We start from the raw sequence: 72,089 nt of genomic DNA, 5'->3' as shown, positions 1-72,089 counted from the left end.
TAAAATCAAAGCACAGAAATCAGTTGCATTTCTATACAGTAACAATAAGGGAGAAGGAAGAGAAATAAAGGAATCAATCCCTTTTACAACTGCACCAAAAACCATAAGATACCTAGGAACAAACCTAACCAAAGAGGTAAATGGTCTGTACTCCAAAAACTATAGAACACTTAGGGGAGAAATTGGGGAATACACAAAGAAGTGAAAGAACATTCCATGCTAACAGATTGGAATAACAAATACTATTAAGTTGTCTATGCTACCTGAAACAATCCAGAAATTCAATGCAACCCATATCAAAACACCATCAACATTTTCACACAGCTGGAACAAACAATCCTAAAATCTGTGTGGAACCAGAAAAGACCCTGAATCCTAGGGGAATGTTGAAAAACAAACAAACAAAGCAGGAGGCATCACAATGTCTGACTTCAAGCTTTATTACAAAGCTGTGATCATCAAGACAGCATGGTCCTAGCACAAAAACAGACACATTGATCAATGAAACAGAATAGGAAACCCAGAAATGGACCCTCAACTTGATGGTCAACTAATCTTTGGCCAAGCAGGAAAGAATATCCAGTGGAAAAAGGACAGTCTCCCCCAATAAATGGTGCTGGGAAAATTGGACAGCCACATACAGAAGAATGAAACTGGACCGTTCTCTTATACCATACACAAAGATAAACTCAAAATGGATGAAGGGTCTCAATATGAGATGGGAACCCATCAAAATCCTAGAGGAGAACACAGACAGCATCCTCTTCAACCCTGGCCACAACAAGTTTTTGCTATACAAAGGCAAAAATGAACTATTGGGACTTCATCAGGATAAAAATCTTTTGTACAGCAAAGGAAGTAATCAACAAAACTGAAAATTACCTACAGAATGGTATAAGAATTTTGCAAATGATATATCAGATAAAGGGCTAGTATCCAAAATCTACAAAGAATTTATCAAACTCAACATCCAAAAAAAAAGAAAGAAAGAAAGAAATCCAATCAAGAAATGGGATAAGACAGGAACGGACAATTCTCTAAAGACATACAATTGGCCAACAGCTACATGAGAAATTGTTCAACATAAGTCAGCATCAGGGAAATACACATGAAAACCACAATTAGATACCACCTCCAGCCAGTCAGGATGGCTAAAATTAACAAGTCAGGAAGTTACACAAGCTGATGCAGATGCAAAGAAAGGGAAACAGTCTTACACTATTGGTGGGAATGCAAGCTGGTGCATCCACTCTGAAAAACAGTATAGAGGTTCCTCAAAAAAATAAAAATAGAGCTGCCCTATGACCCAGCAATTGCACTACTAGGTATTTATCTAAAGGATACAAGCATAGTGACTCAAAGGGGCACATGCACCCCAGTGTTTACAGCAGCAATGTCAAAAATGGCCAAGCTATGGAAAAAGCCCAAATGTCTACTTCCCAAATGGAATGGATAAAGAAGTTGTGATATATACACATATACAATGGAATTTTACTCAGCCTTCAAAGAGAATGAAACAGTGCCATTTGCAATGATGTGGATGGAATTAGAGGGTATTATGCTAAGTAAAATAAGTCAGAGAGACAAATATATGATTTCACTCATGTGAAACAAAACAGATGCACAAGTGGGAAGGAAGGGAAAATAATAAGATAAAAACAGAGAGAAAGACAAACCATAAGAGACTCTTAACTATAGGAAACAAACTGAGGGTTTCTGGAGGGAAGCTGAGTAGGGGGATTGGTTAACTGGGTGATGGGCATAAAGCAGGGCACTTGATGTACTGAGCACTGGGTGTTATACGCAATTGATAATGAATCACTAAACTCTATGTCTGAATTAAAAGTACACAATATGTTAATTAAATTGATTTTAAATTTTAAAAAAAGGAAATACAACATTAATCATTGCTTATTGGTATGATTTATGGGTCTAAACAATAGCATTTTCTGGAAATCATACCACCAAGGTGACCACTTCTTGCTAAGCTCTGAAAACATGAGAGACTAGAGGACATGAAAAGGAAACAAGTAAATTAGTGCCCTATCCTCTGCTATTATCAAAGTGACTCAGAGGGTGCCTGAGTGGCTCAGTGAGTTAAAGCCTCTGCCTTCAGCTCAGGTCATGATTCCAGGGTCCTGGGACTGAGCCCTGCATCGGGTTCTCTGCTCAGCGGGGAGCCTGATTTCCCCCTCTCTCTCTGCCCGCCTCTCTGTCTACTTGTGATCTCTGTCTGTAAAATAAATAAATAAAATCTAAAAAAAAATCTGACTCAGATTACGGTAAAAAGATTGTGATTTATAATTTAACAAAGACTTTATCTATATATGAAAATGGTCCCTAGCTCTTTATTGGGTCATAATGCCATTAGTTTTTATTGCTCTTCTCTCCCAAAGATTTATTTCCACTCTTCTAAGACTTCTTCCAACCTATCATGTGAGAAAGGGCTGGACAAGACTTATCAGTATGTGAGAAAGCACTCATCATGTACCCAACATATTTCCACTCTTTATCAAACAGAAAGCAGAGAATAAAAATTAAACAGAATCCAGACAATATAGTTGTTGTCTGGTTCTGGATAACATTACTTCATTCTTTCACTAAAAGATCCAAAAACAATATTAATCATCTAATTGCCAGACTCTAAACTAGATCCTAGAGTTATAAGAATGGTAAAAACAGACAGCTCTAAGTGTCCTTAGAGAGCTCACACACTACAGAGGAAAGATATAATAGTGGGACAAGTAGTATAGAAAAGAAATTATTCATGTGCAATGGTGGTAGAATATATAAGGTGCTAGATAACTGTGTGTAGTGGTAAGGAAGAGTCGGTTCAGATAAACCCACTGAATCTAGAAGTGTATGCTGAATTTATACAAATGGCTAGAAATATGCCAACTTGACTTGAGTAGGACAGTATTCCAGGAGGATTAGCCATCTTGTGCAAAGTCTCAAATATTTAAAAAAAAGATAGAGAGAGAGAGAGAGAGAACTCAAGGAACTGACAATGGTTCAGAAAATCTAAGATATGAGATGAATATGAGGAACATGGCATAAGATGATTCTGGAAGCATAGGAACACTTAAAAGGGATACTTATAAACCAAACTAAGAAGTTTTTTTGTCTCTAACTTCTTTTTTGTTTGTTTCAAGTTTTTATTTAAATTCTTTTTAGTTGACATATAGTGTTGAGAAGAATTTAGTGATTCACACTTACATATAATATCCAGTGCTCAAGGGAGGCAAGATGGGGGAAGAATAGTGGATCTCATCTCATCTGTTCCCATGAACTTAGCTAAATAACTATTAAATCATTTTGAACACCTATGAACTCAACCTGAGATGTAGGAAAATAATTGGTGGAATTCTACAAATAGAAAAGTGACCACATTTTGCAGGGTAGGAGGTGTGGAGAAGTGAATCTGAGAGGATATATCAAAATATAAATGGCAGAGGGAGGAGTCTCCATAAGCCAGCTACAGGAAAGTGATATAACCTTGGAGTGCAAAACTGGAACCTTTTGAAATCTGTACCTGTAAGAAATATCCCTGCCTGAAAGTTGCTCAGGTGGTGAAGTGGGACAGAATCCTAGGTTGGACGTGTGGTCTCAGGATCTTCAGGGTCACAGAAAGAATGGGGATGTCTGAGCCAGCAGAGTTCCCAAGCATTGGAGAAGGGACACTGGTTAGAATCATTGAAATTAGGAGGGGGTTCTCAGCTTGGTTTACCACAAACTGCAAACCACAATGGGGTGTTGCTCTCCCTGAGGGGGGCCTGCAAATGACAGAAAAAGTGTTGACCTCCAACTTCCCCCAAGAAGGGAAGGCTGGGAGCACCCAAGATCAGGTCACAGCTATCTATGTGGGGGCCCTGCAAAGAACAGAAATGGGGTGACCCTCTGCCATCCCCCAAGAGGACTGGTGTGGGCAGGAGACCGCAGAACTTGTCATATACAAATGTGAAGATCGCTTATGCCTGAGGGTTTACTGAAGAAAGGGGACCATGATCATTCAGCTCTGGGGCTGGAGATCATGACACAGCCATATTTATTTTCATCCTCTAAAAAGGCCTGGAAAGCATTCAGAGAATAAAAGGCACATAGAGCAACCAGAAGCAGTTTACACTAAACTCAGGCCCCTGGCAAGGGACAGGGCAACTCCGTCCAGGCAAAGACACCTGAGAATCAACACAGAAGCCCCCTCCACCAGAAGACCAGCTGGAAGAACAGGTAAACACCAAGTTTACAGAGCACACAGGACTGCAAAACTCCAGCACTAGGGGAAAATAGTATTTTTCTATTAGAAAATAGAATTTGAAAGTTTTTTTGGTCATAATTCATTTATCTTTCAGTTTAAATTTTTCCTTTTCGGTGGGGGGGGACAAGATGGCGGGGAAGTAGGAGGAGGCGCCTTTTAAACCTGTACCCTAATGTGAGCTGATTACCAACCAAAGAACTCCAATCACCCATGAAATCAGCCTGAAATCAGAATTATACACGTCTGGATCTCTACAGGGGCAGAAGGGCAGTGGGCAGGTAAAGCGGAGTGGGAACGGTGAACTGATATCGGAAGATAAACAAAAGGGGGAGGAAGCCACCAGAGGCAACCAGTTATAAAGTAATACCCCTAATACGAGCGAGAGTGCCCCGTGTCTGGGGACCAGCATTAACTTGGAGACTGGTTGAAAGCGCTTCAAAAGAGCAAAAGATCGCGGCATGGGAGGAAAATTGTGGGAATCGGGGAGGCTAGGGACAGGAGCTTAAGTCCCTGATCCCAGGACAGCCTCCCCTGGCACTGAGCCAGAGAGAGTGTGGCAGAGAAACCAGGTCTTGGTCCCTAAGCCGCCAGCGCGCCGGAGAATGCGTGGGGTCCGGCTCCTATGAGGGGCTGGGAGACTTGCCAGATGACAGAACTCGCAAGCCCTGCTATACAGCCAGAGATGCGCGCGCCCCTCGTTCTCCCCTGAAAGAGGTACACAAAGGCCCCGTCCACACTCTTTGACCCGCGCCATTGTTTCCGAGCCTAAGACGTGCACCCCAAATTCTCCCCTGAAAGAGGTGCGTGAAGGCCCAGCCTGGTGCTTTTGGACCTGTGCCCCTTTCTCAGAGCCTGAAAAGTGTGCGTGACCCACAGCCTCCCCTGAAAGAGGTGCGTGCAATCCAGGGGCTCTCAGACCTAGAAAGACCAGGCATTCCCAGCCCAGGCCAGCGGGAAAATCTCAGTGTGCAATCGCTGCTTGGAACTTCTCTGGCGGTCTGGAGCTGCCCACACAGCTGCCCCTGTTGTGGTTTGGGGTACAAGCAAAAGATCCCGCATCCACAGGGACCGTGACTTGGAACCTACTCTGCCAGGGGAAATTATTTGGGCTCTGCAGCCAGAATGAGGCTTCTCTCTTAGAGGGAGGCCAGGATACAGTATGTTTTCCTCTAAAACTACAAAAACCATCAAAAGCGGTCAAGGTGAGAGACAAAAAAAAAAGTGAACAAACATAAAAACCACCAGAGAACAAAAGCCTGAAAAAAACCAGTTTCTTCAGAATCCACCTCCATGAGAGGGGCAGGGGGACTTAACTAAGGGAACATCATTGACTGAAAAACCACATGGCAGGCCCCTCCCCCAGAAAACCAACCAAGAAAGGAAAAAAAAAAAAAAAAACAGACTACAAGAGAACAACCACTACTACTTCACAGGAAAACTTTTGTTTTTTTACTCATACCCACTATTCTGGTTCTTTTTATTTTATATATATAGATAATTTTTTAACCTATTTACCATCACAGTGAGATGTCCAGTACATCAAATTCCATAATAACCTTCCAACCCGAACTTTTTGATAAGTACACCTGTGTTTTTCTTTTGCATTGCTATTTTTTGAATTTTTTTAATTTTAGTTTAGTTTAATCTATTTCATTCCTTTTTATTTTTATTTTCTAATATTCATATAGAGTTAAACTTCAAATTAATGCCCTTTCCCCAATCAATACTACCCCTATAGGTAAACCAATTTTTAATCCCCCTTTATCTTAGAAAAGTAGAGTCATTTAACAAAGATATCAAGATACATCCAGGAAGGGACATCTGTACCCCAATGTTTATAGCAGCAATGGCCACGGTGGCCAAACTATGGAAAGAACCAAGATGCCCTTCAACGGACAAATGGGTAAGGAAGATGTGGTCCATATACTCTATGGAGTATTATGCCTCCATCAGAAAGGATGAATATCCAACTTTTGTAGCAACATGGACAGAACTTGAAGAGATTATGCTAAGTGAAATAAGACAAGCAGAGAGAGTCAATTAACATATGGTTTCCTTATTTGTGGAGCATAACAAATAGCATGGAGGACAAGGGGTGTTAGAGAGAAGGGAGTTGAGGGAAATTGGAAGGGGAGGTGAACCATGAAAGACTATGGACTCTGAAAAACAATCTGAGGGGTTTGAAGTGGCAGGGGGGTGGGAGGTTGGGGTACCAGATGGTGGGTATTATAGAGGGCATGGCTTGCATGGAGCACTGGGTGTGGTGAAAAAATAATAAATACTGTTTTTCTGAAAATAAATAAATTGGAAAAAAATAAAGATTAAAAAAAACAATGAATACTGTTTTTCTGAAAATAAATAAATTAAAAAAAAAGACACATCCAGGAAGAATCAAAACAAACTTCCTTAACCACACCGAGAACTTATACCACTATCCAATCTTTTTCTTCCACCATTGTTTCTGTGTTTTTGTGTTCGTCCTGATAGAATATAAACCTTACACTTGGGGTTTTTTTGATGAGGTTCTACCTTTATTTGCATATATATTTTTTCCTCTTGTCATATACTTTTATCACTCTTGGTGTTTATCTGCCTTTGTTTATATACTTCATAAATCTTAACTTGGGGCCCATTTGGGCTGAACCTTCTCTTTCATCTTCCCTTTCTTTCCTGTCTCTCTCTCTCTCTCTTTTTCTTTTTTTCTTTTTCTTTTCTTTTGTCTCTCGTATGGGTGGGGAATCCTGATTGCTCAGAAGTGTTCCAGGGTGCACCTTGACTGCACCACGGTTGATACATCCAGTTACATCTGTTTAGCCATCTCTCACCAAAATGACTAGGAAGAGAAATGACCAACAGAAGAAAAACTTCTGCACAGAGTTAATGGCTATCAACATAGACAATATGTCAGAAAGAGAATTCAGGCTAACAATTATCCAGGCAATAGCTAGGTTGGAGAAAGCCATGGATGACCAAACAGAATTGATTAGGGCCAAATTGAAAGCGACCAGACAGGATGTTCACAATGTTAGGGCTGAGCTGAAAGCTACCAGGGATGAGCTTCACAATGCTCTCAATGAGTTCCAATCTAATCTAAATTCTCTCAAGCTAGGGTAACTGAGACAGAAGATAGAATTAGTGATTTGGAGGACAAACAGATAGAGAGAAAGAATCAGGAGGAAGCCTGGAACAAACATCTTAGAAACCACGAAAACAGAATCAGGGAAATAAATGATGCCATAAAACATTCCAACGTCATAATTATTGGAATCCCTGAAGGGGAGGAGAAAGAAAGAAGTCTAGAAGATATAGTGGAACAAGTCCATGAAAATTTTCCCAATCTCGCGAATGGAACCAGCATTCAAGTATTAGAGGCTGAACGGTCTCCACCCAAGATTATACATTCCAAAAAAATCACGACAACTGATAGTCAAATTGAGAAATTATAATTGTAGGTATAATCTCTTGAAAGGTGCTAGGACAAAGAGGCTCCTTACTTACAGAGGAAAGCCATCATAATAACGTCAGACCTGTCCACAGAGACCTGGCAAGCCAGAAGAGGCTGGCAAGATATATTCAGGGCACTAAATGAGAAGAACATGCAGCCAAGAATACTTTATCCAGCAAGACTGACATTCAAAATGGATGGAGAGATAAAGAGTTTCCAAGACCGGCAAGGCTTAAGACTATGCAACTACCAGCCGACACTGCAGGAAATATTAAGGGGGGTACTATAAAGGAGGAAAAATCCTAAGAATAGCATTGAACAGAAACATAGAGACAATCTATAGAAAGAAAGACTTCAAAGGTAACACAATGTCAATAAATACGTATCTATCAATAATCACTCTCAATGTGAATGGCCTAAATACGCCCATAAAACAGCACAGGTTTGCAGATTGGATAAAATGACAGGGCCCATCCATATGTTGAGTACAAGAGACCCATTTTCAACCTAAAGATACACCCAGACTGAAAGTGAAGGGATGGAGAAGTATATTTCATGCCAATAGGACTCAAAAGAAGGACGGGGTAGCGATACTCATATCAGACAAATTAGATTTTAAACTAAAGACCATAGTCAGAGATACAGAAGGACACTACATCATTCTTAAAGGGACTATCCACCAAGATGATCTAACAATTGATCTAAAATATCTATGCCCCCAATATGGGAGCAGCCAATTACATAAGAAAACTGTTAATCAAGATAAAGAATCATATTGATATAAATACATTAATAGTAGGAGATATTAACTCACCTCTCTCAGAAATAGAACATCGAAGCAGAAAATCAATAAAGAAACAAGAGCATTGAATAACACATTGGACCAGATGGACCTCATTGATATATACAGAACATTCCACCCTAAAACAACAGAATACTCATTCTTCTCAAGTGCACATGGAACCTTCTCAAGAATAGACCACATACTGGGTCACAAATCAGGACTCAACCGATACCAAAAGACTGAGATTATTCCCTGCATATTCTCAGATCACAATGCTTTGAAACTGGAGCTCAATCACAAGGAAAAGTTCAAAAGGAACTCAAACACCTGGAAGCTAAAGAACACCTTGCTTAAGAATGCTCGGATCAACCAGGAGATCAAAGAAGACTGAAACAATTCATGGAAACCAATGAGAATGAAGACACTTCGGTCCAAAACCTATGGGATACAACAAAGGCGATCCTAAGGGGGAAATATATAGCCATCCAAGCCTCTCTCACAAATATTGAAAAATCCAGAACACAGCAGCTGTCTCTACACCTTAAAGAACTGGAGAATCAACAACAAATCAAACCAACTCCACACATAAGAAGGGAAATAATCAAGATTACAGCTGAGAACAATGAGGTAGAAACCAGAGATACAGTAGAGCATATCAATGAAACTAGAAGCTGGTTTTTTGAAAGAATCAATAAGATAGATAAACCATTGGCCACACTAATCCGAAAGAAAAGAGAGAAATCCCAAATTCATAAAATTATGAATTAAAAGGGGGAGATCACAACAAACACCAAGGAATTAGAAACAATCATCAGAGTTATTATCAACAGTAATATGCCAATAAGCTAAGCAACCTAGATGAAATGGATGCATTCCTGGAAAACTGTAAACTCCCAAATTGAACCAGGAAGAAATTGACTATCTGAATAGACCAATATCTAGTAACGAGATTGAAGCAGTGATCAAAAACCTCCCAAAAAACAAGACCCCAGGACCTGAGAGAGCCCCTGGGGAATTCTACCAAATTTTCAAAGAAGAAATAACACCTATTCTCCTGAAGCTGTTTCAAAAAATTGAAGCAGAAGGAAAACTTCCAGACTCTTTCTATGAAGCCAGCATTACCCTGATCCCCAAACAAGGCAAAGACCCTACCAAAAAGGAGAATTTCAGACCAATATCACTGATGAATATGGATGCTAAGATTCTCAACAAGATCCTAGCTGACAGGATCCAACAGCACATTTAAAAGATTATCCACCATGACCAGGTGGGATTCATCCCTGGGCTACAAAGATGGTTCAACATTTGCAAAACAATCAATGTGATAGAACAAATTAATAAGAGAAGAGAGAAGAACCACATGGTCCTCTCAATTGATGCAGAAAAAGTATTTGACAAAATTCAGCATCCCTTCCTGATTAAAACGCTTCAAAGTACAGGGATAGAGGGAACATTCCTGAACTTCATCAAGTCTATCTATGAAAGACCCACAGCAAATATCACCCTCAATGGAAATAAGATTGCAGCCTTCCCGTTGAGATCAGGACCAATACAAGGATGCCCACTTTCACCACTCATGTTCAACATAGTATTAAAAGTCCTAGCAATAGCAATCAGACAACAGAGAGAAATAAAAGGTATCCAAATTGGCCATGAAGAAGTCAAATTCTCTCTCTTCGCAGATGACATGATACTTTATATGGAAAACTCGAAAGACTCCACCCCCAAACCACTAGAAATCATACAGCAATTCAGCAATGTGGCAGGATACGAAGTGAATGTACAGAAATCAGTGGATTTCTTATACACTAACAATGAAAATACAGAAAGGGAAAATAGAGAATCGATTCCATTTACTATAGCACCAAGAACCATAAGATACCTGGGAATCAACCTAAGCAAAGAGGAAAAGGATCTGTACTCGAGGAACTACAGAACACTCATGAAAGAAATTGAAGAAGACACAAAAAGATGGAAAACCATTTCATGCCCTTGGGTTGGAAGAATAAACATTGTTAAAATGTCTATGCTGCCTAAGCAATCTACACTTTTAATGCCATTCCGATCAAAATTCCACTGGTATTTTTCAAAGAGCTAGAGCAAATAATCCAAAAATTTGTATGGAATCAGAATAGACCCCGAATCGCTAAGGAAATGTTGAAAAGCAAAAATAAAACAGGGGGCATCACGCTACCTGATTTCAAGCTTCACTACAAAGCTGTGATCACCAAGACAGCATGGTACTGGCATAAAAACAGACACATAGACCAGTGGAACAGAGTAGAGAGCCCAGATGTGGACCCTCAACTCTATGGGCAAATAATCTTTGACAAAGCCAGAAAAAATATACAGTGGAGAAAAGACAGTCTCTTCAATGAATGGTGCTGGGAAAACTGGACAGCTATATGTAGAAGAATGAAACTCGACCATTCTCTTACACCGTACACAAAGATCAACTCAAAATGGATAAAAGACCTCAACGTGAGACAGGAATCCATCAGAATCCTAGAGGAGAACATAGGCAGTAATCTCTTTGATATCAGCCACAGCAACTTCTTTCAAGATACGTCTCCAAAGGCAAAGGAAACAAAAGCGAAAATAAAGTTTTGGGACTTCATCAAAATCAAAAGCTTCTGCACAGCACAGGAAACAGTCAAAAAAACAAAGAGGCAACCCACGGAATGGGAGAAGATATTTGCAAATGACAGTACAGACAAAAGGTTGATATCCAGGATCTATAATGAACTCCTCAAACTCAACACACACAAAACAGACAAGCATATCAAAAAATGGGCAGCAGATATGAACAGACACTTCTCCAATCAAGACATACAAATGGCTATCAGACACATGAAAAAATGTTCATCATCACTAGCCCTCAGGGAGATTCAAATTAAAACCACATTGAGTATCACATTAACCAGTTAAAATGGCCAAATTAGCAAGACAGGAAACAACATGTGTTGGAGGGGATGTGGAGAAAGGGGAACCCTCTTCCACTGTTGGTGGGAATGCAAGTTGGTGCAGCCTCTTTGGAGAACAGTGTGGAGATTCCTCAAGAAATTAAAAATAGAGCTTCCCTGAGACCCTGCAATTGCACTCCTGGGTATTTACCCCAAAGATACAGATGTCGTGAAAAGAAGGGCCATCATTACCCCAATGTTTATAGCAGCAATGGCCATGGTCTCCAAACTGTGGAAAGAACTAAGATGCCCTTCAACGGACGAATGGATAAGGAAGATGTGGTCCATGTACACTATGGAGTATTTTGCCTCCATCAGAAATGACGAATACCCTACATTTGTGGCAACATGGTCGGGAATGGAAGAGATTATGCTGAGTGAAATAAGTCAAGCAGAGAGAGTCAATTATCATATGGTTTCACTTATTTGTGGAGCATAACAAATAGCATGGAGGACAAGGGGCGTTAGAGAGGAGAAGGGAATTTGGGTATATTGGAAGGGGAGGTGAACCATGAGAGACTATGGACTCTGAAAAACAATCTTAGGGTTTTGAAGGGGCAGGGGTTTGGAGGTTGGGGTACCAGGTGGTGGGTATTATAGAGGGCATGGCTTGCATGGAGCACTGGGAGTGGTGCAAAAATAATGAATACTGTTATGCTGAAAATAAATAAAAAATAAATTTTAAAAAAATTTTCCTTTTCTTTTTTCTTTTTTCCTCTTTAAATAGTTTCTTATTTTATCAACTCTTTTTTATGTCTTTTTTTAAAAAGAATTTATTTATTTAATTAAGAAAGAGGGTGAGTGAGAAAGAGAGAAAGCACAAGCAGGGGCATAGGGAGAAGAATATTCCCATGTTGAGCAGGGAGCCTGGTGCAGGACCTGATCCCAGGACCCTGATATCATGACCTGAGCTGAAGGCAGATACTTAACCAACTGTGCCACACTCTAAGTATTTTTTTAACTTTCATTTTATACACTTACATTTTATAGATATATTCTTCATTTTTTGTTTCTTTTCACTGTATTCAAATATATACATGTAAATATATATATAATATATAAATAAATAAAAATACACTATGGAGTATATATATATAATTATATATATATAATTTTATATATATATATATATAATTTTTGCTCTCCTTACAATTTTGTGACTTAGTATCATCTCACAAACAAACCAAAATGCAACAAGGACCAAATGGATCACCCTGTTCTGACAATCTGGGAGATTATAGTCTCTCTCAATGCTCTCTCCTTTTTTTTGTTTCTTTTTTTCTTTTCCCTATTTACTTCTCACCTCTTCAAACTTATTCTTGTGTATTTCGGTTGGACTGTGGTTGATTTTTTTTATTTTGTTTTTTATTTTATTTTATTTTATTTTTCAGTGTTCCAAGATTCATCATTTATGCACCAAACCCAGTGCTCCATAACTCTCTTGCCCATCTTGTCCATCTTTTGTTTTCTAGGCAAAATATCTAGAAGGAGGAATTCACAACAAAAGAAAGAACCATGGGTAATACTCTCTGCTACACATATAATTGATATGGGTATGAGAAAATGCAGGGATAGAATTCAGGATAATGATTATAAAGTTATTAGCTGGGTTTGGAGAAGGCATAAAAGACACTAGAAAGTACAAATCCTTTACCTCTTTAGTTAGGTTTATTCCCAGGTATCTTATGGTTCTTGGTGCTATAGTAAATGGAATCGATTCTCTAATTTCCCTTTCTGTATTTTCATTGTTAGTGTATAAGAAAGCCACTGATTTCTGCACATTGACTTTGTATCCTGCCACGTTGCTGAATTGCTGTATGAGTTCTACTAGTTCAGGGGTGGAGTTTTTTGGGTTTTCCATATATAGAATCATGTCATCTGCGAAGAGAGAGAGTTTGACTTCTTCATTACCAATTTGGATACCTTTTATTTCTCTCTGTTGTCTGATAGCTGTTGCTAGGACTTCTAATACTATGTTGAACAAGAGGGGTGAAAGTGGGCATCCTTGTCTTGTTCCTGATCTCAATGGGAAGGCTGCAAGCTTTTTCCCATTGAGGATGATATTTGCTGTGGGTCTTGCATAGATATATTTGATGAGGTTCAGGAATGTTCCCTCTATCCCTATACTTTGAAGCGTTTTAATCAGGAACGGATGCTGGATTTTGTCAAATGCTTTTTCTGCATCAATTGAGAGGACCATGTGGTTCTTCTCTCTTCTCATATTAATTTGTTGTATCACATTGATTTGCGAATGTTGAACCATCCTTGTAGCTCAGGGATGAATCCCACCTGATCATGGTGGATAATCTTTTTAATGTGCTGTTGGATCCTGTCAGCTAGGATCTTGTTGAGAATCTTAGCATCCATATTCATCAGTTATATTGGTCTGAAATTCTCCTTTTTGGTAGGGTCTTTGCCTGGTTTGGGGATCAGGATAATGCTGCCTTCATAGAAAGAGTCTGGAAGTTTTCCTTCTGCTTCAATTTTTTGAAACAGCTTCAGGAGAATAGGTGTTATTTCTTCTTTGAAGGTTTGGTAGAATTCCCCAGGGAATCCGTCAGGTCCTGGGCTCTTGTTTTTTGGGAAGTTTTTGATCACTGATTCAATCTAACTAAAGAGGTAAAGGATCTGTACTTGAGGAACTACAGAACACTCATGAAAGAAATTGAAGAAGACACAAATAGATGGAAGACCATTCCATGCTCTTGGATCGGAAGAATAAACATTGTTAAAATGTCTATACTGCCTAGAGCAATCTATACTTTTAATGCCATTCCGATCAAAATTCCACCGGCATTCTTCAAAGAGCTGGAGCAAATAATCCTAAAATTTGTATGGAATCAGAAGAGACCCCGAATCGCTAAGGAAATAGTGAAAAACAAAAATAAAGCTGGCGGCATCACCTTACCTGATTTCAAGCTTTATTACAAAGCTGTGATCACCAAGACAGCATGGTACTGGCATAAAAACAGACACATAGACCAGTGGAACAGAGTAGAGAGCCCAGATATGGACCCTCAACTCTATGGTCAATTAATCTTTGACAAAACAGGAAAAAATATACAGTGGAAAAAAGACAGTCTCTTCAATAAATGGTGCTGGGAAAACTGGACAGCTATATGTAGAAGAATGAAACTCGACCATTCTCTTACACCGTACACAAAGATCAACTCAAAATGGATAAAAGACCTCAACGTGAGACAGGAATCCATCAGAATCTTAGAGGAGAACATAGGCAGTAATCTCTTTGATATCAGCCACAGCAACTTCTTTCAAGATACGTCTCCAAAGGCAAAGGAAACAAAAGCGAAAATAAACTTCTGGGACTTCATCAAAATCAAAAGCTTCTGCACAGCAAAGGAAACAGTCAAAAAAACAAAGAGGCAACCCACGGAATGGGAGAAGATATTTGCAAATGACAGTACAGACAAAAGGTTGATATCTAGGATCTATAATGAACTCCTCAAACTCAACCCACACGAAACAGACAAACACATCCAAAAATGGGCAGAAGATATGAACAGACACTTCTCCAATCAAGACATACAAATGGCTATCAGACACATGAAAAAATGCTCATCATCATTAGCCCTCAGGGAGATTCAAATTAAAACCACATTGAGATATCACCTTACACCAGTTAGAATGGCCAAAATTAACAAAACAGGAAACAACATGTGTTGGAGAGGATGAGGAGAAAGGGGAACCCTCTTACACTGTTGGTGGGAATGCAAGTTGGTGCAGCCTCTTTGGAGAACAGTGTGGAGATTCCTCAGGAAATTAAAAATAGAACTTCCCTATGACCCTGCAGTTACACTCCTGGGTATTTACCCCAAAGATACAGATGTCGTGAAAAGAAGGTCCATCTGTACCCCAATGTTTATAGCAGCAATGGCCACGGTCGCCAAACTATGGAAAGAACCAAGATGCCCTTCAACGGATGAATGGATAAGGAAGATGTGGTCCATATACACTATGGAGTATTATGCCTCCATCAGAAAGGATGAATACCCAATTTTTGTAGCAATATGGACGGGACTGGAAGAGATTATGCTGAGTGAAATAAGTCAAGCAGAGAGAGTCAATTATCATATGGTTTCACTTATTTGTGGAGCATAACAAATAGCATGGAGGACAAGGGGCGTTAGAGAGGAGTAGGGAATTTGGGTAAATTGGAAGGGGAGGTGAACCATGAGAGACTATGGACTCTGAAAAACAATCTGAGGGGTTTGAAGTGGTGGGGGGGTGGGAGGTTGGCGTACCAGGTGGTGGGTATTATAGAGGGCACGGCTTGCATGGAGCATTGGGTGTGGTGAAAAAAATAATGAATAATGTTTTTCTGAAAATAAATAAATTGAAAAAAAAAATCTGTTACATTGAAAAGAAATTTAAAAAAAAAAAGAAAGAAAGAAAAGAAAATGGTAAACTACCAAGAGGCAAACAATAGGGAACCAGAAAACAACCATCTAGTGTGAAGATTCCTATAAGAGGTGTTGGGGTGGGGGCAGGTGTGTGCTTCTGTCAAGGAAAGCAGAACAAAATGAAAGGACACTCCCTGACCCCAGTCAACTGGGACAGTTTCTGAGCTTAGGCAGAAATTATTTAGGCGTAAGTGTCTCTACATCCACAACATCACATTTCCACGGCCACTAATCATGCTCTGATCCTTGCACCCTGGCTATAATATCTGGTGTTCTGCCTAATTTTAGGTGCTTTAAGCCCTCATGAATTAGGTCTTACTGTTCTTGCCAGTCTCCCCAATCCAGTGCCTACAGGGCTGCTAGCTGCTGCCAGCCATCTTACCTCAGACTCCCACATGACGAATGTCTGCTTCTTCTGGGGTGCCCCTGCCCCTCAACCCCAACTGGACCCACCCCCACACCCACCCTGATGCATCAATAGGACCTTCCAAAATCTCTATTTTCCATGCCCTCCAGAAGGACCACCAGGACCTCATTATGTATAACCTCTCCCATTTCAGCCCAATATTCATATTGATTTTACAGTTACTTTTCCTGAACAGAAATCTGATCCTGCACTACTTGCTTTAAAAAAAAATTTTGAGTCCATTAATAGAGGACTTGTTAAATAAATTACGGTACACCCACATGATGGAATACTAATCAGCATAAAGGAATGAAGACATTCTTTACATGTTAGTACAATCTCCAAAAGGTAATATTAAGTGAGAAAAGTAAGTTCCAGAAAAGTATATATGCCATAATTTGTAGAGGGAAATTGTAAAATATTTACATGTAAGTATTTGCCTGGATGTCAATAGATTACCTCTGGAAGGCTACAGATATAACAGTATCACTGATTGCCTAGGGTAAATAAAACTCAGCAATGATAGACAAGGGTAGGAGTGCAATACATCTCTGTATATCCTTTTATGTCTTTTAAATTTTGAATCATGGGAATATATTATCTATTCAACAGACTCTGGCTTAATTTAATTTTTAAAACATTTCAAGTCCTAAGGCACCTGGGTGGCTCAGTCAGTTGAACATCTGACTCCTGGTTTCAGCTCAGGTCATGACTTCAGTGTCATAAGATCTGGTCCTGCAACAGACTCCAGGCTCAGCAGGGAGTCTTCTTGGGATTCTCTCTATATATATCCCTCTTCCCCCCTCTTCCTATCTCTTCCCCCTAAAAATAAATAAATATTTACAAAACAAATAAAGATGAATAAATCTTTTTTATTGTGTTATGTTAATCCCCATAAAATACATCATTAGTTTTTGATGCAGTGTTCCAAGATTCATTGTTTATGTACAATAATTTTTTTTTTAAATTTTCAAGGGGCACCTGGGTGGCTCAGTCACTTAAGCATCTATCTGTCTCTTGATTTCAACTCAGGTCATGATCTTAGGGTTGTGAATCTCTCATCAGGCTCCACGCTCAGTGCAGCCTCTCTCTCCCACTTGTCCCCTAGTTGTGCTCTTGATCTCTCTCTCTCTCTCTCTATCAAATAAAAAAATAAAAATCTTTTTTTAAAAGTTTTTCAAGCCCTTCTGTTCCTCTTGGTGAGGTGCCAGATGATCTCCAAATTCTTTAGCATGGCATTTGAGGCCTTTCTCATGTGGCCTTCCCTACACATGTTCCACATTCTTTCCCATTCCATTGACAGTCTAGGCTACCAATAGTTACCAACACCATTAGAATCACTTCCATCCTCGGGATGTTCCCCCTGCCCTAAAATATATGACCAACAGATAATTTGTTGAATACTTCTACATGTCCAACATTGTGCAAAGCACTAAGAATACAGTGAGGAATGGAAGAATCTAGCAAACAAAGCCCTGCTTCTGCAGCATATCTTGAGAGATGGTCCATGACCTTCCTGAGAAGAATGGGTTACTCCCCCATCTGTCATTCCACAGCAATTTGGGAACACCTGGATTGGAATCATTACCTCATATTCTAGGCGGTTGTTGCATGTCTACACCCTGCATAAGATTATGAACTCCTTGAGGGCAGAGACCATGTCTTCTTCATACTTGCAACCCAATGACTAGCTTGGTGTCCTATATGAGGTAGGGTCTCAAAATACGCTTCTGAATGAACTAATGACCCTAAATACTGAGATTCTTTTCCTAGATTGAATCTCTCTCAATTACACTGAACTAAACTGATGCCTCCAGAACGTGGCTCCACCTTGGGCTTGGCAGGGAGGCAGGAGAGTCCTTCATGAGTTCCACCTTTTCTTTTTTTTTTTTTTTTTCCAATTTATTTATTTTCAGAAAAACAGTATTCATTATTTTTTCACCACACCCAGTGCTCCATGCAAGCCGTGTCCTCTATAATACCCACCACCTGGTACCCCAACCTCCCACCCCCCCGCCACTTCAAACCCCTCAGACTGTTTTTTTTTTCTTCAATTTTTTTCCCAATTTATTTATTTTCAGAAAAACAGTATTCATTATTTTTTCACCACACCCAGTGCTCCATGCAAGCTGTGCCCTCTATAATACCCACCACCTGGTACCCCAACCTCCCACCCCCCCGCCACTTCAAACCCCTCAGACTGTTTTTCAGAGTCCATAGTCTCTCATGGTTCACCTCCCCTTCCAATTTACCCAAATTCCCTACTACTCTCTAACGCCCCTTGTCCTCCATGCTATTGGTTATGCTCCACAAATGAGTGAAACCATATGATAATTGACTCTCTCTGCTTGACTGATTTCACTCAGCATAATCTCTTCCAGTCCCGTCCATGTTGCTACAAAAGTTGGATATTCGTCCTTTCTGATGGAGGCATAATACTCCATAGTGTATATGGACCACATCTTCCTTATCCATTCATCCGTTGAAGGGCATCTTGGTTCTTTCCATAGTTTGGCGACTGTGGCCATTGCTGCTATAAACATTGGGGTACAGATGGCCCTTCTTTTCACGACATCTGTATCTTTGGGGTAAATACCCAGGAGTGCAATTGCAGGGTCGTAGGGAAGCTCTATTTTTAATTTCTTGAGGAATCTCCACACTGTTCTCCAAAGAGGCTGCACCAACTTGCATTCCCACCAACAGTGTAAGAGGGTTCCCCAAGTTCCACCTTTTCTTTTTGACTCTTTTAACCTGCAGCAACAGTCAAAAGGAGGTATTTGATACTTAGGCATAGAGACATGCTCCCAAAGTGCTCACTTACCAGTCTTTCTAACCATTTCTGGTAAAATGTTGTCTTCCATGCCTCAAGTAATACAGCAGTGAAGAAAAAGATTGAATGTGTTGAGAATTTTACCAATATGCAAACTCTCCTGTCTGTAACGGGCTCACTTTCATCTCTATAGAGCAGAGAACCACCTAGCAATCAATGCTAGAGGAAGGGCAAGAACACCAGAGACAACCTCAAAATTTGTATGGGGTCAGCCTGACCATGACTCTGCCCAGACTAAGACACAACCTGACCTGGGTTATATTGTAAAAAAGTGTCCCATGGATAGATGGAGGAGTGGGTTTATTGGCTTCAGCTGTGAAATACAGGAAAATATTCCACCTGGAATAATACCAACTTCAAAATCACTTCCCCCGGGCACCTGGGTGGCTCGGTGGGTTAAAGCCTCTGCCTTCAGCTCGGTCATGATCCCAGGATCCTGGGATGGAGCCCTGCATCGGGCTCTCTGCTCAGCAGGGAGCCTGCTTCCTCCTCTCTCTCTCTCTCTCTCTCTCTCTCTGCTTACTTGTGACTTCTGCCTGTCAAATAAATAAATAAAATCTTTTTTAAAAAATCACTTTCCCTTCAGTCATAACAAATAGCTCCTTCAGGAAGCCACTCAACCAAAACTGCAACTCTTCTTCAATCCTGCAGTTATGATCACATATCTCAAAGGGCATTTCCCTGACTAACCATGACTGGTCCATGTCAGCATCACAGAGGCCTTATAGGAACATAATAGATACTGCTTTTCCAGGTCATTGAGCAGGAAGAGAACAGGATGGCTAATGGGATGGCAATCTGAAATTATATAAATTATTATATGTTGGGACATGTGGGTGGTTCAGTCAGTTAAGCATCTGCCTTTAGCTCCGGTTATGATCCCAGGACCCTGGAACCAAGTCCCACATCAGGCTCCTTACTCAGCAGGAAGCCTATTTCTCAATCTGCCTGCCACTTCCCCTGTTTGTGTGCTCACTCACTCTCATTCTCTCTCTCTCTCTCTGACAAATAAATAAATCTTTATTTAAAAAGTTATTATTTGTCAATGATCTCTGCCTTTGGAAAATTTGCTCACCTTCACACCTTACTAAATCTCAGCCTCAATGTGCAAGTTAACATGAATAAGATACACTTGTGCCACTGTCTGGTCACAGTGGGCAAAGTTTATTATTCCAAGATTCAGTTATGTAAAGATCTAAGTAAAATGACAGTCTTAGAAATCCTGAGTATATGATTTCACTCATATGTAGAATTTTAGAAACAGATGAACAGAGAATAAGGGAAGGAAAAATAAATTAAGATGAAAATTGAGAGAGAGGCAAACCATAAGAGCTGCTGAACTCTAGGGAGCAAACTAGGGTTGCTGGAGGGGAGATGGGTGGGGAGAAGGTATAATTGGGTGACAAACATCAAGGAGAGCACTTGATGTAATGAGCACTGGGTGTTATATGCAGCTGATGAATCATTGAATTCTACTCCAGAATAATAAACTATATGTTAATTAACTTGAATTTAATTTTTTTAAAAAATTCTTTATATTTAAATTTTATTTTAAAATATCATTTTCCATATATGATAAGTATTTTAGCCCTTTCCATTAGGAGTTGTGTGGGAAAAAAAAGAAATTCTGAGGGTAGACCAGGGTAGCTGTGGGTTTTACTGTGTTAGAGGGAACTGATGCATGGAGAAGCAGGTGCCACCCTCCTGTTTATCACATGAAATAGGGAAAAAAATCAGCATATGAATTTCTGGTCATGCTACAACCATAGGTCTTGAACTGAACAGATAAAAATTCTATTTAAGCTAGGAAAAAAGATTTCTTTATAATTCACCAGGATGTATTTTAGTTTGCAAATCTGAACCAAGTTCCCCTTTATCTTCTTTGAGATGATATTACATGAGCTCAATCTCTCTTCTGCATAACAGTCTTTCAAATATTTGAAGACCGATATTATGTCATCCATTGTTTTCCTTTTCTATAAGCAAACACAGCCAGTTTCTTAAACCACTTCATATATATATCATATATCATATATATATGTATATACATATATATATAATCTTCCCATTGTCCTTGAGGTTCTATTAAAGACCAAGCAACCAGTTTGTTTGGTGAATGACCCTGTAGCTCTTCCTCAACTAGCTGGACAATGACATGGTTCAGCAGAAAGAGTTTCAAGCCCTCTTACTGGAGCCACACTGATCTTTGGATATCCCAGGTGATTTTCATCAGTAAACATGATATTTCTGACACCACCAGAGCTGTAACTCTAAATTCAAGTTCCTTGTTCCTTGTCTACCCCCATCCCCTCCATAAATATGCAAGGCAGCTGGGGATTGAGCTCCCCTCCTGAAATAAAATACATGGTGCCTCCAGCTGCACCTGAAGCATGCCTCTTCACAAGTGAAAGAAGTCTGTAGGATCAAATGTACCTTGCACCCCTACTTCTGTAAGTGCCTTCTCTGTACCTGCTCTCTATCTGCTCTCTGTGGTGTTTGTTCTCGCCTTTGTTTGACATCCAGACTGAGCATGTTCCAGTGTATACAGCCCCCTTTAAAAGCATCAACTCCCCATGACAGACTCTTACCTATAGGAAAAAAACTGAGGGTTGCTGAAGGGGACGTAGGTGAGGGGATGGGTAACCAGGCAATGGATATTAAGGAGCTCATGTGATGTAATGAGCACTGTGTGTTATACACAACTGATGAATAACTGAACTCTACTCTGAAATTAATGATACACTATATGTTAGTTAATTGAATTTAAATAAAATAATTTTTTAAAGATTTTATTTATATGCCAAAGAGATCACAAGTATGCAGAGAGGCAGGCAGAAGGGAGGGGAAGCAGACTCTCTGCTGAGCAGAAAACCTGATGCAGGGCTTGATCCCAGGACCCAAGACCATGACCTGAGCCAAAGGCAGAGGCTTAACCCACTGAGCCACCCAGGCACCGCATAAATAAATTTTTTAAAGCAGCAACTACCACTAAACACAGCACTGTGGGTAATGTTTTACTAGTGTGGAATGGAAAAAGAATACTACCTCCTTTGTCTACAAACTATACTTTTATAAATGTGCTCAAAATTTGAATCTGAGGGTCCAGAGTTCATGTCCCTGTTCAGCCATCTGCTGTGGCACCTGGCATCACATCATGATCCCAGATCATGATCCCAGATCCTACAATCAAGCTCCGCATCAGGCTCCCTGCTCTGCAGGATGTCTTCTTTTCCCTATCCCTCTGTCCCTCCCCCAGATTGTGCTGTCTCTCTCTCACTCTCTCCACTCTCTCAAATACGTAATAAATAAAATCTTTTTTAATTTATTTTTTATTTATTTTAAGATAACAGTATTCATTATTTTTGCACCACACCCAGTGCTCCATGCAATCCGTGCCCTCTATAATACCCACCACCTGGTACCCCAACCTCCCACCTCCCGCCCCTTCAAAACCCTCAGATTGTTTTTCAGAGTCCATAGTCTCTCATGGTTCACCTCCCCTTCCAATTTCCCTCAACTCCCTTCTCCTAACTCCCCATGTCCTCCATGCTATTTGTTATGCTCCACAAATAAGTGAAACCATATGATAATTGACTCTCTCTGCTTGACTTATTTCACTCAGCATAATCTCTTCCAGTCCCGTCCATGTTGCTACAAAAGTTGGGTATTCGTCCTTTCTGATGGAGGCATAATACTCCATACTGTATATGGACCACATCTTCCTTACCCATTCATCCGTTGAAGGGCATCTTGGTTTTTTCCACAGTTTGGCGACTGTGGCCATTGCTGCTATAAACGTGGGGGTACAGATGGCCCTTCTTTTCACGACATCTGTATCTTTGGGGTAAATACCCAGGAGTGCAATTGCAGGGTCGTAGGAAAGCTCTATTTTTAATTTCTTGAGGAATCTCCACACTGTTCTCTAAAGAGGCTGCACCAACTTGCATTCCCACTAACAGTGTAAGAGGGTTCCCCTTTCTCCACATCCCCTCCAACACATGTTGTTTCCTGTCTTGCTAATTTTGGACATTCTAAGTGGTGTAAGGTGATAATATCTCAATGTGGTTTTAATTTGAATCTCCCTGATGACTAGTGATGATGAACATTTTTTCATGTGTCTGATAGCCATTTGTATGTCTTCATTGGAGAAGTGTCTGTTCATATCTTCTGCCCATTTTTTGATATGCTTGTCTGTTTTGTGCGTGTTGAGTTTGAGGAGTTCATTATAGATCCTGGATATCAACCTTTTGTCTGTACTGTCATTTGCAAATATCTTCTCCCATTCCATGGGTCGCCTCTTTGTTTTTTTGTTTTGTTTTGTTTTGTTTTTTATGATCATCTCCATTTATTACAGTGACTCAATGACTATCACTCTTAAAAGGAACATAACATGTAATAAATTGAAATCAGTCTTTTTTAACTGAGTACCAAGAAAACATACAGTTGCAAGTGTTGGCCATCCATAACATAAAAAGGCAACAGATTTTTTTTTCCAATTTATTTATTTTCAGAAAAACAGTATTCATTATTTTTTCAACATACCCAGTGCTCCATGCAAGCCGTGCCCTCTATAATACCCACCACCTGGTACCCCAACCTCCCACCCCCCCACCACTTCAAACCCCTCAGACTGTTTTTCAGAGTCCATAGTCTCTCATGGTTCATCTCCCCTTCCAATTTACCCCAAAGCACATACCCTCCCCAATGTCCATAACCCTACCCCCCTTCTCCCAACCCCCCTCCCCCCAGCAACCCACAGTTTGTTTCGTGAGATTAAGAGTCACTTATGGTTTGTCTCCCTCCCTATCCCATCTTGTTTCATGGATTCTTCTCCTACCCACTTAAGCCCCCATGTTGCATCACCACTCCCTCATATCAGGGAGATCATATGATAGTTGTCTTTCTCCGCCTGACTTATTTCGCTAAGCATGATACGCTCTAGTTCCATCCATGTTGTCGCAAATGGCAAGATTTCGTTTCTTTTGATGGCTGCATAGTATTCCATTGTGTATATATACCACATCTTCTTGATCCATTCATCTGTTGATGGACATCTAGGTTCTTTCCATAGTTTGGCTATTGTGGACATTGCTGCTATAAACATTCGGGTGCACGTGCCCCTTTGGATCACTACGTTTGTATCTTTAGGGTAAATTCCCAGTAGTGCAATTGCTGGGTCATAGGGCAGTTCTATTTTCAACATTTTGAGGAACCTCCATGCTGTTTTCCAGAGGGGTTGCACCAGCTTGCATTCCCACCAACAGTGTAGGAGGGTTCCCCTTTCTCCGCATCCTCGCCAGCATCTGTCATTTCCTGACTTGTTGATTTTAGCCATTCTGACTGGTGTGAGGTGATATCTCATTGTGGTTTTGATTTGTATTTCCCTGATGCCGAGTGATATGGAGCACTTTTTCATGTGTCTGTTGGCCATCTGGATGTCTTCTTTGCAGAAACGTCTGTTCATGTCCTCTGCCCATTTCTTGATTGGATTATTTGTTCTTTGGGTGTTGAGTTTGTTAAGTTCTTTATAGATTTTGGACACTAGTCCTTTATCTGATATGTCGTTTGCAAATATCTTCTCCCATTCTGTCAGTTGTCTTTTGGTTTTGTTAACTGTTTCCTTTGCTGTGCAAAAGCTTTTGATTTTGATGAAATCCCAAAAGTTCATTTTTGCCCTTGCTTCCCTTGCCTTTGGCGATGTTCCTAGGAAGATGGTGCTGCGGCTGAGGTCGAAGAGGTTGCTGCCTGTATTCTCCTCAAGGATTTTGATTGATTCCTTTCTCACATTGAGGTCCTTAATCCATTTTGAATCTATTTTTGTGTGTGGTGTAAGGAAATGGTCCAATTTCATTTTTCTGCACGTGGCTGTCCAATTTTCCCAACACCATTTATTGAAGAGGCTGTCTTTTTTCCATTGGACATTCTTTCCTGCTTTGTCGAAGATTAGTTGACCATAGAGTTGAGGGTCTATTTCTGGGCTCTCTATTCTGTTCCATTGGTCTATGTGTCTGTTCTTGTGCCAGTACCATGCTGTCTTGATGATGACAGCTTTGTAATAAAGCTTGAAGTCCGGAATTGTGATGCCACCAACTTTGGCTTTGTTTTTCAATATCCCTTTGGCTATTCGAGGTCTTTTCTGGTTCCATATAAATTTTAAAATTATTTGTTCCATTTCTTTGAAAAAGATGGATGGTACTTTGATAGGAATTGCATTAAATGTGTAGATTGCTTTAGGTAGCATAGACATTTTCACAATATTTATTCTTCCAATCCAGGAGCATGGAACATTTTTCCATTTCTTTGTGTCTTCCTCAATTTCTTTCATGAGTACTTTATAGTTTTCTGAGTATAGATTCTTAGCCTCTTTGGTTAGGTTTATTCCTAGGTATCTTATGGTTTGGGGTGCAATTGTAAATGGGATTGACTCCTTAATTTCTCTTTCTTCTGTCTTGTTGTTGGTGTAGAGAAATGCAACTGATTTCTGTGCATTGATCTTATATCCTGACACTTTACTGAATTCCTGTATAAGTTCTAGCAGTTTTGGAGTGGAGTCTTTTGGGTTTTCCACATAGAGTATCATATCATCTGCGAAGAGTGATAATTTGACTTCTTCTTTGCCGATTTGGATGCCTTTAATTTCCTTTTGTTGTCTGATTGCTGAGGCTAGGACTTCTAGTACTATGTTGAATAGCAGTGGTGATAATGGACATCCCTGCCGTGTTCCTGACCTTAGTGGAAAAGCTTTCAGTTTTTCTCCATTGAGAATGATATTTGCGGTTGGTTTTTATAGATGGCTTTGATGATATTGAGGTATGTGCCCTCTATCCCTACACTTTGAAGGGTTTTGATCAGGAAGGGATGCTGTACTTTGTCAAATGCTTTTTCAGCATCTATTGAGAGTATCATATGGTTCTTGTTCTTTCTTTTATTGATGTGTTGTATCACATTGACTGATTTGCGGATGTTGAACCAACCTTGCAGCCCTGGGATAAATCCCACTTGGTCGTGGTGAATAATCCTTTTAATGTACTGTTGAATCCTATTGGCTAGTATTTTGGTGAGAATTTTTGCATCTGTGTTCATCAAGGATATTGGCCTATAGCTCTCTTTTTTGATGGGATCCTTGTCTGGTTATGGGATCAAGGTGATGCTGGCCTCATAAAATGAGTTTTGGAGTTTTCCTTCCATTTCTATTTTTTGGAACAGTTTCAGGAGAATAGGAATTAGTTCTTCTTTAAATGTTTGGTAGAATTCCCCCGGGAAGCCATCTGGCCCTGGGCTTTTGTTTGTTTGGAGATTTTTAATGACTGTTTCAATCTCCTTACTGGTTATGGGTCTGTTCAGGCTTTCTATTTCTTCCTGGTTCAATTTTGGTAGTTTATATGTTTCTAGGAATGCATCCATTTCTTCCAGATTGTCAAATTTGTTGGCGTAGAGTTGCTCATAGTATGTTCTTATAATAGCTTGTATTTCTTTGGTGTTAGTTGTGATCTCTCCTCTTTCATTCATGATTTTATTTATTTGGGTCCTTTCTCTTTTCTTTTTGATAAGTCTGGCCAAGGGTTTATCAATTTTATTAATTCTTTCAAAGAACCAGCTCCTAGTTTGGTTGATTTGTTCTATTGTTTTTTTGGTTTCTATTTCATTAATTTCTGCTCTGATCTTTATGATTTCTCTTCTCCTGCTGGGCTTAGGGTTTCTTTCTTGTTCTTTCTCCAGCTCCTTTAGGTGTAGGGTTAGGTTGTGTACCTGAGACCTTTCTTGTTTCTTGAGAAAAGCTTGTACCGCTATATATTTTCCTCTCAGGACTGCCTTTGTTGTGTCCCACAGATTTTGAACCGTTGTATTTTCATTATCATTTGTTTCCATGATTTTTTTCAATTCTTCTTTAATTTCCTGGTTGACCCATTCATTCTTTAGAAGGATGCTGTTTAGTCTCCATGTATTTGTGTTCTTTCCAGACTTCCTCTTGTGGTTGAGTTCTAGCTTCAGAGCATTGTGGTCTGAAAATATGCAGGGAATGATCCCAATCTTTTGATACTGGTTGAGTCCTGATTTAGGACCGAGGATGTGATCTATTCTGGAGAATGTTCCATGTGCATTAGAGAAGAATGTGTATTCGGTTGCTTTGGGATGAAATGTTCTGAATATATCTGTGATGTCCATCTCATCCAGTGTATCATTTAAGGCCTTTATTTCCCTGTTGATCTTTTGCTTGGATGGTCTGTCCATTTCAGTGAGGGGAGTGTTAAAGTCCCCTACTATTATTGTATTATTGTTGATGTGTTTCTTTGATTTTGTTATTAATTGGTTTATATAGTTGGCTGCTCCCACATTGGGGGCATAGATATTTAAAATTGTTAGATCTTCTTGTTGGACAGACCCTTTGAGTATGATATAGTGTCCTTCCTCATCTCTTATTATAGTCTTTGGCTTAAAATCTAAGTGATCTGATATAAGGATTGCCACTCCTGCTTTTTTCTGATGTCCATTAGCATGGTAAATTCTTTTCCACCCCCTCACTTTAAGTCTGGAGGTGTCTTCGGGTTTAAAATGGGTTTCTTGGAGGCAACATATAGATGGGTTTTGTTTTTTTATCCATTCTGATACCCTGTGTCTTTTGATTGGGGCATTTAGCCCATTAACATTCAGGGTAACTATTGAGAGATATGATTTTAGTGCCATTGTATTGCCTGTAAGGTGACTGTTACTGTATATTGTCTCTGTTCCTTTCTGATCTACCACTTGTAGGCTCTCTCTTTGCTTAGGACCCCTTTCAGTATTTCCTGTAGAGCTGGTTTGGTGTTTGCAAATTCTTTCAGTTTTTGTTTGTCCTGGAAGCTTTTAATCTCTCCTTCTATTTTCAATGATAGCCTAGCTGGATATAGTATTCTTGGCTGCATGTTTTTCTCGTTTAGTGCTCTGAAAATGTCATGCCAGCTCTTTCTGGCCTGCCAGGTCTCTGTGGATAAGTCAGCTGCCAATCTAATACTTTTACCATTGTATGTTACAGACTTCTTTTCCCGGGCTGCTTTCAGGATTTTCTCTTTGTCACTAAGTCTTGTAAATTTTACTATTAGGTGACGGGGTGTGGGCCTATTCTTATTGATTTTGAGGGGCGTTCTCTGAACCTCCTGAATTTTGATGCTCGTTCCCTTTGCCATATTGGGGAAATTCTCCCCAATAATTCTCTCCAGTATACCTTCTGCTCCCCTCTCTCTTTCTTCTTCTTCTGGAATCCCAATTATTCTAATGTTGTTTCGTCTTATGGTGTCACTTATCTCTCGAATTCTCTCCTCATGGTCCAGTAGCTGTTTGTCCCTCTTTTGCTCAGCTTCTTTATTCTCTGTCATTTGGTCTTCTACATCGCTAATTCTTTCTTCTGCCTCATTTATCCTTTCAGAAAGTGGTTGTTTTCTGTTTCTAGAATTGCTGTTCTTCTTCTCTTCCATCTTCCGATGGATTTGCAGGTGTTTGCAATCTTTAGATAAGCTCTCTAGCTGATCTCCTGCTAGCTGAGGTAGTCTCAGCCTGCTACTTCTCCGCCATCTTGACTCCTCCTCAAAGGCAACAGATTTTAAAAACCATCAAAATACACTTATTATTTTTGGCCCCAATGCTACTTTAATTTTGTTTTTTTTGTTTGTTTGTTTGTTTTTTTCTCCCAATTTATTTATTTTCAGAAAAACAGTATTCATTATTTTTTCACCACACCCAGTGCTCCATGCAAGCTGTGCCCTCTATAATACCCACCACCTGGTACCCCCAACCTCCCACCCCCCCGCCACTTCAAACCCCTCAGACTGTTTTTCAGAGTCCATAGTCTCATGGTTCACCTCCCCTTCCAATTTACCCAAATTCCCTACTACTCTCTAACGCCCCTTGTCCTCCATGCTCTTGGTTATGCTCCACAAATGAGTGAAACCATATGATAATTGACTCTCTCTGCTTGACTGATTTCACTCAGCATAATCTCTTCCAGTCCCGTCCATGTTGCTACAAAAGTTGGATATTCGTCCTTTCTGATGGAGGCATAATACTCCATAGTGTATATGGACCACATCTTCCTTATCCATTCATCCGTTGAAGGGCATCTTGGTTCTTTCCATAGTTTGGTGACCGTGGCCATTGCTGCTATAAACATTGGGGTACAGATGGCCCTTCTTTTCACGACATCTGTATCTTTGGGGTAAATACCCAGGAGTGCAATTGCAGGGTCGTAGGAAAGCTCTATTTTTAATTTCTTGAGGAATCTCCACACTGTTCTCTAAAGAGGCTGCACCAACTTGCATTCCCACTAACAGTGTAAGAGGGTTCCCCTTTCTCCACATCCCCTCCAACACATGTTGTTTCCTGTCTTGCTAATTTTGGACATTCTAAGTGGTGTAAGGTGATAATATCTCAATGTGGTTTTAATTTGAATCTCCCTGAGGGCTAATTTTGATGAACATTTTTTCATGTGTCTGATAGCCATTTGTATGTCTTGATTGGAGAAGTGTCTGTTCATATCTTCTGCCCATTTTTTGATGTGTTTGTCTGTTTCGTGTGGGTTGAGTTTGAGGAGTTCTATATAGATCCTGGATATCAACCTTTTGTCTGTACTGTCATTTGCAAATATCTTCTCCCATTCCGTGGGTTCCCTCTTTGTTTTTTTTGACTGTTTCCTTTGCTGTGCAGAAGCTTTTGATTTTGATGAAGTCCCAAAACTTTATTTTCGCTTTTGTTTCCTTTGCCTTTGGAGACGTATCTTGAAAGAAGTTGCTGTGGCTGATATCGAAGAGTTTATTGCCTATGTTCTCCTCTAGGATTCTGATGTATTCCTTTTTCACGTTGAGGTCTTTTATCCATTTTGAGTTTATCTTTGTGTACCTATCAGAAAACTTACTCTACATACACAAAGAAAGTATGAACATGGAAGAAGAAATAATTAAAGGTCAAATACTATATGCTCACTATAAAGATAAATTAATGAAGACAGCAGGGTATTGATAATAGAATATACATAAACATCAATGAAACAGAACAGAAATTCCACAGGTAGGACAACACACATACAGTTGATCTTTGACAAAGAGCAAAGGCAATTCAACAGAGAAAATATTTTCCACAAATGTAGAATTGGACATTCATATAAAAAAAAACAAATCTAATCACAGACCTTTCACAAATTTAACTCAAAATGGATCAAAGACCTACTAGAGAGCTTCAACAATAAGTAAATGGGTGAAAAGAAGGGCCATCTGTACCCCAATGTTTATAGCAGCAATGGCCACAGTCGCCAAACTGTGGAAAGAACCAAGATGCCCTTCAACAGATGAATGGATAAGGAAGATGTGGTCCATATACACTATGGAGTATTATGCCTCCCTCAGAAAGGATGAATACCCAACTTTTGTAGCAACATGGACGGGACTGGAAGAGATTATGCTGAGTGAAATAAGTCAAGCAGAGAGAGTCAATTATCATATGGTTTCACTTATTTGTGGAGCATAATAAATAGCATGGAGGACATGGGGAGTTAGGAGAAGGGAGTTGGGGGAAATTGGAAGGGGAGGTGAACCATGAGAGACTATGGACTCTGAAAAACAATCTGCGGGGTTTGAAGTGGCGGGGGGAGGGCGGTGGGAGGTTGGGGTACCAGGTGGTGGGTATCACAGAGGGCATGGATTGCATGGAGCACTGGGTGTGTTGAAAAAATAATGAATACTGTTAGGCTGAAAATAATTAATTAAAAAAATTTTAATAATATTATAAAAAATTCGTTATGTGAGGTTCATTAGAGTGTTAAAGATGAGAGTTCAAGTTCTAACATTTCTGCAAATTTTGATATTACACATGACTCTTTAAGGTGATGTATTAGTTGCTACAGCATCATCACATTACTGTGACAGCAATTCCTTTGAGTTTATAGACCAAGCATTCAAGTCTCTGGTATCAGACTACGCATAAAAATTGCCAATAAAAATTTATGAACAATATGTCTTGCCTCTTTCCTGTTCCATTATCCAACTTTATAAATGGTAAGACTGGAAACTGATCCAAAAATGCAGAGAACTAATGACAGAGCTGTGGAGAACAAAAACATTTAAGTGCTGCCCTAGGAAGAGGAACCCTCAAAAAAGCCTGTAAGAGAATGGGAGAAGATATTTGCAAACGACATATCAGATAAAGGACTAGTGTCCAAAATCTATAAAGAACTTAACAAACTCAACACCCAAAGAACAAATAATCCAATCAAGAAATGGGCAGAGGACATGAACAGACGTTTCTGCAAAGAAGACATCCAGATGGCCAACAGACACATGAAAAAGTGCTCCATATCACTCGGCATCAGGGAAATACAAATCAAAACCACAATGAGATATCACCTCACACCAGTCAGAATGGCTAAAATCAACAAGTCAGGAAATGACAGATGCTGGCGAGGATGCGGAGAAAGGGGAACCCTCCTACACTGTTGGTGGGAATGCAAGCTGGTGCAACCCCTCTGGAAAACAGCATGGAGGTTCCTCAAAATGTTGAAAATAGAACTGCCCTATGACCCAGCAATTGCACTACTGGGAATTTACCCTAAAGATACAAACGTAGTGATCCAAAGGGGCACGTGCACCCGAATGTTTATAGCAGCAATGTCCACAATAGCCAAACTATGGAAAGAACCTAGATGTCCATCAACAGATGAATGGATCAAGAAGATGTGGTATATATACACAATGGAATACTATGCAGCCATCAAAAGAAACGAAATCTTGCCATTTGCGACAACATGGATGGAACTAGAGCGTATCATGCTTAGCGAAATAAGTCAAGCGGAGAAAGACAACTATCATATGATCTCCCTGATATGAGGGAGTGGTGATGCAACATGGGGGCTTAAGTGGGTAGGAGAAGAATCCATGAAACAAGATGGGATAGGGAGGGAGACAAACCATAAGTGACTCTTAATCTCACGAAACAAACTGTGGGTTGCTGGGGGGGAGGGGGTTGGGAGAAGGGGGGTAGGGTTATGGACATTGGGGAGGGTATGTGCTTTTGGCTAAATTGGAAGGGGAGGTGAACCATGAGAGACTATGGACTCTGAAAAACAATCTGGGGGGTTTGAAGTGGCGGGGGGGTGGGAGGTTGGGGTACCAGGTGGTGGGTATTATAGAGGGCACAGCTTGCATGGAGCACTGGGTGTGGTGAAAAAATAATGAATACTGTTTTTCTGAAAATAAGTAAATTGAAAAAAAAAAAAAAGCCTGTAAGAGTCTGTAAAAATCAGATTGTAAAGTGTTGAAAAGTAAATGGAAGGTGATAGGTGCTCAGTGTTCTTTTAAGGAGTTAGATTATGAAGGAGTATAAAGAGTTAGATGATGGGAATAAATTAGATGACAATTTATCATCTCTCCCCTCACCTCAATCCTCCTCTTTCTCTTTTATTGCTTTTCCTAATGTGTGCACCACCATACAGTCATCCAAGCTGGAGCCTTGTTATATCCATTCCCTTGCCCCTCACCTGACTGAGCGTCCTTGTTTACCTCATCTCCTATGGTCAAGCATTATCATAGCAGTGAGTCATATCTTGTCTCTCCTCTGTTCAAAACCCTGCTAAATAATAAGGTAACTATGCAGTGTGTTAGAAATATGTGCCAAGGGACGCCTGGGTGGCTCAGTTGGTTAAGCAGCTGCCTTCAGCTCAGGTCATGATCCCAGCGTCCTGGGATCGAGTCCCACATCGGGCTCCTTGCTCGGCAGGGAGCCTGCTTCTCCCTCTGCCTCTGCCTGCCTCTTTGTCTGCCTGTGCTCGCTCGCTTTCTCTCCCTTTGTCTCTCCCAAATAAATAAATAAAATCTTTAAAAAAAAAAAAAGAAAAGAAATATGTGCCAAAAGGAGTGGTCAGGGTAGGCCTTATTGAGAAGGTGATACTTGACAAGAACCTAAAGGACATAAATGATAAAACCAAGTGAATATTTGGGAAGAAAGCATTCCTGAAAACAGTCCTAAGTAAAGAGTATGCCTGGAGGTTTGGGGAAATTACAAGGAAGCAGTATGGCTTCAGCAGAGTCTCCTCCTATGGAAGAGAGAAAGTCAAAGAGGAAATGGGGCCTAATCAGTTTCATACTTATCACAATCACACTAAAGTATCCAACCCTCTTTGAAAGAGAGAGAGAGAAACCAAGAAACAGAAACAGACTCTTAACTATAGAGAACACATTGGTGGTTACCAGAGGAGAGAGGGTGGGGGTTGGGTGAAATAGGTGATGGGGATTAAGGAGTGCACTTGTCATGATGAGCACTGGGTGATATATGGAAGTGTTGAATCACTATATTGTACACCTCAAACTAATATTACACTAAATTTAACTAACCAGAATTTATTTTATTTTTTCAGTGTTCCAAGATTCACTCATTGTTTATTAATTAGAATTTAAATTAAAACTTTTTAAAAATATTCCTCCTTCTCTCTGCCTCTCTCTCTCTCTTTCTTTCTTTCTCTCTCTCTCTCTCTCTCTCTCACACACACACACACACACACACACAAAGGCTCTAGACTGACCTCCAACAACCAAGAGCTCTATGTCTTAGTTCTTCCCTTCCTATACCTGAAGCTCAGCTGTCAGCCTAATATCGCCCATGCTAATAGGCGATAGTTGGAGGGTTCCTGAGGAGTACTTCCATCTTTCTCCTCCCACCATTTGCTATGATGGACAGGCCTACATGCGGAAAGCCTCAGGTAGGCAGCAACAAGAGATATAGACTATGAATGGTCATCCCAGTAAGAGCATCAAAAGGCAAATTAAGGAACACCTGGGTGGCTCAGTGGGTTAAGCCGCTGCCTTCGGCTCAGGTCATGATCTCGGGGTCCTGGGATCGAGTCCCGCATCGGGCCCTCTGCTTCCTAGTCTCTCTCTCTCTCTGCCTCTCTGCCTACTTGTGATTTCTCTCTGTCAAATAAATAAATAAAATCTTTTTAAAAAAAGGCAAATTAAGAAGATGAACACACACTAGAGAACAATATTGGCAGACTAAATTAGAGGATACAAGTAATAATGAGCTCTGGGTTCCCAGCATCTGGAGCACTTTTTAGAACTTGGAGGGGCAAAGGGAAAATACTAACAGGAGAAAGAAAGAGTTGTAGAGGAAGACCAATACTCTAGCAGAGTATGTTTCAGGGCCTGGGGCTGGAGCCAAAAGATACATCACCATACCTACTCCACTCCCTAGAGAATAGATACTGAGCTATAAAATTATATCACATTTATTTTTTCTTTTTTGATATAAGAGAAAAATGGCCCTTGTACCTAGAAAGAAGAATATGGAGGGAAACGCCAACTGACAGCTTTTAGCCAACTTCTTTTGACTTCCCTTAACCCAAAGTCATGAGCATCAACATTCTCTGTTATGTCCCTGTTTGTTTGTGTTTTTTTTTAAGATTATTTATTTATTTATTTAGTTTACAGACAGAAATCACAAGTAGGCAGAGAGGCAGGCAGAGAGAGAGGAAAAAGCAGGCTCCCTGTCGCAAAGAGAGCCCATGCGGGGCTTAATCCCAGGACCCTGGGATCATGACCTCAGCCGAAGGCAGAGGCTTTAACCTGATGAGCCACCCAGGCACCCCGTCCCTAGTTTTTATGTGGTTTCCTCATTCATAAAGACTAAGCTATGAAGAATTGCCAGGAACTGCATGGGGGATATGAGGGGAGAGGAAAGAAATGGCAGGGAGGAAAACACTTTCCATAGCTTTTTCCTAAGACCCAGCAGATGGTGCTATGAGAACATTACCTTCTGGACAAGTGTGAAAATGAGTGCCCTGGGGCAGAAAGAAAACTTCATTGTTTATCTTCACCAGTTTTGTTTCTTGGTGGTGGTTGTGGTGGTTGTGTTGTGGTTGTTGTTGTTTTGGGTCAAACACTTCATTCCTCAAGAATTCCCCTCCAAATTCTGCGTTTTCTAAGACATGAATAGTCCCATATTCCATGGCTATTCCTAAGAAAAGGCATATTTGAGTGTGAATCTCATCTTCTCCATTTAATAACTAAGTGACTTAAAATAAGTTACATATTTTCTCTGAGCCCCAGTTTTATCATCTGCAAAATGGAGGTAGGAATCCTACATCATATAGTAGTGAGGATTAATAAAATGATGGACATAAGTGTGCAAAGCATTATGCTTGACATAAAGAGGAACATAATTTTCTTTTTTCTGCCTAAATGTGGAGGTACTAAAAAAAAAAAACCTAGAATGTGACACATAGCATAAGAAATCTCTTTTCCCAAACACTGTCATCTCCAAGGGAAAACCATAAACTGATTTATGAAGGGGGAGTCTTCATGCCCACCCTTTTACTATGGAGCACATACTCTGGTAAAATCATGATTCTCTGTTTGGGAAAGGATTTTTGTGATAATGTAGTCCAACTCTTACATTAGTAATATTCAAAAGGGAATGAAGGAGCCAAAACACACATTGAATATGCCTCTTGTTTTCAGGACATGAACCAGGAAATAGTACTCAACAAATCTCTGGTTGCTGACATTGGAAGATATTCAGAAAATGTAGCTTTGAAAGGGTTAAAACTTTCTGTGATACATGGAAAATTTTTAATGCCCCCCACAATAAATTCAATTACTTTGCAAAGAGCTCAATGCATATTTAGTCAATTCAGAGGTTAAAACTTCTTTACATAAAGTCAAAATTTACCTCTCTTTTTCAAGTGCCCAAAGGTCCCTTGTTCTATTCCCTTTTCCTACCACCTCATGCACCCTGACACTCACAAACAGACCTGCACATTGTCTCTTCCACAGGAGTTCATACTTCCCAGCCCTTCTCTTCTATCTGGGACTCTCCTTTCCTGGGGAATCTTCCTGACAAGAAAGTGTAGAGGAGAGTCAGGGTTCACATCCATCCATTGTGATATGTGAAATTAAGGTATTTAAATTGTCAGTAAGTCAGTGTCAATATATAAGTTTTACTGAAACACAGGCATGCTCATTTTTTTGCAAGTCATCTATGAATGCTTTCATGCTACCAGGCGACAGCTGAGTAGCTGCAAAAAAGATTGTCCCACAAAGCCTAAAATATGTACTATCTAGCCCTTTACAGAAGAAGTTTGCCAACCCATCAATTAGGAGAACACTGGCTCCAAGAGCATGTTTCACCTAGAATAGTCTTCACCAACAGCCCTCTCTTCCCTCTGTGGCAACAACTGTCTCTGGCAGGAAATTAGTCTTCACTCAGCAAACACTACCTCCCCTGCATTTCCACAGTCTCAGTCACACCTTCAAAAAGCTCCCTCCTCTGATGGAAGCATGACAATCTGGCCCCAATCAGATATCTAGAGGAAACACAGCCACAAAATGGATACTGACTCTGCAGCTCTCTGGGTAGTTCTCGGAAGAAAACAGAGAGTCATAATGGTTGAATTTGGAATCATGTAATTTATCATTTACCAATAGTTGCAACCACTCCTTCCCAAATCCTAATGACTGTATTGCATAAGCTTCAAGTCTATGTGACTTCACTCAGCTTCAGTGACATTCGTGCTATACATACAATTCACAATGGATGAAATGCAGAGTAAGGTTGCAGGGATCATCAGAAAGCCACTTATTGATTCCCAAGCTTAAGATTCAGTTTCTATTCAGGTAAAATTATGTCTTCTGAGGTGAAGATGACAGGAGAGAGGGTAGACCCCAATCTTGTGAAACAGTAGAAGCTGGCCAATGCTGAATACTACAGACATGACCCTCACTCTTCTTTCAACTCAATATGACAAACATTTACTGGGAACTTTTATGTGCCAAGTAATGTGCTGAGTCCCCCAGTGACACAGGTAATAATGCCATTCCCTCTTCTCAAGAAACTCACAGGATAGAAGTGATAAAAACACATAGACATACGGTATACAGATACATGCATGTGTAAGAAAGGATATACACCAAATAATGAACAATAGCTATTTCTGGGTAGGAAGGTTACAGGTATTTTCATTTGCTTTGCTTTGCTTATTTGTGTTTTTTTTAATTTTTATATTAAACATTAATTAGATAGTAAAATAATTTTAAAACATTTTACATATAGTATGATTGATACTATAACAAAACTATGCATAAGGTACACAGTTACTCTCCTGAGTAATTCAAGAAATACTTCTTACACAATGTCTAAAGTAGGTTTTAAAAAATGAATAGCAGTGCACTATGCAGATAATGAGGAAAGATATTCCAAAAAAAATCATGAAATAGGACAGTATATTCATGAAGGCTTAAGTAATTAATTACTGGTGAAGCATAAAGAACAGGGAGAGAAGAGATAGGGCTAGAGAGAAGCCCTAGCCCAGATCATGAATAACCTTGGATACCATGCTAAAGAGCATGGATTTCTTTCTAAGGTTATATAGGGTTAAAATGAAAGCTACATTGATGAATGGCCACTAAGGTATAGTAAATAAGTTTTGGTAAAGAGACTAGAAGCCCTTTACAGTCATTATCAATTCAAGAGAAATGGTAATAATACCGTGGGTAATAATATCATGGGTGATACTTTAGCTGGAAATCCATATAAGAAAATAAAACTTAAAATGAGAGAGTTTGACTGAATAATCCTTAAGGTTCCTTTTAAACACAAGAGTGAAACACATGATTCTTGGACATTTGGTCCCTGATGTTCCTGAACACATTCCATTCAACTCCAATTAAAGTCCATATAATTGGTTATCAATGCATTATGATAGACACTTTGGTGAATATACCAAGAAGTCTTTCTGCAGTGTTCAGAGACTCTGGCAGGTGGGGCTGCTAATAGCCCAGATTTGGGAACTGCTAATGCAATCTCAGGTGAACAAGTAAGGAAGACAAACACCTGGGAGGTGGAGATGGAGGTGTAGGTGGAGCTGTGCTTATTCGGGAGTGAATCAGAACATCTCAAAGAGCAGCTCCTCCCTGAGATGGACCATTATTCGCTCTATAAAAAGGCCACCATCCTCAACTAGCAGCACCCTGTAAGCTACTCCAGTCTCCATCCTACTTGTTCCTCTGGTGAACTAGGTAAGTGAACAGGAGTACTTTGGGCTATAAATTACAAGAATCCAGGATGTGTTCTAAGGCAAAGAGGCACTGGATACCAGGCTTCTTTTTAATGTACTTTGGGGACTTTGATATAATTTTAACTTTATTGAGAAGGAAAATAAAGAGATGACTGGGAATGATGGTACCTTCTTTCTTCAGGGTCATTTTCTTAAAGATGATGGGCTTTCAATTGTCACTAGGCAAGTTGTCCCTGAACTTTTTTTCTCTGTTGTAAAATCAGTAAACCCTGAAACTCAGTCCCTGTTTGGATAATTAAAACAGAAGTGGGACTGACAGCAGCTTCATCCAGCTCCATATCACCTAGGCCTGTAGTTGCCCACTTTGTGTACTTTCTCTGGCCTACAAGTTTTGAGAGTCTAGCTTAGCCACTGGAGTCAGGCATACCATGTGGATGATAGACCAGTCCCTCTTCAGTGATGGTTGGCACCTAAAGAGAAATCAAGGAAGTGGATAGACTGGCACACCCAGGATTTCTCTAGCTCTAGAACAATGCTCGTGAAATTATCCCTGGTAAAGATGGGGAGCTCAAAACAGAAAATCATTGTTCCTACATACATTCAGGAATGAAAATAAGATATAGATTCTGTTCCTACTTTCATCACTCTCTTGCTACATGGCTTGAACAAGTCTATCAACTCTGGATTGGTTCTCGATTTCAAAAGGACTCTGAAGAACAATCTGAGGGGTTTTAAGTGGTGGGGGGGTGGGGGGGTGGGGGAACCAGGTGGTGGGTATTAGAGAGGGCACAGATTGCATGGAGCACTGGGTGTGGTACAAAAACAATGAATACTGTTATGCTGAAAATAAATAAAAAATAATTTTTTTAAAAAAAAGGATGAATTTAATGATGCCCAATTAATTCTGAAAAACTATTACAAATGATTGAAACTATTTATGTATATAAGCAAGAAAAAGAAATAATATAAGGTAGGTCTCTCTCCTTTCTTTCCACTAGGTTAAATTTACCAAAAAAAAAATATGCCTAAACTCCTAAAAAGTATCGTCACTGTCATTGATCTTTTCTACCAATATGCCACCCGGGATGGGGAGTGTGACATGTTGAACAAGGCAGAACTGAAAGAACTTTTGGAAAATGAGTTTCATCAAATTCTGAAGGTAAGAACTCCAGGTCAGGACTGAAGACAGCTGCAATGCTCTTCTTCATCCCCTCCTACCTTTTTGTCACCTATGTCAAACTCCTACAGGACTCTCTTTACTTGGTAATAGAGAAAAGGGTTTGGTAAAGGCTTCAAATATGATCAAAAGTTGAGCCAAGTGGTTTCTAAAACACAACCAAGGGATGTGATCCTACTGAATAGACAAAATCCATAGATTATATAATATCCCATCTGTGTGAGTAATTCTCACGGAATAAAAAATTAAGATGGTTCTCAGAAAAAAAAGTAGATAAAATTCATCTTCTTCCCTTTATTTGTCATTCTTCAGCCCATTCTGACCACTGCCCATTTCTGAGACTGCGACACTACAAGGCCTCTGAGTTCAGGAAGTTAGCATCTTACTCCTAAATCATGAAACTTGGTGACCACCATCTTAAAATGTCACCTCTGAAAAAAAATAAATATATTTGGGAGCTTAGATCTAGCTCTTCATTATATCCAGCTGCCTACGAAATATTTCTTATTTGGATTCCTAAGGGTGTAATTCAGTGTGTCAAATATGAAACCATTTCCCGCCAAACCCTATATATAGGATATATATATATAGGGTATAGTAAATATCCTATTTACCCAAGGCATAAATCTGGTTCGGTTCATGGCTTCTTCTCTCAGCAAGCACCTCCATCCTCAATCTTTCATCTAATTCATCAATAGTCTCTCAAAACATCCCATTTCTCTCCATCACTATTGCTAGTCCTCTGGATCATGTCACCTTCTATTTCTAATCTTAGTCATCTTAAGTGCAAATCTAATCATTTCACAGCTCAATTCAAAATCCTTCAAAAGTTGCCAGACTTTTGAGAAAGGAAGAGAGAGAGCACTCATTCCAGGGGTGAGGGGGGAAAAGAGGGAGGGGCTAGGCTCCATCTCACAACCTGGCATCATGACCTGAGCTGAAACTAAGAGTCAGATGCTTAACCGACTGAGCCACCCAAGTGCCCCAAAAGTTCACAGTTTCTAAAATAAATAAAGTCCAAAGTTCCTTTACACAACTTCAAATGCATGATCTGATCCCTATGAGTTTCTCCAGCAATATCCCCTGACTACTGAGACTCAAAATTTAACAATCCTGAATATCTCTCAGTGCCTCATATGAGGCATGTATCCTCTAACCTCCAGCTTTGCTCATATTGTTCTTTCTGCCTGGAACAATCTTTTGCCCTCTCTCCCTCCTTTCCTAACCCTTCATTTGGCTAAGTCCAACCCATACTTCAAAAGACATCACTTCCTCTCATTAACCTTCCTTGAACCCCCACTGGTTCTCCTATTATCATTATCACATTATCACAATACACTGTAATTTTAAGTTTGTGTGTCTATGCATTTTGTCAGAAAACAAACCTGTTCACTGCTTTATCCCTTCACTGATCCCAATGCTAAGCAAAGAGTAGGTGCACAATAAATCTTCATTAAATGAATTAATTAATGAAGTAATAGTTGCAAAAATAAAGAAAATTCATATATAATGATGCTAATCATTCATATTTGACCTATTCTTTTTCATTTTTTTTAAATTCCTATTTATAAATTAGCTAATCATATTTAACCATTTCTTACAAAATATAATTCATTCCTCTTCCCTAACATCTTCCATTTGCATCTTCTAGCAATTTCTCACTGCATTGTTCATTACCTATTTCTTTCTTTCTTTCTGCTCAGGATAGAGCAGTCCTGCCTAAAGGATTGGGTGGCTGAGCTCCACCTAAGCCAGAATATCTGGCTACAGTCTTCTTTCAAATGGTTAGCTGGATATGTAGTCCATAGTGAAATAGCTACCCCTTGTATCTTGTTCCTATACAGAATCCAGATGATCCAGACACTGTAGGTATCATCATGCAAAATCTGGATCAAGACCGTGACAAGAAAGTGGACTTTATCGAGTATCTTCTGATGATATTTAAACTGGCTCAGGCTTGTAATAAAATCATCAGTAAAGATTACTGCCAAGCTTCAGGGTCAAAGCAGAGAGACCACAATCACCAGCACCAAGAGGAAAAAAGTGAAACAAAAGAGGAGGACAAAAGGCAAGGTCATTCAAGGTCAAGTACAGGAGAGAATGATTCCAGGGGCTCCAGAAGAAGCAATAAACACAGGACTGGGTCCAGCTCCAGAAGAATGGACCATCAAGGAGGCTTGTCAAGTTCAGAGCACAGGCAAAGCTCTGGGGAAAGAAGAAGAGAGTCAAGTTCAGGCCACTTCAAAGAGAGTAAGAAAAACAGGCATGGCTCTTATGAACAAGAGAGGTCTGAGAGTCATTCTTCTGGTCAGAGGCAACATAGAACCAATAAAAGTGGTCAATCTGGACTTAGTAGACAACTAAAACAGTCTACAAGCAATGAGGGATATGGGTCTGAATCAGGCCAGTCCATAAGCAATGGCAAAAATCAGTCAAACTCCTATGAGTCCTCTACTCAGAGAAAACATAGCAGCAGCTCTACTCATCAGTCAGGTGGTTATGGAAGACAAAATCATGGCTCTGTGTCAGGCCAGTCCTCTAATTATGGAAAATATGGACCTGGTTTTAATCAGTCTTCTAATCAGAAATACCATGAATCTAGCTCAGGATCCAGTTTAGGTGAATCATCAAGCTGTCGACAACAAGGATTTGGATCAGGTCAGTCCTCTGGCTATGAACAACATAGATCTGGCTCAGGTCAATCTTCTGGCTTTGGGCAACATGGATCTGGTTTAGGTCAATCTTCTAGTTATAGACAAAATAGTTCTACTTCAGGATGTTCATCAAGCTGTGGACACTATGGATCTGGCTCAAGTCAATCTTCTAGCCATAGCCAACACTGTTCCAGCTCAGGAGAGTCTTCTCACTATGGACGACATAGTTCTGGCTCAAGTCAATATTCTGGCCACAGCCAACATGGGTCTGGCTCAAGAGAATCTTCTAGCAATGGACAACATAGGTCTGGCTCAAGTCCATCTTTTAGCCCCAGCCGACATGGGTTGGGAACAGGCCAGTCCTCTGGCTTTGGGCAACATGGGTCAGGATCAGGTCAGTCTTCTAGCCATAGCCAACATAGGTCTGAATCAGGTCAGTCTTCTGGCTATGGACGACATAGATCTGGCTTAGGTCAGTCATCTACATATGGTCATCAAGGGTCTGGATCAGGTCAGTCTTCTGGCTTTGGGCAACATGAGTCTAGCTCAGGAGAGTCTTCTGGCACTGAGCATAGATCTGGCTTAGGTCAATCATCCAGCTCTGGACAGCATAAATCTGGATATGGTCAGTCATCTAGCTATGGACAACATGGTTCTACTTTTGGGCAGTCATCAAGCTGTGGTCAACATGGATCTGGATCAGGACAGTCCTCTAGCTATGGCCAACATAGGTCTGGCTCAGGCCAGTCTTCTGGCTATGATCAACACAGATCTGGCTCTGGTCAGTCTTCTGAATATGGTCATCATAGATCTGGATCAAGTCAATCTTCTGGTTTGGGACAACATGGGTCTAGCTCAGGTCATTCTTATGGCTTTGGGAAACATGGGTCTAGCTCAGGTCAGTCGTATGGCTTTGGGCAACATGAGTCTAGCTCAGGAGAGTCCTCTGGCACTGAACATGGATCTAGCTTAAGTCACTCATCAAACTCTGGACAGCATGAATCTGGATACAGTCAGTCTTCTAGCTATGGACAACATGGTTCTGCTTCTGGACAACAGTCATCAAGCTGTGGTCAACATGAATCTGGGTCAGGCCAGTCTTCTGGCTATGGCCAACACAGAGCTACCTCAGGTCAGTCCTCTAGATATGGTTATCATGAGTCTGGATCAGGTCAGTCTTCTGGCTTTGGACAACATTGGTCTGGATCCAGCCATCATTCTAGCTATGGCCAGCCTGGGTCTGAATCAGGCCAGTCTTCTGGCTATGGTCAGCATGGGTCTGGCTCAGGACAGTCTTCTGGCCATGGTCAGTATGGTTCTGGCTCAGGTCAATCCTCTACCTATGGACAATATGGTTCTGCTTCAGGACAGACATCAAACTGTGATCAACATGAATCTGGATCAGGCCAGTCTTCTGGCTATGGGCAACAGAGACGGGGCTCAGGTGAGTTCTCTAGAAATGGTTATCATGAGTCTGGTTCAGGTCAGTCTGCTGGCTATGGCCAACATGGGTCTGGATCCAGTCAGTCTTCTAGTTATGCCCGACATGGGTCTGGATCAGCTCAGTCTTCTGGATTTGGGCAACATGGGTCTGGCTCAGGTCAGTCTTCTAGCTATGGTCACCATAGGTCTCAATCAGGACAGTCTTCTGGCCATGGTCAGTATGGTTCTGGCTCAAGCCAATCCTCTAGCTATGGACAATATGGTTCTGCTTCAGGACAGACATCAAGCTGTGGTCAACATGAATCTGGATCAGGCCAGTCTTCTGGCTATGGACAACAAAGGTCAGGCTCTGGTCAGTCCTCTTTGTATGGTCATCATGGGTCTGGATCAGGTCAATCTTCTGGTTTTGGGCAACATGAATACAGCTCAGGAGAGTCCTCTGGCAATGAACAGGGATCTGGCTTAGGTCAGTCATCAAGCTCTAGACAGCACAAATCTGGATATAATCAGTCCTCTAACTATGGACAACATGGTTCTGCTTTTGGACAGTCATCAAGCAGTGGTCAACATGCATCTGGATCAGGCCAATCTTCAGGCTTTGGGCAACACTGGTCTGGATCAGGTCAGTTTTCTGGCTGTGGGCAACATGGGTCTGAATCTGGTCAGTCTTCTGGCTTTGGTCAACATAGCTCTGGATCAGGCCAGTCTTCTGGCTATGGAGAACATGGGTCTGGATCCACTCAGTCTTCTAGTTATGGCCAACATGGGTCTGGGTCAGGTCAGTCTTCTGGTTTTGTGCAACATGGATCTGGCTCAGGTCAGTCTTTTAGCTATGGTCACCATAGGTCTCAATCAGGACAGTGTTCTGGCCATGGTCAGTATGGTTCTGGCTCAAGTCAATCCTCTAGCTATGGACAATATGGTTGCGCTCCAGGACAGACATCAAGCTGTGGTCAACATGCATCTGGATCAGGCCAGTCTTCTGGCTATGCCCAACATGGGTCTGGATCAAGTCAGTCTTCTAGTTATAGCCATCATGGGTCTGAATTAGGCCGGTCTCCTGGCTTTGGGCAACATGGGTCTGGATCCAGCCAGTCTTCTAGTTATGGCCAACATAAGTCTGGATCAGGCCAGTCTTCTGGCTTTGGGCAACATGGTTCTGGATCCAGCCAATCTTCTAGTTATGGCCAAAATGGGTCTGGATCAGCTCAGTCTTCTGGCTTTGGGAAACATGGATCTGGCTCAGGTCAGTCTTCTAGCTATGGTCACCAGAGGTCTCGATCAGGACAGTCTGCTGGCCATGGTAAGTGTGGTTCTGGCTCAGGTCAATCCTCTAGCTATGGACAATCTGGTTCTGCTCCAGGACAGACATCAAGCTGTGGTCAACATGCGTCTGGATCAGGCCAGTCTTCTGGCTATGGCCAACATGGGTCTGGATCAAATCAGTCTTCTAGTTATAGCCATCATGGGTCTGGATCAGCTCAGTATTCTGGTTTTGGGCAACATGGGTCTGGATCCAGCCAGTCTTCTAGTTATGGCCAACATGGGTCTAGATCAGGTCAGTCTTCTGGCTATGGCCAACATGGGTCTGGATCCAGTCAGTCTTCTACCTACAGCCAACATGGGTCTGGATCAGGCCAGTCTTCTGGATTTGGGCAACATGGGTCTGGATCCAGCCAGTCTTCTAGTTATGGCCAACACAAGTCTGGATCAGGTCAGTCTTCTGGCTTTGGACAACATGAGTCTGGATCCAGTCAGTATCCTAGCTATGGCCAGCATGGGTCTGGATCAGGTCAGTCTTCTAGCTATGGCCAGCATTGGTCTGGTTCAGGTCAGTCTTCAGGCTCTTGGCAACATGGGTCTGGATCAGGTCAGTCTTCTAGCTATGGCCGACACAGGTCTGGCTCAAGTAGATCTTCTAGTCACAGCCAACATGGGTCTGGCTCAGGTCAGTGTTCCAGTTCTGAACAATATGGGTCTGGACCATGCCATTCATCTAGCTCTGAGCAGTGTGGTTCTAGATTTGGTCAGGGTTCTAGCTCTGAGCAATATGGGTATGGGTCATGTCACTCATCTACCTCTGGACAATGTGGTTCTGGATCTGGTCAGTATTCTCACTCTGAAGATTACAGATCTTGTTCATATCACCCATATAGCTCTGGGCAATGTGGTTCTGAATCTGGTCAGTGTTCTAGCTATGAGCAACATGAAATACAAGGGAGATGTAGATCAAGTTCAAGTGAAACTCGTAATGAATACAGTAGACCCAAAATGTGCTTGATCCCTAATCAATCAAGAAGCAATAGCCAGGAATGGTCAGAGTGTGGCCAAAAAGAAAGAGGTAGGAGTTATGGCCTATCAGATAGTGGGTCTGATGGATATGAGAGTATTCATGGACAATCAAGAACATGTAGGCAACAAAGCCAAGGATGGAGCCAAGGTCCATCTGACTGTATCCATTCAAATTGTAATGAAGAACAAATAAGAAGCAGTTATAGACAAGAAGTAAGCTCATCAAGTTGTGGTTCTAGACAATTTACACCCTCCTATGGACATTTTAGATCCAACACTACCAATACACTGTTAATTTGCAAGGAGGGTAATATACAAGGTGACTATTGTGATAAGAGAGGAGGAGATAATTGTGCAGGGGGAAGTACCAGCCCAAGTTCCCAAAGTTTCCCTAGTAGCACGCCACTCTATAAATATATCCAAGAGCAGAGGTACCAGTTCTAGGGATGAATAATAAATATAAGTGAAATTAATTCAAGTATCCATTCAAGAAATACAAAAATGTTACAGATAAGCAATTCATTATAAAACTCCTTTTAAAAGCAAGTATATCTATTTCTTACTCTAAACATGTACTCTATTCCTTGTTATTAAGTTTTCCTCAGAAGAATGTAGGGTATGTGGGCACTTTGTTAGGAAATATTGAGTTGAACAAATTTTGTGTGAGAATAAATTTAAAAGAATAATACAAAGCATATGAGAAGCATGGGGTTTAGTTGAGGTATCTTTTTGAGAGTTCATTACTAAACTTTCAGTGTAAGTCTAAAGATCAAAGTATTAGAAATGCATTACCAGTTCTGGGGTCAAAGCCTCTCTTATAGCAACATGGAGGGACCATAATTGTGGTATCCTCCACATTGGATGGTGACAGAATGGAGAATATTCTAAAAGCAAAAATGTAATGTTGGTTGTTTCCTTACTTATCAAAACCACCAAGAGCCTCTTCTTGGGTAAGTCTTTAATAAGTAAGTTTAACAAGTGTCATTTAAAAAAATGGGACCAAGAGCTTCTCCCTTGCCAGTGAGTGAGAGCATTCTTTCTTAAACAGCAGGGATGGACCCTGCTGGATAAAGGAATCCAAATGTGGATTCTAACTTGGTTTCAGCAAGAAAATTCTTGCCCCCTACTCCTAAGAATTTGCCCCAGGTTAAAAAAGGAAGAGCAATAGCATGGTCTCCAACCTACTTTTATAGTTCATTGGTCTTTCCACATAGGAAAATACCATTTGTGCCCATATGGAAAAGAAGACTATCTGCCACTGCTTTATAGTTTTTGGCTTGACTATAAAATATTTGTTTCAAGTCTTTGGATCCAATAACTGTATTGCATAAAATTGATAATAAATAATCATGACCAAATACTGAGGTCTGTGTCATCTCTGCTTCATTTCACTTCTCATGCATAGGTGGTCAGACTAGAAACTAACTCAAAAAGTTATTTTCCAAGGTCCTATCCTTCACAAACAACCCAGACTATATAAAGAATTTTAAACTTTAGGGATAAGACAAACAACTCAGTTTAAGAATAAGCAAAATCTGAATGAAAAAAGATGTACAAATGGCCAACAGGCACATTAAAAGATACATGATGTCACTAGTCATTAAGGAAATGCAAGTTAAAACATAGTAAGATACTACTACACACCATTAGAATGGCCAAAAATAAAAACACTGGCAATGCCAAGTGTGATATAACAAGTGGGAAAAAAATAATGACATGGTCACTTTGGAAAATAGTGTGGCAATTTCTTATAAGGTTACTATACCTGACTATATTACCCAGCAATTCTGCTCCTAGGTGGAATGAAACATATGTCCACATGAAGATTTTTACATGAATGTTCATAGCTGTTTTAATAATAATAGCCTGAAACTAGAAACAACCCAAATGCAACCAATGAATAGATAAACAAATGGTGGTACAGCCATACAATGAAACACTATTTAAGAAGGAAAAAAGAGGGGCGGCTGGGTGGCTCCGTGGTTTAAAGCCTCTGCCTTCAGCTCAGGTCATGATCCCAGAGTCCTGGGTTCGAGCCCCACATTAGGCTCTCTGCTCCATGGGGAGTCTGCTTCCTTCTCTCTCTGCCAGCCTCTCTGCCTACTTGTGATCTCTCTCTGTCAAATAAATAAACAAAACAAAACAAAAACAAAAAGGAAAAAAGAATGAACTATTGATATACATGATGGATGAACTTCAATAACATTATACTGATAAAAAGAAGCCAGACACGAAAACGTACATGCAATGTGATTCCACTTACATGAAACTTACTGAAGATTAAAAAAGAAAGTAGATCAGTAGTTAAATAGGAATGGGAGTAGAACCTATGACTTATGAATCAGCTATAAATAGGAACACAAGGGAGAACAAGAGTGATGGAATTGTTCTATAAATGCACCTTGTCGTGAAAAGAAGGGCCATCTGTACCCCCATGTTTATAGCAGCAATGGCCATGGTTGCCAAACTATGGAAAGAACCAAGATGCCCTTCAACGGATGAATGGATAAGGAAGATGTGGTCCATATACGCTATGGAGTATTATGCCTCCATCAGAAAGGATGAATACCCAACTTTTGTAGCAACATGGATGGGACTGGAAGAGATTATGCTGAGTGAAATAAGTCAAGCAGAGAGAGTCAATTATCATATGGTTTCACTTATTTGTGGAGCATAACAAATAGCATGGAGGACAAGGGGCGTTAGAGAGGAGTAGGGAATTTGAGTAAATTGGAAGGGGAGGTGAACCATGAGAGACTATGGACTCTGAAAAACAGTCTGAGGGGTTTGAAGTGGCGGGGGGGTGGGAGGTTGGGGTACCAGGTGGTGGGTATTATAGAGGGCACGGCTTGCATGGAGCACTGGGTGTGGTGAAAAAATAATGAATACTGTTTTTCTGAAAATAAATAAATTGGAAAAAAAATAATAACATCAAAAAAAAAAAGAAAAGGAAAAAGAAAGACACAAAGATCCATGTTAGAATGGCCCTCAAGGACTGCTCAAGGAAGAAACTACTCTGCCAAGCTAGGCCATAGTCTCTCTGGTCCAGCATGTTCCAATTGTTGAAATATATGTATCAGTACATCAGAGTCTGATGATAATCATCATCTGAATCACACAACCAACTGCCTGGATCGACTTGAAAACTCACCAGGGAGGCTTGAAATTTTTGGCTTCCTGTAATTTTCTCAAAAACAAAAGGCATTCACTAGCCATTCATTAACATAGAAACCTAGTGTTTCTGGCAGTTCATTTCTGACTTTCTGACTCTCTCTCTTGGCATTCTGGCTTTCTTGCTTCAGTCCCTGGTGAGTTTAGTTACAAAGAAACAGCTTTCCTGAGTCTCATCAACTCTATAACAGTAGTGCATCCGATTTGAGCCTACATCTGAGTATACAAGTATGATGACCAAATTCTGACCCTTTTTCCAGGCAATGGCCCAACCTTATTCTTTGCCTCCTCTTCCAAATGCTGAGAGTTCAGGAATATATATATATATATTTTTTTTTTCATTCTAGTAAGAGAAAGCAAAGAAATTTCATATAAATGCCTAGTTGTATACCTTAGCCCGTTTTTTTCATATGTTTCTCTTCTCTTTGTTATGACTACAGAATCCAAAGGTAGGAGCAGTAAGGTCATTGGTTTAGAAAGGATCTTATAGGGTCTCAATACCTTGTCCAGAATCTGAACCTCAATTCTAAAGATGAAGAAATTGACTTTTTTTTACATTCGGATATGACCAAGTTCTGAAAGAAAGATTCACAGTAAGCAAAATCTTGAGGATCTAATTTATTAACTACAAAATATACACGCATTGGGAACAGGAACCAGTTGTCTACCATAGGGTATTCCCTGCCACTGGATAGATTCGTTTAAGAGATATCAGAGGTTGTTAAATGACCTTTAGAGCAAAAGAGTTTTATTCTCAAAATGTTGCTCTAGGGGCACCTGGGTGGCTCAGTGGGTTAAACTGCTGCCTTCAGCTCAGGTCATGATTTCAGGGTCCTGGGATCGAGCCCCGCATCGGGCTCTCTGCTCAGCAGGGAGTCTGCTTCCTCCTCTTTCTCTGCCTGCCTCTCTGCCTGCTTGTCATCTCTCTCTGTCAAATAAATAAATAAAATCTTAAAAAAAAAAAGTTGCTCTATCGTGCTATGATAACCTGACAATTTTAACAATTTGTCCTAAAAGGAAAAGAGAGTATGAAATTAACATCTTTATTGAATGCCATGTGAGCAGGGAATATTAAATTATGTGTTTTATATATATTGTTTAATATATTATTCATTGCTTAGTTTCATTCTCATAACCCTGTGACTACAGGTGTTTTATATTCATTTTATTGAAGAGGAAAAGAAGACTCAGGAAAAGTGACTTCCTTACATTAGTAGAACCAGGTTGAGACCCAGATCTGTCTAACACTGAAACACATGCATTGCTACCAGAAAGGTCTTCCCCTCTAGTAATATTTCTCTTAAACAACTACAGTTAACCCTTAATAAGAGGCAGGTTAGGCATGCTGACCGCTCCTCTCTGTGCACAGCTGAAAACCCACATGTAACTTCTGACTCCTCCATAAACACTGTTAGTAACAACTACTGTTGACCATAAGCCTTACCAAAAATACAAACATTCAAATAACACCTACTTTGTAAGTTATATGTATAATGTACCACACTCTTACAATCAAGTAAGTTAGAGATAATGTTAAGAAAATCATAAAAAAGAAAAAACACATTTATAGTACTGTAATTATCCAAAAAAAAATCCACACATAAGTGGAGCTGTGCAGTTCAAACCCATGTTGTTCAAGAGCCAACTGTACAATCAAACACATAAAACCAGAGCAGCACCCTCTTCATGACACTGCTAAAGACACATCAACTAATATTTCTCTAACTTTCCTTTCCTGCCCTCAATGCAAGGATACTTAATGTCCTTAAGGGACACTTGAGAAATACCCTCATTCATTAGCAACACACTTAAGAACAATTTTCAAGGGAGGATCCCTGCTGCAGAGAACTCATGTCCTCACATTTTTACCTCATCACATTTAATGGTTCTCATTAGCTTCAATTTCATAGGGTGGCATTTCTGACCTAGTCCTTTTTTTTTTTTAAGATTTTTTTTTGTAATGAATGACATTTCTTCTTTTCCTATTTTCTTTTTTTTTTTCAATTTATTTATTTTCAGAAAAACAGTATGCATTATTTTTTCACCACACCCAGTGCTCCATGCAAGCCGTGCCCTCTATAATACCCACCACCTGGTACCCCAACCTCCCAGCCCCCCGCCACTTCAAACCCCTCAGATTGTTTTTCAGAGTCCATAGTCTCCCGTGGTTCACCTCCCCTTCCAATTTACCCCAGCTCCCTTCTCCTCTCTAACACCCCTTGTCCTCCATGCTATTTGTTATGCTCCACAAATAAGTGAAACCATATGATAATTGACTCTCTCTGCTTGACTTATTTCACTCAGCATGTTTTTTTTAATTTTATTTTATTTTTTCAGTGTTCCAAGATTCATTGTTTATGCGCCACACACAGTGCTCCATGAACTAGTCCTTCTTAGTGCATGCCTCATTTGAAGTTCACTGTGGACTAATTTAAAACAACCACCTACAGTCTCGTACTCTTTAAAAGATGAAGATCCTATATCACACCAACAGCCAGATTTCCCTGTTTCCACCCTGCCCCACTACCTCTTCCTGAGCTCTCCAATTCCCCCATCCTGTGTGCTCTACTCCGTAGGAGTAACCCTCCCACCTGCTGCATGGTCTGTATCTACAAAGCCTGAGCATTCCAGGTGCTGAAGATTTTAAATCAGTAGGCACTCTGAGGCACATAGCTGGGACAATCTGCTGTGCAATATTGCCAGATTTCTCAGCAAAGAAGGGGACTCCATGTGCAAAGATATGGAGGAAATAATGGCTCAGCAACCAAAGAGAAGGTGTCTCTAGCAGAAACATGGAGGACCAAGAAAAAGTATTGGAAACTGTGGCTGGAAAATCAAGTTGGAAACAATCTCTAAAGGGCTCTAAATGAAATTGACATAAGTAGAAAAGCCAGGGAAGGACATCAATAAAGACAAATTAAAGTAGGAAGACAAGCACAAAAAAGGGGTTTTCCAGAAGCCAAAATGAGGTTCCCATTACTTACATAGTGGACATGAACATTGAATGTAGTTAATAAAGTTTTAATAAACAAAACCATAGGATATCGGTAGAAGAGTACACAATGCAGATCACAAGTAGACAGTGGAAAGAAGTAGGCTTTATAAAGAAGGAAATTGAACTATATGTTGGAAACATATGAAACACTAAATTTTAAAAATTTACTAAATGAGTGAATTAATATTGATAAGCTGAAGGGAAGGAGATTGTGAGACAGTTGGTACCAGAGAAAGGGAGAGTCACTGCTAAAGACTGCTAAAGGACTGAGAAGAAATGACAAAATGCAATCAAGAGCACATAAAAAGACCTCAGCCCTGAAAAGGAATTAGTGTACCTCTCAGTCTTGAGGCAAAAAGGAGATAAAAATGGGAGAGAACAAGGGTTCCTTAGGATGAGCTGCATTAGAATCAGCTGAGGTAATTATTTAAAAAGCAAATTCATGGACTCCATCCCATACCCACTGAATCCAAACTTCTAGGAGATGGGGCCCAGCAACCTGCATTTGAATGCTCTGTGATCCAGTGGCTTCCTTACAGAAGAATAGAATTTAGGAGACTTCACAACCATTGGCCCTATGGAGAAAACAAAAATGACCCCTAGCCCAGCCACAATTATAACTAAGCCCACGAGTTCCCACAGTTGGAAAGGAAAAAATCCTCTATAAAAAGGAAAGCTAAAAATAAGGAAGAAGCTCCTACCCAAAATTGGCCTCCCCAAACCAATGAAACCTTGAGCCCCTTCCTATAAATTACTGACTCCCTAACATAAAAAGTTTTCTTCCTGACATCTGCAATACTAATTTCTATAAGTAACATAATCATGTGGGGGATATGCTGTTTTACCCACATAAACACACTAATTGTAACCTTGGTAACCTTGTGGCTTTTTTCCCTTTAAACGTCTACAGTGTCATTTATTCAAGGAAACATTCTTCTTGAGACTGGGCTCTTAATGTATTTTCAATTATTCAACCACCTTAGTAAAGAAGAAGGTGAAGTGATCTCCTAAAAGGATGATGGGAAGGGAAGAGGGCTTGAAAAAAGCAGAAAAGGTGTGATACATACTTGTTGAGCATCTGAGAAAGGGCACCAACTAGAAATAGAAAAGAGACTGCCAGGCAGTCTTCAGAACCTAGATAAAGCTGCACATCACAAATGTGCAGAGAGGAGCTAATGCATATGATATTCATCAACATCCAACAGCCTGGCAGAAGCAGCAAAGAAAATGAAGTTAGGTTACCCCCAGGTTTGGAATTGGCAGGGCACATACAAGGAAAAGTGAAGGGCTCAAGGACACTTAATGATCCTTACTGAGGGGTACAGGTATGAGAGGAAGGAAAAGACATGTGTAGGACTCTCTTGAACCCAGACTGCATGTGTGTGAAGAGAGAGATAATGTACAGGAAATTTTTCTTCTATATTCCGATTACTACAGTAAGGATGGGCCTGCTAGTAGCAGCAGCTTTGGGTGTAAAGGTAAGTAACAATATGGAATATACTAGAAGCTATGTATCAATATGAGGTTACTTTTTTACCTCACAAGTCTTCGGAGCAGAGATCCTTAAACGATGGTGTGCAAGCTGAGATCTTTATAAGTTATCATGAGGTCTATCCATGATATAGTTCAGATTCGGATTCAAGTGTGACTGACTGCAAAACTTGTTCTCAATCCATCCACTAGCCCACTGACTTCACCAGGAACAGCGAGGCTCCACTTCATAGGATAAAGGGAAAACAGATTTCTGGTAGAACAAGGGGTACAGGGAGTATTCTAAGAAAGAAGAAGGGGCACCTTGTGGCTCAGTTGTTAAACATCTGCCTTCGGCTTAGGTCATGATCCCAGGGTCCTGGAATTGAGCGCTGCCTTGGGCTCCCTGCTTGGTGGGAAACCTACTTCTCCCTCTCCCACTCCCCCTGCTTGTGTTCCCTCTCTCACTGTCTCTCTCTCAAATAAATAAATAAAATCTGTTTAAGAAAAAGAATTAAGGATATTTGGACTTTTTTAGTAACAGAACTGAAGAAAATGAGAGAAGCATTATGTGGGAGAATTAATAGGGAGAAGAAAGCAAATAACAGGCAATAAGCAGCTCTTAATAATAAATGTATCAGACTGCTGACTGAAGGAGTATGTGCATGGGGAAGTGGGGGTGGAAAGAAGGAAAAAAGGGGGGAAAATGAGCTCAGGCCACTTACCATTTTTATGTGAGACATCTCCCAAAGGAGGTGAGGCCCATCTAGATAAGAAGAGTCCTCAGGACTGGCAGAAGGAGGTCACTCTTACTGCACCCTTAATCCAAGCCTTTCCTTCTGCCCACTTTGGGGGAGCAGCCTGGATGATTTGATTTGCTCCTCTTTGTGATGCTTTCCCATTGCTCAGAATAATCCCAATGCCTGATAACATGACTGAGATTCACAGTTTCAAAAATGTGATCATGGGATCCAGTCTGGTTATGAAAGAAGCAAGAGAGAGAACGATAGACTGAAAAATAGAGACAGGATAAAGAACAGGTTTATTTAAAAAGTGCATACCCTCCCAAACAGCAGCTATAGTCCTGCTGTTATATCATAAAGGAATTTGCACATGCAAAAGAAATAATGATAATAATATCTAACATTTATGTAAAACTTAATATGTGCTAAATGCTACTGTATATAACCTTGATTACTCCTACTATACAACTACAGGAGAGAAATCCATATTCCCGTTTTACTGACAAGCATAGTGAGGCACAGATTTTAAGCAGTTTGCTATGGTTACAAAAGCTAGCATTTAAACCCACACAATGTGACTCTAAAGTTTTGTTTTATATTAACCCACTGTTTTATATTAAGGCACTAAAGAGGGCTGTGAGATCTGTCCCCTGTCCAGAGGTAACCACAGAGATTAAGTCCAAGAAGCCCAGTCCACACCCACTTAACAATTCATGCATCCTGAGCACAAAGCGACATCCACCTGAGAATTTTCCTCTTTGCCCAGGCCCCTCCATTTGCCAAGCTATGTAGTCAGAGGACTAGGTCCATGCAAAGAGGAAGCCTTTCTAATGCACACAAAGGCACCACACAGTCTAGCTATAGTCCCACCTTACCCACAGAGCTGTACTGACTATTCTATGTGGGAAGATATTTACAAGAGTGTTTAATGCAACACTCTTTGTAGTGATGAATTTAGAAAACAAATACATTGCACTATATTCTTGGGCACCTGGGTGGCTCAGTGGGTTAAAGCCTCTGCCTTCAGCTCAGATCATTGTCCCGGGGTCCTGGGATTGAGCCCGGGATCAGGCTCTCTGCTCAGCAAGGAGCCTGCTTCCTCCTCTCTCTCTCTCTCTCTCTCTTTCTCTCTCTCTCTCTGCCTGCCTTTCTGCCTACTTGAGATCTCTGTCTGTCAAATAAATAAATAAAATATTTTAAAAGATTTTAAGATTAAAAGTGTATTTAAAAAACTGCACTGCCTTCTTACATTGGGATGCTATGGAGCACTTAGAAGGAGCAGACTATTTGTTACGTACTGGTAGTATTTTTTTAAGGTTTTACTTATTTATTTGTCAGAGAGAGAGAAAGAACACAAGCAGCAGGAGTGGCAGGCAGAGGGAGCAGCAGGCTCCCCACTGAGCAAGGAGCCTGAGTGGGATTCGGTCCCAGGATGCTGGGATCATGACCTAAGCCAAAGGCAGATGCCCAACCAACTAAACTGCCAGGCATCCCAGTACAAGTAGATTTCCAAACATAACACTGAATGAAAATCAAGTTGCAAATTATGTACAGGAACAAAAAATAATATCACTTTTTTTAAGATATTCTTTATTTATTTAACAGAGAGACAAGTGAGCACAAGAAGGGGGAATGACAAAGGGAGAAGGAAAAGCAGGCTCCCCACTGAGCAGGGAGCCCAATGCAGGACTAGATTCCAGGACTCTGGGATCATGACCTGAGCCAAAGGCAGATGCCCCACTGACTGACCCACCCAGGCACCCCAATATTATACTTTATATACACATACACCAAATTCATAATGATGGTTGCTTCTGATGAGGAGGGGAGATTAGAATGTAGGGGAAGAGCACACGAGAGAGACTTAAATGTACCTTTAATGTTTTATTCACTTGAATAAGACTAAAACAAATACGACAAAATACTTATTAGTATTAATTCTGGGAGGCAGGAATGCAATTACTCAAAATAAAAATACAGATTATTTTTTAAGAACAGACTTAGTGGGAACCTAGGAGTCACAGAGTTAGAAAGCTGTGCTGTGAAATCAAAAATTAGAATTTCATGGGGCACCTGAGTGGCTTGGTCAATCGAGCATCCAACTCTTGGTCTTAGCTCCGGTCTTGATCTCAGGGTTGTGAGTTCAAGCCCTACATTGGACTCCACACTAGGTGTATTATTCAAAAAATAATAATTGGAATTTCAGGGTTCATGGCTTCAGAGGTGGAATGATCGTGGGTGGCAGCAAGGTCTGAGGTGAGGCCATTTGAATGGGTTGCTGACACGGAGTGGAGGTGGGAATCAATGGGGTATGAGAAATGAAGGATCCAGATATGTCATCAACATGGTTGTTGAAGTTTTCCAGAATGGTGACAAAAGCCGGGGTGGAAAGAGACAGGTGCCAAAGCTCTCATTGAATATGGTTATAGGGCAAGGAGATTACGTGATTCAAAAATGAGGATGGTAAGAGGGTGGAGCGTATGTGCATCAGTGGAGGAGTGGTTGTCAAAAAAAGACACATGGTGAATGGAGAGCATGCTTAACCCATCTCCAGGCCACATACAGTGCAGGGAGAAGGAGTGTCCTGCACAGGGAACTGCTGGAAAGCAGTGTCATTCAGGAACAGCTTGGTTTCAGTTAGGTGAAGAGATAGTTACCTTGGGTATTAAGGAGGGCACGTATTGCATGGAGCACTGGGTGTGGTGCCTAAACAATGAATTTTGGGACACTGAAAAGAAATAAAATGAAAAAATAAAATAATAATTTTTAAAAACCCCTCTGAAATTCTAATGGTATAATTCCATGATCCAAAACTATGGGTTCAATGAAAGAGCAAGGGCAGGTTTTACTGGCAAACAAATAAGCAAAGAACTGGGGATGCTGTGTATTGGAAATAAAGCCACCAAGTACACCAAGGAGGAGGGAATGCTGAAGGAAATCACCATAAAGACAAAGGCCAGACAATCAGTGAAACTGTCAGGAAATCAGGTCAGCACTGAATAAGTGAAAGGACCTGAGGGAACAAGCAGAGAGTTTCTGGAACATTGTAGGTGAAGAGGTGACTGATTCAGGAAATGACTGTGACTCTGGAAACAGTTCTGCAGATGTACTGAGGAATGAATGGAGAGATGGGCCCACCCAAGAAGAAACTAGAGGGGTATAGTCCAGAATAGACCCATATGACAGGGAAAAACCAATATATGAGACTTAAATCCTCTTAGAGATAGAATTAGAAAAGTGACTAGAGCAGAGTATTGAAGAGGAAGACAGGCAAGAGCCCAGGAAGGGGACACCCACAAATGCCCTCTCAGGCCATTTTCAAGCTTAGGCAAACTCAGAGGCTGAGTTTCTGCAACATTCATGTCAATGCCTTCTACTCCACAGTACCAGAGCACCTCTCTACAGGGCTTGCAGGCATTGTGGGGATACTAAGACAGGGAAGCACATGTCCTCTTCATTCTGGCATGCCCACATTTACTAAGTGGACTGTTCACTGATACCAGACATATTCATTTATAGAGACTCCTTTATGCATGGGCTATAATAATAGCTATAATATTATAATAATATTAGCTATAATATAATAATAATATATATATAATATATATAATGTGCTATAAAGACAGCTTGCCACCCTGATTAAGGTCTTATCCAGTAAATACATCGATCCCTTTCTTTTTTGCTATTATTATATTTAGTTAGCCAACATATAGTGCATCATTAGTTTTTGATGTAGTGTTCAACAACTTATTAGTTGCATATAACACCCAGTGCTTATCACAACACATGCCCTCCATCGATACCTTTCTGAAAAAAAAAAAAAATCACCATCCCTCACACTTAGTCTGGGGCATGCTATATCCTACTCTATTTTTTTCTCCAAACTCCCCTCCATCTGTGTTCAGGCAATCTTTTTTTCTATTCTGGATGGAAGTGGAGTAGAAAAAAATTACAGGTTCTCTCCCATAGCATCTTCTCACAGACTTTTGTGTCTCACACCTACTAATTGCCTTTGACATTTAGAAGAGAAGAATGCTGATGTTTGCATCCTCAGTTCCCTCAGTTTTGACCGGGGGGGCCCCTAGAGGACACCTGTGGGGAAGCCCAGAGAGCCTGGGAGAGACCTCATCAACACTGCACAGATTTGCCACAGTTGTTTCTGTAGCTTTAAAATGCTTCACCTCCAAGTATCTCAAAATTCAGCAAAAGAAAATCACTCTAAAGTGTTAATTAATAGTTATCAAATCCACCATTGCTCTCTTTGTTGTAGGAGGTGGTGAGAATATGGAGTACCTGAAATGGTGGAGCACAGGGACCCAGAAGGGAAAAGGAACTTTTTATGGGTAACCAGTTTGGTAAAATCTCCAAACCCTCCTGTTCACCACGACTCTTGGAATGAAACATCCAGTTATGTTCACTGAGCAGGCAGAGAGCCATAGTGAGAAAAGAGAGGATGGGTACATAAAGGACAGCTTTGACAAGGCACTAACCACCACAATCATAATTGGCCTGGCTTCAAACACCACTCCCTTCTACTCCTACAAAGCAAAAACAGGGTAGAAGCAGAGTTCTTTTAGATTTCTGTGCAGCCTGGCATATAGAGGGCTAAGTGGTAATATTTCCTTCATTGTGTCAGGGAATTTATGTGCACATTCTACCCAAAATAATCCCATCCAGACCTGGTACTCTCCCTGGCCACTACCTCTCCTACAGAAACTCGGCCCAGACTCAAAAAATTCCAACCTCCCTTCACTACCACACCCTTGGTCACATCTTGTAAAAATCATTCTCTGATGAAATGTGGCTGCCTGTTTCAGATCAGCAGCTCCAAATGGCAATAGATCATTAGATTAAATACCCAGTGAATATTAATAGCTAGCAATACCTATCCCTTGTTGAGCATTTACTATGTGTTAGCACTGCTCTAAGAACTTAATCACAATAATTCTGTGAGGTATTATTCTTACTTGTATTTTGTAGATGAGGGGGAAAAAAGCCACAAAGAGCTTAAAACAGCTTTTCCAAAGTCACACAGCAAGTAAGTGGCAGAAGCAAGATCTGAGCCCAGGCAATCTAACATATGCCAGTATTATTATTAAACCACTGTGTAACTCTGCCCCTTGAAGAGATCAGAATAGTCAATATCATATTTAGAAAGATGTAATACACAATTTGCCATTGGCCTTGCTTCCCAATGAATTCTAACTTCTTTTCCCTCAATGTTTGTGTTTGATACCTTCAGCCTTTGTATCTAAAATGCAACATGGTATGTTGTTATCTTGTCATAATGGAGTATAAAACAAAGTCTCAGGCAGACTACAGCCCATGTTACATTCAGGATCAGTCAGGTTCTGTGTTCACGTCTGCATCAAGGTCGACTCCAAGTTCCCAACTGTGCAGACCAGACAGTTGGTGTTAGCACTAAGAGACTTCAAGCATCCAGAGGGTAGAATAAGGTTTGAGAAACAGACATTTAGTCTAGAGTATTCATTCAGTCAGCAATTATTTTAGAGCCTTTAATAGCTGATACTGTGCTGCAACCAGATGGGAGTCCCTGCCATGGCAGCATTCATTAGAGGACACACTAGAGACAGAATAAACAAGCAAAGAATAAGAAACAGGACACCTTGACAAAATAACCAATGGGACCTCTTTTATATGGGGCATTCAGGAACATAGTAAATTTAAGATGCTCAAAGATAAGCAGGTGGATATACAGGTCCTAATGACATGTTGTCCTTAAGGCCTTTAGGCCTTTAGACCAGATTCCCGGGAACTTCGGTATTTAAGAATAGTTCATGATGCTGTAATACAAACTTCTTGACCTGGTGCTCCAAGCCCTGTTCCAGCCCCACCCTGCCTATCTACCATCTTCCCACAGCACTCCCAAACACACCCTCTCTGTTCTATTTGGGTTAATCTCTCATTGTCGCACAACACCCTAAGTTCACCCCCATCCTGTTCCCTACACGTCTTAATTCTACCCATTCTTCAACACCAGGCTTCCTCATTCTTATCCACTACAGGCTTACCAAGCTCTGTTCTCCTCCCAGCTACTAGTTCTCAATTAATTACCTAAATACAGCTTTCTGTCCTTCACTGCTGTTCACAAGCACCATGATCCAGAACTTTAACACCAGATAACACAATATCCTCCCAGCAAATGTGGGCAAGTCAGAGACCCAGCACATGTCCTGAGTTCTCAGGGCCAGAGGCTGAGAGAAGTGACTCAGGCTCAGAGAGGCAGCTCAAGGGGACCAAGCAGAATGCCCAGGGAGCACAATTTCCAAGGAGGAAGACACAGAGTCTCCAATCAAGTGGACAGATCTCAACAATTGTGAATACAGGTGACAAAGAGTTCTAGAGGAGAACTAAGTAAGGGTTGAGGTGGGGCATCTAATCGAAGCCTAGGAGTGGAGAGCAAAGCATAAGCCTGGTCCAACAGATTGGTCCAACACAGTATGGAGGGAATGCAGAATAGTGACATAGTGATAACCAGGGAAGGGCACCATGTATCAGCTGGCAGCAAAAGGAATCAAGGGAGAATCCAGGAATGGGTGACCAATTTTGAGAACTAACTCAATTCCAAGGTGTAAGTAGAGATCATCAATGGACTAACTTGGGGGAAGGCAGGGAAAGCAGATGAAAGACAGGAAAAGAAGACCAAAACTATTTATGGATATAGTATTAGTCCCTTAGGTGCAAGGGACATGACTCATTTCTAGCCTCCACAGCCCTCAAATAAATATTTACTGATTATGTAAAAAAGAAAGATCACAGGCAATTTTGGTATTACCCAACAGGTGGAAATATGCCAAGCTGACCTGAGTCATCACTTAAGCAGGCTGTGTATTGTGCAGCCTTACAAGAAGGCGCCATCCCTTGGCAAACATGGAATAGTAATGAGATCTGGTACATGAACAGAGGGCTAGAAATGAAGCAGTCAAGCTACACCAACTTGCCAGTAACGCCCCATAAGACCTTAAACAAGTCCTCTCACTTTTCTGAGCCTCAGCTCATCTAAAACAGAAAATGTAATGTAACTGCTGCAAATTTGTCATGGTCTCTACCTTCCCCCAGATTTCTGCCTGGCTAACTTCACTTCTTTTGGATCTTTGCTCAAATTTTGCTTTCCTCATGAGGCCTATTGGTCACCTTCTTCAATACTGCAAACTGCCCGTCCCAACAATCCCACCCTCACACAGTTTTACACTTTTCTTTTTCATAACACTTCTAACAAACTATATAACTTTTCTACTTATTATCATCATTGCTGCCTGCTAGAATATAAGCTCCATGAGGTCAAGGATCTTTGTTCTAGTTCACTGATGTCCACCAAGTCTCTGAATAGCATCTGGAACACAGTAGGCATCCAATAAATATTTTATTGAATGACTACATGAATGAATCCAATAAAGACCAAAATCTTGTGAAAGAAAAAGACCGGAATAATAAATCATTTTTATTCTCCCTGAGGCCAAGGCCTCCTGCCCACACCTTCAGGTATCCCTATACCGCACCCCATACCCTGTATGAGTGGGGTATAGAGTGTATAGAGTGGGGTAGATATTCAATAAGCCCCTGTGAAATTTTAAGACCCAAAAGGGCAAACACATCCACTGTGCTCTGGGGCCACCTGCTGGCAATTCTATTTAGCTGCCACCTAAGCCATTAAACTGAGAGGAATTTCCAGTGGAGAAAATGGAATTGCAAGGAACATCTCCCTCCAAAAGTGAGGACGACCAGGCTACACGTAAAAACGGGAAGGAAGCTAGCCTGAAAATCAGAAGTTTCCAAAAGCTCCCAGAGGAGAGTGAAAACCTCCTCTGAAGGGCTACCTGTCCTGGTGTTTCCCGCAACTCCTTTCCCACTTACAGTAATAACAATACCGCATACTAAGCTGTTTTAAGCACTTCCGGTATTATTTCATTTAATCAATCCTCTCATGCTGGTACCATTGTCACCATTCTATAGATGAAGAAAATTTCCTTTAAAAATAAAGGTTTCAAAACGAAAAAAACAAATGTTTCCATTCAAGTAAAGCGGCAAAACAATTCACACTAAAATTAGTAAGAGACATCAGGAAACGGCGTGCGCACGAAGCTGGGGGAGTGCTCATGCATGTGATCAGACAGGCGTGACACCGCCACGGAGGACCCACAAAACGTCAGGGTGCACAGCAACCCGATGGTGCCCCAAAGCCGGCTGGGGAACCCTCACGGTCGAGCGGGCGGAAGCCGGGACCGGACCTTCCCCGAAGCGCGAGGTGAAGGGGGTACTTCACCTCGGCCAGCGCAGGATGCGGAGCCGGCGCCCAGCCGCCCCATACACGCCGCAGGAACGACCCGCGCGCAGCCCCGCCTTACCTCCCCGGAGGGGTGAGGGGTACTCGGCTCTGCGAAACGGGAGCGCTCGGCTGCCCCCTGGCGGGTAACGCTCCGGGGTCTCCCCCGCCGCTGCGGCGCGCCTGGGCTAGGGGCCTGGAACACGAAGGGCTTCCGGGATGGCGGTCGATGGCGCCCCCTGGTGGCCGGCTGGAGCTTGGCGCCCTCCCCACAAGCCCTGGTTGGTAGTTTCCCAAATGGCATGTGTGAGATGGCTGTAGGTGCTACCAGCACTTTTAAAAGTGTTTGAGTTATGGGGAGCCTGGGTGGCTCAGTGGATTAAGCCTCTGCTCTTGGCTCAGGTCATGATCTCAGGGTCCTGGGATCGAGCCCCGCATCGGGCTGTCTGCTCAGCAGTGAGCCTGCTTCCCCCTCTCTCTGCCTGCCTCTCTGCCTACTTATGATCTCTCTCTCTGTCAAATTAATGAATAAAATCTTTTTTTAAAAAAAGTGTTTGAGTTACATATCTTGAAAGAAGTTACTGGGGCTGATATCGAAGAGATTACTGCCTATGTTCTCCTCTAGGATTCTGATGGATTCCTGTCTCACGTTGAGGTTTTTTATCCATTTTGAGTTTATCTTTGTGTACGGTGTAAGAGAATGGTCGAGTTTCATTCTTCTACATATAGCTGTCCAGTTTTCCCAGCACCATTTATTGAAGAGACTGTCTTTTTTCCACTGTATATTTTTTCCTGTTTTGTCGAAGATTAATTAACCGTAGAGCTGAGGGTCCATATCTGGGCTCTCTACTCTGTTCCACTGGTCTATGTGTCTGTTTTTATGCCAGTACCATGCTGTCTTGGTGATCACAGCTTTGTAATAAAGCTTGAAATCAGGTAACGTGATGCCGCCAGCTTTATTTTTGTTTTTCAACATTTCCTTAGCGATTCGGGGTCTCTTCTGATTCCATACAAATTTTAGGATTATTTGGCAAAGGAAACAAAAGCGAAAATAAACTTTTGGGACTTCATCAAAATCAAAAGCTTCTGCACAGCAAAGGAAACAGTCAAAAAAACAAAGAGGCAACCCACGGAATGGGAGAAGATATTTGCAAATGACAGTACAGACAAAAGGTTGATGTCCAGGATCTATAATGAACTCCTCAAACTCAACACACACAAAACAGACAAGCATATCAAAAAATGGGCAGAAGATATGAACAGACACTTCTCCAATCAAGACATACAAATGGCTATCAGACACGTGAAAAAATGTTCATCATCACTAGCCCTCAGGGAGATTCAAATTAAAACCACATTGAGATATCACATTACACCAGTTAAAATGGCCAAAATTAGCAAGACAGGAAACAACATGTGTTGGAGGGGATGTGGAGAAAGGGGAACCCTCTTACACTGTTGGCGGGAATGCAAGTTGGTGCAGCCTCTTTGGAGAACAGTGCGGAGATTCCTCAAGAAATTAAAAATAGAACTTCCCTATGACCCTGCAATTGCACTCCTGGGTATTTACCCCAAAGATACAGATGTCGTGAAAAGAAGGGCCATCTGTACCCCAATGTTTATAGCAGCAATGGCCACGGTCACCAAACTATGGAAAGAACCAAGATGCCCTTCAACGGGTGAATGGATAAGGAAGATGTGGTCCATATACACTATGGAGTATTATGCCTCCATCAGAAAGGATGAATACCCAACTTTTGTAGCAACATGGATGGGACTGGAAGAGATTATGCTGAGTGAAACAAGTCAAGCAGAGAGAGTCAATTATCATATGGTTTCACTTATTTGTGGAGCATAACATATAGCATGGAGGACAAGGAGTGTTAGAGAGGAGAAGGGAGTTGGGGTAAATTGGAAGGGGAGGTGAATCATGAGAGACTATGGACTCTGAAAAACAATCTGAGGGGGTTGAAGTGGCAGGGGTGTGGGAGGTTGGGGTACCAGGTGGTGGGTATTATAGAGGGCACAGATTGCATGGAGCACTGGGTGTGGTGAAAATATAATGAATACTGTTTTTCTGAAAATAAATAAATTGAAAAAAAAAGTGTTTGAGTTACTTATTCTTGAGAGTTAGAAAAAAATTACAACTAGTGCAACAAATCACATTGATCTCAAATAGTGTTTAAGTATAAGAGTAAGCTGTATGTGTGTGCATATATAAAACCTGGCTCTGTGTGTGTGTGTGTGTGTGTGTATAAAATCTGGTTTTATTTTTATGATATTAGAGAGGAGATAATCTGGGGCTAAGCAAGTAAATGGGTACGGGCAACCTCTGGCAATTGAACAGTCCTGCTTAGTAGTGTTATTTTTTAAGTTTTTATTTTAATTCTAGTTACTTAACATAGTGTTATATTAATTTCGGGTATACAGTATAGTGATACATCACCCAGTGCTGTCATAGCAGGTGCCCTCCTGAATTCCTGTCACCGATTTAACCCATCTCCCCATCCCCTCCCCTCTGGTAGCCATCAGTTTGTTCTCTGTAGTTGAGTCTGTTTCTTGTGTTGTCTCTCCCTTTCTCTCCTATTTTTTCCCCTTTGCTTGTTTGTTTTACTTCTTAAATTCTACAAATGAGGGAAATCATATGGTATTTCTCTTTCTTTGACTGACCTATTTCACTTAGCGTTATACTCTCAAGCTCCATCCATGTTGTAAAGTGAGCAGTTAGCATTGGTTTAAAGAAAATATTAAATAAATAATACACAGATATTACAAAAATTCATGAAAGGGATACCCAAATAACTAACATCAGGGGAAATGACCAACCAAACAAGGACAACAGAGAGAATGCATAGGTATCATGGTTAATTTATAATGATATATGATATATACAGTTAGAGATTATATAATATGTAATATAATTATACATGTTGTATAATAAATATATGAGATATATAATATTTGATATTGTTTAACATATAATTATATGTTGTCGGGCTGCCTGCTCCGCAGGAAGCCTGCTTCTCCCTCTCCCACTCCCCCTGCTTGTGTTCCTTCTCTCACTGTCTCTCTTACTAGCAAATAAATAAATAAAATCTTTAAAAGAAAATAGTTAAAAGTAGAGATGATGGACAGTCTGGGTTCAAACCCCATCTCTTTCCCTGAGAAGCTCTATGACCTTGGGGAGGTTATATCACCTCTCTGCCTCGGTTTTTTCATCTATAAAATGGGGATAATAGTAGCAACCTAAAAGACACTTGGTCAGCACCATAAAACTTCAGCTACCTTCTGGATGCTCTATTAGTCCTACCTAGATCCACAAGCATTTTACCTCTAGAATAAAATTTATGGAACTAAGAAAGGAAATTAGTTGTGTATTGTAGAAATAGCAAAAAAATAAACCAAATATGAACATTTGGTAAGTGACAAGGATAAACTTCTAGATAATCCTGACTTAGAAAACAGGCCCATCTTCCCCAGGATGAACCCCTCAGATTGACTAACTTAGCCTCCAAACCTAGGAAGTGCTTTTAGGCACCTGAACATACCTAAGCAACCCACAGGGCTTTGTTCCAATAATACTGACTTTGATTTCTCTAAACAGCCACCAGGTGTCTATATACACTCACATGTGCCAAGTTTGACTCCAGGGTCAACAATTGTGGAAGTTGAGCAGAAAGGGAAGTAACTAGCCCAAGGACACAGGGTTTATCAGTAGGGGACTTTGCACTAGAGCCCAGGTTTGGGTGGCTGGTTAGTGCTGAGACCCAGTTCGAACTCTTGGAGCATGAACTCCATGAGCGAGTGCTCTGGGGCTATATGTAGGAGAAACACATTTCACAGAATCATATGATTCCATCGACTCACCCATACCTCTGTCTCTTCACAGAATAACACTTACATCATCCTAACCAAAGAAGAATCCTCTAGTCCACCAGAAAAGAGATTTTTTAAAGGTTTTATTTATTTGAAAGAGAAAGAGAACAAGAGAGAAAGAGCATGAGTGGGGGGTGGGCAAAAGGAGAGAGAGAAGCAAAAACAGAGACTCAATTCCAGGACCCTGCAATCATGACCTGAGCTAGAGGCAGACACTTAACTGATTGAACCACCCAGGTGACCCCAGAAAACAGATTTAAATCACCCCCTCTGTTTCCCTGAGCCTCCACCCCAGGTTCTGACACTTTACACAGCTGGGAAGTTCTTGGCTGTGCCTTCAGATGCCCTCATTCAGCACCAAAATGTCCAGTTTGATCCAGCAGCCCCAAGTATGTTTTCCTCTTTATGCCTTTAATGTCTGTCTCCTGTGAGCACAGAGGCACATTAGCATTGTTCAGGGCACAGCAGGGGTCCCTACCTGCAAACTTCTACTGCTCTTTCCCTTGTCCTAAGTTCTAGCTGTTGACAAACCTGAGGTAGATACTCACTTCTTTGTTCTCCACACATACTTGGTACCTGCAGCTCAGGGGCCAGCAGTATCATTCAGCATATTCAGGCTCACATTGCCTCTATTTATGCATCTGTCCTGTTTGCACAAGTGGACACTACCATGGTGGGATTGTAAGTTCCCTGACTTTCTATTATTCCCAACACCACACAAAGTAACTTACATGTAGTGATGCTCAGTGAATGCTTGTTCAATTAGTTCCAAGGTGACGAACTTGAGAGATCTGTGTGAATTCTAGATATGAGATTTTTATGTCCATGTGGGATGGTTGCCCCTCTACCCTAAAGAATGGCTCCCCTGGAAAATGGCAGACATCTCTTCAGTGGCAACACTGGCTCTGTTTGAAGACCCATATGGGTGATATGATGCATAACAAGGGTGAGGCTTAGCTGAGCCAGTTTGAGGAAGCCAAGGGTCACAAGCACACAGACTTCCATGGCCTGGGCACCTCTGATGTCTATAGCTACCCTTGGGGATCACTAGCTGCCTTTCCCACCTCTTCTCTCCCCCTCCTTCCATATTCTCCTTTCTCCATTCTTCCCTCTTTTGCCCCTTATACACCCTCCTCTTACATTCCCTGTCCATCTTCTCACCATCTTTTCCCCTGCCCCCTCTTCTTTTCCATCTCCCTGCATTGCATAAACACCAGAACTCCATTCCTAAGACTCAGGGCCATGTCTAGAGGAGCTCCAAAGACCAGCTCAACAGCAGCTCAAACACAGTGGCATTTGGAGTCTCCTGTCCTAAAGGACTCTGCACCAGGGAAGACTCCAGTGGGAAACACTTTACTAGCTCTTGCACCCCCTTCTGGCATTAACCTGTATATGTTGTTCAGTCAGTCACTTGCCCCCCACTCCCCGTGTTTGCTTCCACTGTCCTCTTACCAAGCCCTCTTACCACCCTGTCTGTGGGACCCCACCTTGCCATGTGTGGGCCAGTCCAGTTGCTGGGGTCCCCCAGGTCCCATAGAGGGCACTCAGAGCACCATCAGACCCACTGTAGGAGCCAGCCAAAATGTGCCTATTGCATACCCTGACATCGGTGGGCAGCTTTAGCACCAGGCAGAGAGAAGCAAGCCTCTGGGCCAGAGGCCGGCTCGTGCCCAGGAGTACACAGTCTTGCATTTCGGCTGCCCTGATCCCAACTAAGCATGTTTCCACTAAGCCCTGAGCAAAGCGCTGAACAACACTCTATACTAGAGCAGAACTGACACATATCCTGTCCAGATGCAGTTAACCTGGTGCCAACAATAACAACTGTAGTGCCGCCCCACCACTACCTTGGGGCTCTTCCCCTCTACCTTCTCAGGCCTAGATCTGAGAACTGCTCTCATCCCATGCACCCTTGCTAAGGATCTCTTCAGAACCTGGTGAGCAACTGTGTGTGGCCACTGATTTCATTTTATTCCTGGCCATAATTGTAAGAGATGAAAATTGGCAGGAAAGGAAGACCACCGGGGAGAGGTCCAGAGGGAGACACGTATGAAATGCCAGATTCCAGAGCAAGTCCATGAGCTTGTGCTGCTGAGTAATGCAGAGGAATGGGTGCCTCTCCCAGACATTTTAGACCCAGGACTGACAGAGTTAAACAGAACCAGTGCTTTCCTTATTCCTTCCCACTCTCAGCTGTTGTGCACATGAGAAAACTAAGAAACACCCCATGGCTGATCAATGTAAGAACCTGAAAGTGAACCGGGTTGTTCTGACTCTTATTAGAAAGTCTATTTCCATAACAAGAAACTACAAGTGCCAGATATAAGGGCGAACTTGTGGCAGCTTTCAGCTGAGGTCAGGTCAAACAGAAAGCTAAAAAGCCAACATGCAATTTAGCAGCCACCCCTGGAGGATAATCTGAAAAGTGTATTCCAGCGTGAGGCTGATGGCTAAGGAGCCAGCCCATGGGTTCCCCCTGGGGTCTTGAGGTACCAGGAGTGTGATTCACAGGAACCACACTCAGATTTCCTGACTGATGAGCTGAACACCAGTATTCATGTATAAGAGACACCAGTCATCCTCAGGCCAGACACTAGGATGTGTCTCTTACATGTACAAGACCATTCAGGAGTCTGCTACCACATATCTCAAGTTTATAGGAGACACAGAATTAGGACAGAAAATATTTCACCTTGAGAGAGATTTTAAATTAAAAACAAGAATGCTCTTTCCCAGAATATTGCTAGTGGAAATCTAATAATTTGAACTTCTTCCACTCTGTTTTTTTTTTTAAACATCATAGTAACCTCTTTGTTTTCCTTTGTTACTTCAACACCCCTCCACACCATGTTAATAACTTCTTATAAAACAATTTCCAAGCCTATGGAATAGTTTTCCTTGATTTCCCTTCAGAATTGTTTTTTTCCAGGTGCTTCCTTATGAAGGCACTGTAAACTCACCCTACTGTCCCCAACTATAGCTGGATAAATTACTTCCCAGAAGGCTTTCAGTGGAGTAAGCAGCCCACCTCCCCCATTACACCTGACTTCAGGTTAGCCTCAAAGAGGACTGAGATGGACTTCATGTTCTCTTCCAGATTTTTTACCTCTATTTTGTCTTTAGTTCTTTGCACCTTCTATCCCTCTTCCCTTCTGCATTAAAAACAACAACAACAACAACACCTAAATCCAGGTCTTCAGTGCCTAGGGCAAGACAGAACATTGAGAGTGGCCCCTCAACCCCTGGCCCACCTCATGGGCTGAGATTAAACCCTTTCAAGTCTATGCATTCAACCATTCAACCTTCTCTTCCTCACCTCTGCACAGTCAGAACCTTGCCACCTGTGCCAGTTCTCATGCTGTCATTTGAGGGAAGGCTTACTCTTCGTGGCAGGCCCTTTCAGTAATGCCTTCTGTCTATTTCTAACCAGAGTGCCTGGGTGAGATGAAACTCTTCTTTAGATTTCATTGTGGTCAGTGCAGTACATAATAATAGCAACAATGGTAACATGGAAAACAGGGTGACAATAATAGTAGTTATTGGATGGTCTCTTATCATTTGTGGACCAAGGGGAGGAGACCCAGTTTCTGCAGAGCAGAACCTCTCTTCACTACTGCGTACTGTGGTAGGAGGAGCCATGTTGACCTCAGCCTCTCTTCCAGCCACAGTGCACAGAGACTCAGCCAGTGGGCCAGTCTGGGACAACTGAGCCAACACTGGCCCAAACTGGTGTTCTGAGGCCAGGAAAGACAAGAGAGGAAACCATAGCTCTGCCTCTTCTTGATGAGGAGAGGCAAGTCAAAAGAAGTGTAGATAAAATTAAATTTCCTTACAACCTGCAGCCCATGGATATATACCTGAGACAGGCAGAGCAGGACCATTCATTCCTCCAGGAGCTCACAACTGCCTTAATGGTAATGTTTTGCTAGAGGGAAAAAGTTACCTCAGCTGGACAATAGCCAGACCTCCAGGATCCTGGAAGTCTCCTTTAACACCTAAAAATCCCATTGGAAACTTCCTCTATCTCTGCCCTCGTTCCCCAATGTAAAGTATATAATCAGTTATCCTCACAATTCCAATTCCAATGGTGCTCTTCCTGCACACAGGTCCTCTCCCAGTGCTTTAATAAAACACATTTTGGCACCAAAAAAAAAAGTCTCAGTAATCCTTTCTCTTTTTTCCAAGATTTTATTTATTTATTTGAGAGAGAGACAGAGCCAGCAAGGGGGTGGGGGGAAGAGCAGAGAGAGAAGGAGAAACAGGATCCCCATTCTGAGCTTAAGGACCTGAGCCAAAGGCAGATGCCTAACAGACTGAGCCACCCAAGTCTCCCTCAAGAATACTTTCTTGACCAAATGTCACATCATGCTGAAGGGAAACCCCTGGAGTTTATTAAAAAATGAAAGTCACCCAAACAAAACATTTCCCAGAACTGGCTATGCCCTGAGAACCACGTCCCAAAACTCCACCAAAGCCTTTCCCAAGACTTTTTATGCAACTTTAGTGCATTTCTGCCTGTGTCTTCCCCAAAAGAGAAGAAAAAGGGTGAGGCAGAGAGAATGGAGGTGAGAGAATGAGCCTGGTTACTAAGTATCAGATCAGAAGGGACCTAAATGGCTCCTCCCTCTGTGGAAGCGGGGAGTCAAACTGTGTCTCACGTCCTCTGTGAAAGCCCAGGACTTGCCGTCAAGCCAGAGGCACCAGGATCATCCTAAATGCTGATTTCAGCAGCCAGGAATCTTCCCAGATATGCTTCACAGCATGTATTGCTGCTTGTTGTTGTTTTTGGACTTGGTTATTTGAGTATTAATCAAGTACCACAAAGTCAGGAACCCTAAGACACTTGCCCAGGGTTTGGCATAGAACAAGCTCACATAAATATTTGTTAAATAAACAGACAGGAATGAATAGGCACCAGTCAGTTCTGGATGTCATGTTTTATGAGAGCAGTTGACAAACAATAGCACATCTGGAGGTGGTGGCCAGGATTGGGAATGTTCTGGAGACCTCATCACATGAGAAAAGATTTTAAGAAGAGAAGCTAAAGAGATAGAGAAGAGGTATAGGAGGAAGCCTGGCCAAATGTTTTGTGGATGTCATATGGAAGAAGGATGCAATAAGCCTTGAATTACATTGTTCCAGAATGTAGAATGGGAGCCAAGGAGCAGAGGTCGCAGGTAGATTGCATGTCCCAGTGATGGACGTCCCCAAGGCTAGAGCTACCTTGAGAAAGGAAGAGACAGGCTGCCCCTCAGGAAGGCCTCCTCCATCAGAGGGCATGGCCGGGCATAGGCTGGTCACTGCCCTGGGGAACGGCACAGGAATGAGTACACATGTTTTGAAAGATTACCTGGAAGATTTCAAATTCATGTCTCTCATGCCCCAGAACAGAAGGGCAAGTGCCTATGTGATGAGTCCTGAGGGACCCTGAGCAATGATGAGAAAGAAAAAAATCTGACTTCAACATCCCTCACTCAAATTTTTACAACCTTTACTGACTCTACTCACTAAACTCCTAACGCTAACTCTCCTGGCTTGGGTGTGAGTAACTGAAGAAAAGAAAGAAAGAGAGGATGGAAGGAAGGAAGGAAGGGAGGGAGGGAAGGAGGGAGGAAGGGAGGAAAGGAGGAAAGGAGGGGAGAGGGAGGGAAAGAGAGAGAGAAAGAAAGAAAGAAAGAAGGAAGGAAGGAAGGAAAAAGGAACTCACTTAAGAGTGTTAATGCCTTACCACATTGATCCACATTTTGAAAGAGGGTGCCTAGCCTTGCCATAATGAGCACTGGGTATTGTATGGAAGTGCTATATTGTATTCCTAAAACTAATATCACTGTATGTTCACCAACTGGAATTTAA

At 41.2% G+C, this 72,089-nt stretch overlaps 1 protein-coding gene across 1 annotated transcript; it reads left to right on the top strand.

The window, feature by feature from the left end:
* The first annotated feature begins 38,086 nt into the window (after positions 1 to 38,086).
* On the top strand, positions 38,087 to 47,055 carry LOC122900528 (hornerin-like). The gene is made up of 3 exons (XM_044239277.1): positions 38,087 to 38,132; positions 39,130 to 39,290; positions 41,153 to 47,055. Exons 2-3 carry the CDS (start codon positions 39,153 to 39,155, stop codon positions 46,139 to 46,141), a joined length of 5,127 nt encoding a protein of 1,708 aa, XP_044095212.1. The 5' UTR covers positions 38,087 to 38,132; positions 39,130 to 39,152; the 3' UTR covers positions 46,142 to 47,055.
* The last annotated feature ends 25,034 nt before the right edge of the window (positions 47,056 to 72,089 follow it).

Source organism: Neovison vison, chromosome 2 (assembly GCF_020171115.1).
Source record: "Neovison vison isolate M4711 chromosome 2, ASM_NN_V1, whole genome shotgun sequence".
In the NCBI taxonomy this organism is placed as follows: Eukaryota; Metazoa; Chordata; class Mammalia; order Carnivora; family Mustelidae; genus Neogale; species Neogale vison.
This window is presented reverse-complemented; position numbering and strand designations above follow the sequence as displayed.

What these genes read in the sequence shown, in the direction of transcription:
- LOC122900528 (XM_044239277.1), top strand. Translation starts at nt 39,153, where the DNA reads ATGCCTAAACTCCTAAAAAGTATCGTCACTGTCATTGATCTTTTCTAC. An exon ending in AGTTTCATCAAATTCTGAAG is followed by an intron (nt 39,291 to 41,152) that starts GTAAGAACTCCA and finishes GTTCCTATACAG; the next exon opens with AATCCAGATGATCCAGACAC.